Below are 72,089 nucleotides of genomic sequence, written 5' to 3' on the forward strand. Positions count from 1 at the left end.
TCTTGAATCACTGGGGTATATTTTGTGGTAAACATAAATTCTACAAGAGAGACGGCTTGCACCTTAATAGGTTAGGGACCAGTATTCTGGCAGGCAGGTTTTCTACTGCAACACCGCTACATTTAAACTAAGTAGCGGGGGGGAGGGGACAAGCTGGATGTTTAAAAAGGAAATTGAAGGGAAAGTTAGAACAAGAGAAATCAAGAAAGACAACTGTATCAATGAGGCAGAAAACTCGGAAAGGCATCATGCTGTAAGGTTGAGTGAAATAAGGGTTGATGGGAAGGGTGAGAGCAGTAACAAATTAAAAATACTATACATGAATGCACGAAGCATTAGACATAAGATGGATGAGCTTGAGGCTCTTTTGGAAATTGGCAGATACGATATTGTGGGGATAACTGAGACGTGGCTTCAAGTGGACAGGACCTGGGAAATGAATATTCAAGGCTACACATGTTATCGTAAGGACAGACTGACGGGCAGAGGGGGTGGGGTGGCCTTGTTGGTAAGGGACGATATTCAGTCCCTTGCGCAGGGGGACCTAGAGTCAGGAGATGTAGAGTCAGTGTGGATAGAGCTTCGAAATACTAAGGGTAAAAAGACCCTCTTGGGAGTCATCTACAGGCCCCCAAACAGTAGTCTGGATGTCGGATGTAAGTTAAATCAGGAGCTGAAATTGGCCTGTCGCAAAGATGTCACTACAGTTGTTATGGGGGATTTTAACATGCAGGTAGACTGGGAGAATCAGGATGGTATTGGACCTTAAGAAAGAGACTTTGTGGAGTGCCTCAGAGATGGATTCTTAGAGCAGCTGGTGCTGGAGCCGACCAGGGAGAAGGCAATTCTGGATCTGGTATTGTGTAACGAACCAGAATTGGTCAGAGACCTCGAAGTGAAGGAGCCATTGGGAAGTAGTGACCATAATACAATAAGCTTCAATCTGCAATTTGAGAGGGAGAGGGTACAGTCGGAAATGACAGTACTTCTGTTGAATAAAGGGAATTATGGAGCTATGAGGGAGGAGCTGGCCAAAGTTCAATGGTGCAATACCTTAGCAGGGATGACCGTGGAGGAACAATGGCGGATATTTCTGTGTATAATGCAGAAGTTGCAGGATCAGTTCATTCCTAAAAGGAAGAAAGATCCCAGGAGGAGGCATGGGCGGCCGTGGCTGACGAGGGAAGTAAAGAAACATATAAAGTTAAAAGAGAAAAAGTATAACATAGTAAAGATAAGTGGGAAAACTGAGGACTGGGAAGCTTTTAAAGAGCAACAGAGGATTACTAAGAAGGAAATACGCAGAGGAAAAATGAGGTACGAAGGTAAACTGGCCAAGAATATTAAGGAGGATAGTAAAAGCTTTTTTAGGTATGTGCAAGGCAAAAAAATGGTTAGAACAAAAATTGGGCCCTTGAAGACAGAAACAGGGGAATATATTACTAGGAACAAAGAAATGGCAGATGAATTAAATGGGTACTTCAGATCTGAGTTCACTTGGGAAGACACAAGCAATCTCCCTGAGGTAACAGTGGCTGAAGGACCTGAACTTAAGGGAATTTATATTTGCCAGGATTTGGTGTTGGAGAGGCTGTTAGGTCTGATGGTTGATAAGTCTCCAGGGCCTGATGGTCTGCATCCCAGGGTACTGAAGGAGGTGGCTCGGGAAATCGTGGATGCGTTGGTGATTATTTTCCAGAGTTCAATAGATTCGGGGTCGGTTCCTGAGGATTGGAGGGTGGCTAATGTTATACCACTTTTTAAGAAAGGTGGGCGAGAGAAAGCAGGTAATTATAGACCAGTTAGTCTGACCTCAGTGGTGGGAAAGATGCTGGAGTCTATTATAAAGGATGAAATTACTGCACATCTGGATAGTAGTAACAGGATAGGACAGAGTCAGCATGGATTTATGAAGGGGAAATCATGCTTGACTAATCTTCTTGAATTTTTTGAGGATGTAACTATGAAGTTGGACGAGGAAATCCAGTAGATGTAGTGTACCTGGACTTTCAGAAAGCTTTTGATAAAGTCCCACACAGGAGGTTAGCGAGTAAAATTAGGGTGCATGGTATTGGGGGCAAAGTACTAGATTGGATTGAAAATTAGTTGGCTCATAGGAAACAAAGGGTAGTGATAAACGGCTCCATTTCGGAATGGCAGGCAGTGACCAGTGGGGTACTGCAGGGATCCGTGCTGGGACCACAGCTTTTTACAATATATGTTAATGATATAGAAGATGGTATCAGCAATAACACTAGCAAATTTGCTGGTGATACAAAGCTGGGTGGCAGGGTGAAAAGTGATGAGGATGTTAGGAGATTACAGGGTGACCTGGACAAGTTAGGTGAGTGGGCAGATGCATGGCAGATGCAGTTTAATGTGGATAAATGTATGGTTATCCACCTTGGTAGCAAGAACAGGAAGGCAGACTACTACTTCAATGGAATCAATTTATGTAAAGGGGCAGTACAGAGAGATCTGGGTGTTCTTGGACACCAGTCAATGAAGGCAAGCATGCAGGTACAGCAGGTAGTGAAGAAGGCTAATAGCATGCTGGCCTTCATAACAAGAGGAATTGAGTATAGAAGCAAAGAGGTTCTTCTGCAGCTGTACAGGGCCCTGGTGAGACCACACCTGGAGTACTGTGTGCAGTTCAGGTCTCCAAATTTGAGAAAAGACATTCTGGCTATTGAGGGAGTGCAGCGTAGGTTCACGAGGTCAATTCCTGGAATGGCAGGATTACCTTACACTGAATGACTGGAGCGACTGGGCTTGTATACCCTTGAGTTTAGAAGACTGAGAGGGGATCTGATTGAGACGTATAAGATTATGAAAGGATTGGACACTCTGGCAGTAGGAAACATATTTCCACTGATGGGTGAGTGCCGAACCAGAGGACACTGCTTAAAAATACGGGGTAGACCATTTAGGACAGAGCTCACGAGAAACGTCTTCACCCAGAGAGTGGTGGCTGTGAGGAATGCTCTGCCCCAGAGGGCAGTGGAGGCCCAGTCTGTGGATTCATTTAAGAAAGAGTTGGATAGAGCTCTCAAAGATAGTGGAATCAAGGGTTATGGAGATAAGGCAGGAACAGGATACTGATAAGGAATGATCAGCCATGATTATATTGAATGGCGGTGCAGGCTCGAAGGGCTGAATGGCCTACTCCTGCACCTATTGTCTATTGCAATTTAGCACGGCCAATCCACCCTAACCTACACATCCCTGAACACTATGGGACAATTTAGCACGGCCAATCCACCCTAACCTACACATCCCTGAACACGATGGGGCAATTTAGCACGGCCAATCCACCCTAATCTACACATCCTTGAACACTATGGGGCAATTTAACATGGCCAATCCGCCCTAACCTACACATCCCTGAACACTATGGGACAATTTAGCACGGCCAATCCGCCCTAACCTAAACATCCCTGAACACTATGGGGCATTTTGCACCGCCAATCCACCCTAACCTACACATCCCTGAACACTATGGGACAATTTAGCATGGCCAATCCGCCCTAACCTACACACCCCTGAACACTATGGGACAATTTAGCATGGCCAATCCGCCCTAACCTACACACCCCTGAACACTATGGGACAATTTAGCACGGCCAATCCACCCTAACCTACACATCCCTGAACACTATGGGGCAATTTAGCATGGCCAATCCACTCTAACCTACACATCCCTGAACACTATGGGGCAATTTAGCACGGCCAATCCACCCTAACCTACACATCCCTGAACACTATGGGACAATTTAGCATGGCCAATCCACCCTAACCTACACATCCCTGAACACATGGGACAATTTAGCTCGGCCAATCCACTCTAACCTACACATCCCTGAACACTATGGGACAATTTAGCATGGCCAATCCACCCTAACCTACACATCCCTGAACACTATGGGGCAATTCTAGCATGGCCAATCCACCCTAACCTACACATCCCTGAACACTATGGGGCAATTTAGCACGGCCGATCCACCCTAATCTACACATCCCTGAACACTATGGGGCAATTCAGCACGGCCAATCCACCCTAACCTACACATCCCTGAACACTAGGTTGGATTGGCCGTGCTAAATTGCCTCATAGTGTTCAGGGATGTGTAGGTTAGAGTGGATTGGCCATGCTAAATTGCCCCATAGTGTTCAGAGATGTGTAGGTTAGGGTGGATTGGCCGTGCTAAATTGTCCCATAGTGTTCAGGGATGTGTAGGTTAGGGTGGATTGGCCGTGCTAAATTGTCCCATAACCTACACATCTCTGAACACTATGAGGCAATGTAGCACAACCAATCCAACCTAACCTACACATCCCTGAACACTGTGGGACAATTCTAGCATGGCCAATCCACCCTAACCTACACATCCCTGAACACTATGGGGCAATTTAGCACGGCCGATCCACCCTAATCTACACATCCCTGAACACTATGGGGCAATTCAGCACGGCCAATCCACCCTAACCTACACATCCCTGAACACTAGGTTGGATTGGCCGTGCTAAATTGCCTCATAGTGTTCAGGGATGTGTAGGTTAGAGTGGATTGGCCATGCTAAATTGCCCCATAGTGTTCAGAGATGTGTAGGTTAGGGTGGATTGGCCGTGCTAAATTGTCCCATAACCTACACATCTCTGAACACTATGAGGCAATTTAGTACAGCCAATCCAACCTAACCTACACATCCCTGAACACTGTGGGACAATTTAGCATGGCCAATCCACCCTAACCTACACATCCCTGAACACTATGGGGCAATTTAGCAAGGCCGATCCACCTTAACCTACACATCCCTGAACACTGTAAGCAATTTAACACGGCCAATCCACCCTAACCTACACATCCCTGAATACAACGGGGAAATATAGCATGGCCAATCCAGCCGAACCTACACATTCCTGAACACTATGGGACAATTTAGCATGGCCAATCCACCCTAACCTACACGTCCCTGAACATGACGGGGAAATTTAGCATGGCCAATCCACCCTAACCTACACATCCCTGAACACTATGGGATAATTTAGCACGGCCAATCCACCCTAACCTGCACATCCCTGAACACTATGGGACAATGTAGCATGGCCAATCCACCCTAACCTACACATCCCTGAACTCTATGGGACAATGTAGCATGGCCAATCCACCCTAACCTACACATACCTGAACACTTTGGGACAATTTAGCACGGCCAATCCACCCTAACCTACACATACCTGAACACTATGGGGAAATTTAGCATGGCCAATCCACCCTAACCTGCACATCCCTGAACACTATGGGACAATTTAGCACGGCTAATCCACCCTAACCTACACATCCCTGAACACTATGGGGTAATTTAGCACGGCCAATCCACCCTAACCTGCACTTCCCTGAACACTATGGGACAATGTAGCACGGCCAATCCACCCTAACCTACACATCCCTGAACTCTATGGGACAATGTAGCACGGCCAATCCACCCGAACCTACACAACCCTGAACACTGTGAGCAATTTAGCACGGCCAATCCACCCTAACCTACACATCTTTGGACTATGGGAAGAAACCGGACCACCCGTGGGAAACCCACGCAGACACGGGGAGAATGTGCCAACTCCACTGAGACAGTAAGCTGAGGCTGGAATCAAACCCAGATCCTTGCTGTCATACAATCATTGCATCCCCATAAAACCTTTTTCTAAAAGTTACATTCTCAGGTTAACTTTAACAATTGGTCTAAGCTCAGATATGATATTGAGTTGTTGGAGATGTTAACCTTCAACATACACACATTCTCTCATACACACACTCACACTCACACACACACACACACACACATTCTCTCATACACACACTCACACTCACACACACATTCTCTCATACACACACTCACACACATTCTCTCATACACACACTCACACTCACACACACACACATTCTCTCATACACACACTCACACACACACACACACATTCTCTCATACACACACACACTCACACACACACACATTCTCTCATACACACACACTCACACACACATTCTCTCATGCACACACTCACACTCACACACACACACACATTCTCTCATACACACACTCACACTCACACTCAAATTCTCTCATACACACACACACACATATACATTTGTGGGTGAATTTGTACCTATATGGATTTCTGCAGTTTTTGAGCAAAGTACAAAGTAACTCTGTAAGACTCTGTTAACTCACTTTTTAGATTAGAATCAGTCTGAACATTATGGCACAGACAGGGAACCCAGGGGGCTAACACCTTTGACATCCTAACATCTTATATGAACTGACCCCAATTGCTGCAGTTAACCTGAAAATGTAACTTTTAAAAACAAGTTTTGCGATTTCCAGATGAAAGAAGTGAAACTAACATGGTCATTCTAATAGATGAGAGACTTGAAAAATACCTTGATAGTTTGTTAACGTATAATTTCAGTTACATCACACTGTAAACTTTTGTTATAAATTCTGTATTTTACAATTGTGTCCTCCACAACCACCTGATGAAGGAGTGTCGCTCCGAAAGCTAGTGCTTCCAATTAAACCTGTTGGACTATAACCTGGTGTGGTGGGATTTTTAACTTTGTCTACCCCAGTCCAACACCGGCATCTCCAAATCATGACTTCTTTGTCCAGCGAGCTTCACGCTGTCCCCACTGGTCCTTGTTCCTTCAACGTGGGATTAGAGTGGGGCTCCTTCCACTTGGTCTGTACTCTGAATTATCGAGATGTGGGGCATGGGCAGGTAGTACAAAGTGGAGCTGAGTAATGGGGGAGTCTCCTACAGCTCTGACTCTCAGAGCTATTCATAACAGGAAACGTCAAGTTGAACCGAAAATGTTGCTAGACGTCTTTATACCTTGAGCCCATTGTAAATAAAAGGTCTGGAGGAAGAGTGTCGAAACTGAAAGCGGATATTTGCTTCCATTTAGATTTGTTTTTATGAACAGGGGCGGGGCGGGGGGGGATGTTGATCATGTCACAGTCACTCAGCAGACTTCAGTTGGAGCATCGTGCGCCAGATTGTAGGAATGGTCGAGAACACTTTGGAAAGAATGTTTCCGGGAATGGGAACTATCGGTTCTGAGCATAGACCGAAGGGGTTGGGGCTGCGGAAGGCTGAGACAACATCTGATCGAGATTCTCAAAGTCGTGAATGTCTGGACAGAGCAGACAGGGAGAAGCTGTTCCCACTCGCGAAAGGAACAAGAACAAGAGAGGTGTAGATTTACCGTGATTTGGAAATGCGACCAGGGTAAAGTGTGGAAAGGCTTGAGGGAACAGGGTGTGGAATGCACTACCTGGAAATGTGGTCGAGGCAGGTTCATTTGAGGTATTGGATGGGCCACTGGATGGTTATTTGGTCAGGAATAATGTGCAGGGGATATGGGGGGAAGGCATGAGACTGGCACTGGGGAATGATGCTCACTGGAGGCTGAGTGACCTTCTCCTACACCATAACAATTGCTTTATCACAATTTAGATGCTTAACAAACAGGACTGGGGTATGTCATCCATATGTAGTGGAAAGCACCGATTCATCAGATGAGGGGGTGTTTGGAGAGGTGATCGATGGGAATGAGCAGGAGGTCTCCTTGCCCATACTTGATGGGAATGCCTGAAGACATCAAGGAGCCCAGAGTCAATGTTGAGGGCTCTCAGGGTAACTCCCTCTCGACTGTGTCCCACTGTGCAACCACCTCTGCTTGGTCTGTCCCGTCCTGTCAGTGGGACAGAACTTTTCTTCATTATTATTTAATGGGATGATTAGACTAGAATTTATTGCCCATTCCTAATTAGCCAGAGGGCAATTAAGAGTCAACCATATTGCCTTGGGTGTGGAGTCACATGTAGGCCACACCAGGTAGTTCCTTCCCTCAAGGACATTAGTGAACCAGGTGGGCTTTTCCCTTGGTTTCGTGGTCATTATCGGACTCTTAAAACCAGAATTTTATTGAATTCAAATTCCACTGTCTGCCTTAGGAAGATTCAAACCCAGGTCTCCAGGACATTTAATCCAGAGACTCAGGTAAAGTCCAGCGATACTATCACCAGCCTTTCCCCCCCACCTCGTATGCCTCCCATACCCAGGGATGGTAGCCCAGGGCACTGTCTGTCATGTAATTCTGTGGCACAGAGCTCCAGCCTTGGCACAAACCCTTGGACAGTAAGTAGGACTGGGCAGGGTGGTCGGTGTTGAGTTTGCCATTTCCACTGCCTCAGGGCGAATGCCAGGAGCTCCCTCTAGTTCCCTCCGTCCTGCAGCAGAAGGAGAAAACAGAGCACCATTTCTCGAAGGGCCACTCCAGACAGCATTCAATAATCAACCACATTGCTGTGAGCCTGGAGTCACGTGTAAGCCCAGACTGAGTAAGGGCAGTAGGTTCCCTTCCCTAAAGGACATGAGTGAACCAAAAGGGGTCTTGATGATGATTGAGCAGAGCTCCTGGTGACATCACCGGGAAGCCAGCAGGTACATCCAATAAAACGGGCAAATGCTTCATAATGATCTGACCTGCCTTGTAGTTGGAGCTCCAGGAAGACTTACTTCCAAGTATGAGTTTGTCTTTAATTTATGACTTGAATCAATTATATGAACTAAAGACAATTTCAGAAATTAATTGGTGTCCCAGGATCTCAACCTGTCCACGTTAAACGCAATCAGAGGAAAAGCTCCTCCTACAGTGTTCTCAATGGACCGTCCCAGTCAGCTACTGCATGGGTCAGATATCGAAGGAGACCAGCCCACACTCCCCCACTGCTCTGTCAGTGGATCCCAGGATGGTCTCCAGCCCTTTGTCCTGTGGTACAACCTCAAACATTGTACCCACCTCTGCAGCACTGAGACAATAGACAATGGACAATAGACAATAGGTGCGGGAGTAGGCCATTCTGCCCTTCGAGCCTGCACCATCATTCAATATGATAATGGCTGATCATCCTTATTCAGTATCCTTTTCCTGCCTTATCTCCATAACCCTTGATTCTACTATCCTTGAGAGCTCTATCCAACTCTTTCTTGAATGAATCCAGAGACTGGGCCTCGACTGCCCTCTGGGGCAGAGCATTCCACACAGCCACCACTCTCTGGGTGAAGAAGTTTCTCCTCATCTCTGTCCTAAATGGTCTACCCCGTATTTTTAAGCTGTGTCCTCTGGTTCGGGACTCACCCATCAGCGGAAACATGTTTCCTGCCTCCAGAGTGTCCAATCCTTTAATAATCTTCTACGTCTCAATCAGATCCCCTCTCAGTCTTCTAAACTGAGGCTCTGTGTTTGACTGGTTATTGACTCTCTTTCGTGCGTCACTGGCCAGAGGGTTTTGCCCATCCCTAACTGCCCTTTAGCAGTGTGCCACCTCTCAGAATAACCTGCCACAGTTACCCACCAGCCAGCGACAGGCGATGCCACTTCGGTGACGAATAATCTGTGGGCCTGGAGTCACATGCAATCCAGACCGGGTAAGGATGACAGCAGTCCTGCCCTCAAGGGCAGCGATGAACCAGATGGGTTTTTAACTGATAGCAATTTCCTGTCCATCACTGGATATAGAGTCATAGAGTTGTACAGCATGGAAACAGACCCTTCGGTCCACCCATTCATGCCGACCTGATATCCCAACCCAATCTCGTCCCACCCGGCCCATATCCCTCCAAACCCTTCCTATTCATATACCCATCCAAATGCCTCTTAAATGTTGTAATTGTACCAGCCTCCACCACTTGCTCTGGCAGCTCATTCCATACACGTACCACCCTCTGCGTGAAAAAGTTGCCCCTTAGGTCTCTTTTATATCTTTCCCCTCTCACCCTAAACCTATGCCCTCTAGTTCTGGACTCCCCCACCCCAGGGAAAAGACTTTGTCTATTTATCCTACTCATGCCCCTCATGATCATCAATGGTTACTGCACAGAACAAAGATCCTTTGGCCTATCACATCTGTTCCTGCCAGAAACAATGAGCTAACCCTTCTAATCCCACTTTCAAGGGCTGCACGCATGTTTTAATTTAAATTCTACCAAACTATCATTGGGAGTTGGTGGGCCAGACTTGAGTCTCTGGGCCTCTTGGTCCTGTAATAGAATCACGGAACCCGTAATGCGTGGAAACAGGCCACTTGGCCCAACAAGTCCACACCAACCCTCTGGAGAGTAACCCACCCAAATCCATTCCTTACCCTATTACTCTAGACTTACCCCTGACTGATGCACCTAACCTACACATCCCTGAACTCTACGGGGCATTTTAGCACAGCCGATCCACACTAACTGGCACATCTTTGGAATGCGGGAGGGAACCGGAGCACCTGGAGGAAACCCACGCAGACATTGGAGGATACACAAACTACACAGCCAGTCATCCGAGGCTGGAATCCTGGCACTGTGAGGCAGCAGTGCTAACCACTGAGCCACCTCAATACTGCCATGGTGGCATCTCCCTGATGTGATAATGTTCGTGTGCAGTTTGTATTGGCCATTTCCAACAGTTGCGAATGAACCACGCATTGCAAATATCAGTTTGACCTCACTGGAAGGAGGTAGGTTATAACCTCATTAGGAGAGAGAGAGAGAGAAAGAGAGACAGAAATAGAGAGAGAGAGAGAAAGAGAAAGAGAGACAGAAATAGAGAGAGAGAGAAAGAGAGACAGAAATAGAGAGAGAGAGAGAGAGAAAGAGAAAGAGAGACAGAAATAGAGATAGAGAAGAGAGAGAGAGAGAGCTTCCCTCAGCCGAGAGCCATTGTCTGTCTGCTTGTGAATGTCACATTGGTTTCAGTTTGACTCTAATCTTCAGGCAGGCTGTGTGTTAATGTATAAAGGTGCAGTATTGACAGTACTTATATGGAAATGAAGGAACTGTCTTCAGAAGAACAGGAAGAGGTGGATCTGATCAGTAGAAATCTGAACAAGTCTCACTCACACACAGCACAGCAAGGGAGAGAGACTTGAAAAACTTGAGAGACAAACTGATGGACTGGGAAACAGGTAACAGCTCAGCAAGCAAAGGGCATACCGCACAGAGGTATGAAGGGGTATAGAGAACACACAGGTAGAACGAGAGAATCAGAGAGGGAGAGGCTGTGATAACAAACAGACAAACAAGTAGAGACAGAAACGGGGAGAGGAAAGACCGAGAGAATCAGAGCTAGAGGGAGAGAGAGAGAGAGAGAGAGACAGAGACAGACTGTGATAATAGACAAGTAGAGATAGAAACAGGGAGAGGAGAGACAGAGGATCAGAGCTAGAAGGAGAGAGAGAGAGAGAGACAGAGAGACAGAGACAGACTGTGAAAATAGTCAGACAAACCCGTAGAGACAGAAACAGGGAGAGGAGAGACCGAGGGAATCAGAGCTAGAGGGAGAGACAGAGAGAGAGAGAGAGAGAGACGGACTGTGATAACAAACAGACAAACAAGTAGAGATAGAAACAGGGAGAGGAGAGACCGAGAGAATCAGTGACAGAGAGAAAGGCACAGCAAGGAAGGTGAGAGGAGGTGATGGCCAGTGATGGAGGGAAGGGTGTGCAGCGAGGATCAGAGCTGACTGATAACCTGAGCACTGACCTCAGCTGCCCCATCTGCATTGACTACTTCCGTGAGCCGGTGAGCCTGAGGTGCGGCCACAACTTCTGCAGGGAGTGCATCCTGCATGCCTGGGCGCGGTCCGAGCACGCTAACGGCAGTGTCTCCTGCCCTCAGTGCAGGCGGCAGTGCGACAGGCTGGACATCACCAGCAACCGGCTCCTGGCGAGTATCGTGGAGGGCTTCCAGAGGCTGTGCCACCCCCACCCTGCCTCCCCGCCACCCCCAAGGTGCCAGCTCCACCAGCAGGGGCTCCGCCTCTTCTGCTCCGATGACCTGCAGCTCGTCTGCCGGGCCTGCTTGAAGTCCCAGCAGCACAGGAACCATAAGTGCACCGCCATCGGCAAGGCTTACAAAGTCTGCAAGGTAGGTGCGCCGAGAGACGGGGGGTGGGAAGGTGGGGGGGCTTTCTTTCCTGCGTTTGGATTGGGCGAGCCAGTAACAACACAGTAGCGGAGGAATTCCTGGAGTCTGTGTGGGATGGATCGATATGTCGAGGAAGCAATGAGTGAACAGGCCATCCTAGACTGCTTACGGTGTAATGAGAGAGGAATAATAGGCTGTGTGAGGCCCACTGGGGAAGAGTGATCATAAAGTGATAGCGTTCTTGGAAAGTGATGCAGTTCATTCTGAGATTAGGGCCGTGAGTCGAAATAGAAGAAGCTATGTTGGTAACATAGCTGAGAGCTGACTTCTCTGCCTTCCGATGCTGCCTGGCTCGCTTTGTTCCTTCCAGCCTCCTGCTTGTCTACCTTGATCACTGGCTATGATTGTTTGGCAAGTTTTCCTTAAAGGGATGGAGGTGGATGGACAATGGCAATGCCTACCACAAAAAAAAAAACAGGAAAGGTGGCTCGACATTGGCTAACAAGGGAAAGCAGGGATAGTGTGAGATCCAAGGAATGTGCAAATTGGCTGAAAAAATTGGGAGCAGATCCGGGGATTGGGAGCAGTTTAGATTTCACCAAGGGAGGACAAAAGGATTGATGAGGAGGGGGAGAAGGGTCCAACAGTAAGTTCACAGGGAACTGACAATAAAAGCTTCTGTAGACATGTGAAGAGAGAAAGACTATTGAGGACAAATGTAGGTCCCTTTCAATCAGCAACAGGGGAAGCTATAAAGGGAACAAAGATCAGTTAAATACATACCTTACATGTCCTTGCAAAAGAGGACACAGATAATTACCCAAAACTCTTGGGGAAATGCATGGTCTAGTGAAAGTCAAAGAGTCATAGAGAGGTACAGCACTAAATCAGACCCTTCGGTCCAACTCGTCCATTCTAACCTGATGTCCTAACCTAATCTAGCCCCATTTGCCAGCACTTGGCCCATATCTCTCCATAACCTTCCTATTCATCCAGATGACTTTTAAATGTTGCAATTGTACCAGCCTCCACCACATCCTCTGGCAGCTCATTCCATACACGTACCACCCTCTGCGTGAAAAAGTTGCCACTTAGGTCCCTTATATCTTTCCCCTCTCGCCCTAAACCTATGCCCTCTAGTTCTGGACTCCCCCAGCCCAGGGAAAAGACCTTGTCTATTTATCCTATCCATGCCCCTCATGATTTTATAAACCTCTTTTAGGTCACTCCTCAGCCTCCAATGCTCCAGGGAAAAACAGCCCCAGCCTATTCAGCCTCTCCCTTTAGCTCAACCCCTCCAACCCTGGCAACTTCCTTGTAAATCTTTTCTGAAATTTTTCAAGTTTCACAACATCCTTCCTACAGGAAGGAGACCAGAATTGCATGAATAATTCCAGGCAGAAACTGAAGAAAATCTCTATGAATAGGGAAATGTGTTGGGGAAATCGATGGGGTTAAAGACCAGCAGATTCCCAGGGACTAGAAATAATGTGTGTATTGAATCCTTACAGTGTGGAAACAGGCCACTTGGCACAGCAAGTCCACACTGACTCTGAAACGAGCATTCCACCCAGACCTACCCTGACGCTATCGCCCCGCATTTACCATGGCCAATCCACATGACTTGCACATCTTTGGATTGTGGGAGGAAACTGGAGGAAATTCACACAGTCATGGAGGGAAACGTGCAAACTCCACGCGGACAGTTGCCCAAGGGTGGGATCAAACCCCGGACCCTGGCACTGTGAGGCAGCAGTGCTAACCACTAGGCCACCATGCCACCCATTGGTGGTCACCTTTCAAGATTCTTTGGAACAGTTCCGATGGATTGGAAGGTTGCTAGTGTAACCTTCCCACTTAGGATGTGGCAGTTGAGAGAACACAGCGGAGAGCGAATAGAGTCCATCATAGAATATTTGAAAGCAGTGCACTTGGAAGACAGCGAGAAGATTTGACAAAATCAGCACAGAAAATCACTGTTAACAAATCTCCTGGACCTCTTCTTTGCTGTGACTCGTAGAGTTGATAAGGGGGAATCTAGTGGATGTGGTTTGTCTGGACTTTCAGAAGGCTTTCGATAAGGTCCAACAGACATGTTAAAGATGAAATGAGTTGATGGTGACTCAAATCCGGGTAGGAGGCTGTGCTGAGAGGAGGATGTAGAGATGCTTCATTGGAAATGTGAACAAGTGGGCAAGTGTATGGCAAAAACAGTATAAAGTGGATAAATGTGAGGTTAACCATTTTGATAGCAAAGTCAGGTTGTTAACTGAATAACAATAAATTGGAAAATGAGTCCTGGGTGTCCTTGTACCCCAGTCACTGAAGGTAAGCATTGTGGGTGCAGCTGGTGGTGAAGAAGGTAAATGGTGAGATGGCCTTCAGAGTGAGAGGATTTGAGTCCAGGAGCTGGGATGTCTCACAGCAATTGTACAGGGCCTTGGTGATACCGCACCTGGAGTACTGTGTGCAGTTTTGGCTTCCTTATCTGGGGAGGGAAGTTGTGGCGATGGAGGGAGGGCAGCGAATGTTTCCCACACTGATTGCTGGGACGGCGGGACTGATGTATGGAAGCGAGACTAGATTGGTCAGGCCTGTATGCACTGGGGTTTGGAAGAATGAGGGGGATTTCACAGAAGTCTGCAACAGGACTAGGCAAAGTCGAGATTGTGGCGCTGGAGAAGCGCAGCAGGTCAGGCAGCATCCGAGGAGCAGGAGAAACGATGTTTCTGGCATAAGCCCTTCATCAGGGATGAGGCTTGATGGCATAAACGCAGGAGGAATGTTCCCAGTGACGGCAGAGTCCAGAACCAAGAGGTCACAGAGTAAGGATTCAGGGCTACACCATTAGGGAGTGAGATGAGGAGAAGTGTCTTTATCCAGGGAGTGGGGAGCCTGTGGAATTCTCTGTCATCTGAAAGCAGCTGAGGCAAAAAAGATTGACTGTTTTCAAGAAGGAGTTAGATGCAGTTCTTGGGACCGAAGGGCATGGCGTGAAAGTGGGAACAAGGCACTGAGTTGGATTGAATTGTATCGTATTGAATGGTGGAGGATACTGGACAGATTGAATGGCCTACTCCTGTTCTTGTTTTGGGTGGTGCCCTCTCAGCCCCCCCCCCCCCTCCGCCTCCCTCAGCAACCCCCTCCCCACCCTCCATGCCCACCCCAAAGGCAGCGATGCCACACTGAGGGGGGAGTGAGGGCAGTGATGGGGCAGAGACCTTGCCCAGGTGATTGCCTTCTGCAGAAAGTGAGGACTGCAGATTAGAGTCTAGATCAGAGTGGTGCTGGAAAAGCACAGCAGGTCAGGCAGCATCCGAGGAGCAGGAAAATAGATGTTTCGGCCTGATGAAGGGCTCCCTGCCCGAAACGTCGATTTTCTTGCTCCTCGGATGCTGCCTGACCTGCTGTGCTTTTCCAGCACCACTCTAATCTTGATCGCTCTTCAGACATGCCACTGGGACCATGGGCAATGACAGGATCACAAGAGCCCCGGTTCCTCTGCCTGGGATGGGTTTAGGGTACTTTGCCCAGCTCATGCCCGTCCTGCGCCAGGGAAAGCCGAGACCCTGCGCACATCACTTATGGGCCCTGGGCTCAAATGGCCCTGTGGGTTCGGAGGCCTCGGTCCACGGAGCTGCCGGAGCGGCAGCGAGGGAGTGCTACCCTGCCAGAGCCACCCTCTTATGGAGCAGACAGCTTGGAGACCCCCAACTGCCCTCTTACAAAGGGCCAGGGAAATGGCAGGTAAGGCAAGGAGTGTTGCCAAGGGGTGGTACTAAATGATGTGTGTGGGGTGAGAGGGGGAGGTGACTGGCAGTATCTGTGGAATTATCAAGGGGTAAGGCGATAGCTTTCAGCAGGGAATGGAAGAGTCAAACAGAGTAAAGAGAAGAGAATTTGTCACATAGAGCACAAACATTGGGCTGGGTATTCTCTGGTGATAAGGAGTATGTTTCAGTCCTTGGACCCCAGCTATTATTAATCTTCATTAACGACTTGGATACAGAGACAGAAGGCTCTATCGCCAAATGTGTGGATGACTCAAAAGTAGGCAGGACGGTAAATTGCAATGAGGAAATAAGGAGCTTACCAATGGATACAGATAGGTTAGGAGAGTGGGACAAAATGTGGCAGATGGAGTTTAACGTGGATAGGGGTGAGGTCATGCATTTTGGTCGACCTACTATCTAAGTAGGGATCAGACTTCAGGGTGCTCCCGTGCAGAGGGATCTGGGTGTCCTCGTTCATGAGTCACACAAAACTAGCACACAGGTACAGCAGATAGTGAAGAAAGTGAATGGAATATTACCTTCTGTAACTAAAAAATAGAATATAAAGGTAAGGAAGTATTGTTGCGACTATACAACAAGGTGTTGGTGAGACTGCACCTGCAGTACTGTGTGCAGCTTTGGTCCCCTTATTTGAGGAATGATGTAGTGGCATCGGAGAAAGTTCAGAGGAAGTTAATTAGATTGCTCTCAGAGATGTGGGCTTTGTCGTATGAAGAGAGACTGAACAGTTTAGGCCGAGACTTACTGGAATTTAGAGGAATGAGGGGAGATTGAATTGAGGTGATAGCAGGTGTGGATAAAGTAGATGTGGAGTGGATGGTTCCCCTTGTGGGGCATTCCAGGATGAGAGGTCAAAGTCTTAGGATAACGGGTAACAAGTTGAAAACAGAGTTGGGGAGAAACCACTTCTCCCAAAGGGTTATGAATCTGTGGAGTTGACCACCCCAACCTGCGGTGGATGCTGGGACAGTGAGTAAATTTAAGGAGGAGTTGTATTTTTAATTGGTGATGGGTTGAAGGGTTATAGGGAGAGGGCAGGAAACTAGGGGTGAGGAACATATCAGCAGTGATTGAATAGTGGAGCAGATGAGTCGAATGGCCTAATTCTATATTATGAATGTACGATTGCATGGAGCACCCAAATACCCCTTTATGAGCTCTGTGTTAGCTTAGAATGAACTGAGTGAGTTGATGGTACTAATAAACTGATATTTAATTTCCCTCCACACACACACACACACACACACATACATATATAAACACACACATAATAAATATACACACGCACATTCATACACTCTCTCACAATACACACACACACACACACACACATATATAAACACACACATAATAAATATACACACGCACATTCATACACTCTCTCACAATACACACACACACACATATATATAAACACACACATAATAAATATACACACGCACATTCATACACTCTCTCACAATACACACACACACATATATATAAACACACACATAATAAATATACACACGCACATTCATACACTCTCTCACAATACACACACACACACACATATATATAAACACACACATAATAAATATACACACGCACATTCATACACTCTCTCACAATACACACACACACACACACACACACATATATATAAACACACACATAATAAATATACACACGCACATTCATACACTCTCTCACAATACACACACACACACACACATATATATAAACACACACATAATAAATATACACACGCACATTCATACACTCTCTCACAATACACACACACACACACACACATATATATAAACACACACATAATAAATATACACACGCACATTCATACACTCTCTCACAATACACACACACTCTCTCACAATACACACACACACATATATATAAACACACACATAATAAATATACACACGCACATTCATACACTCTCTCACAATACACACACACACACACACACATATATATAAACACACACATAATAAATATACACACGCACATTCATACACTCTCTCACAATACACACACACACACATATATATAAACACACACATAATAAATATACACACGCACATTCATACACTCTCTCACAATACACACACACTCTCTCACAATACACACACACACATATATATAAACACACACATAATAAATATACACACGCACATTCATACACTCTCTCACAATACACACACACACACACATATATATAAACACACACATAATAAATATACACACGCACATTCATACACTCTCTCACAATACACACACACACACATATATATAAACACACACATAATAAATATACACACGCACATTCATACACTCTCTCACAATACACACACACTCTCTCACAATACACACACACACACATATATATATATAAACACACACATAATAAATATACACACGCACATTCATACACTCTCTCACAATACACACACACATGCATGTACACACACATGCACGCACACTCATACACACACACTCACACACACACACACTCATACACTCTCTCTCACACATACACACACATGCATACACACACATGCACGCACACTCATACACACACACACACACACACACATACATATATATAAACACACACATAATAAATATACACACGCACATTCATACACTCTCTCACAATACACACACACATGCATGTACACACACATGCACGCACACTCATACACACACACACACTCACACGCACACACACACTCATACACTCTCTCTCACACATACACACACATGCATACACACACGTGCACGCACACTCATACACACACTCACTCACACACACACACACACACTCATACACTCTCTCTCACACATACACACACATGCATATACACACACATGCACGCACACTTATACATGCGCACACACACACACACTCTCAAGGCCAGTTCAATTCAACTGCTCCAGAAGAAACTGAAGGAATATCGTGATGCCCAGGCAGAGGCAGGACTGAAGATCTCCGAAACCCTGGTGAGATTTTACACATGAAGAATTATTAATCCTCAGGTGAGGGGTCAGGTCACAGGGCTACAGGTTTTCTTGTATTCAGTGGGAATGTGGGTGAGTCAGTGTGTTGTGGGGTGGAAATGAGGAGGCGATTTTGCTGTATAACCTCTTGGCTTCAAAATCATCAGTTCATACCCCACAGTTTCGTGCACAATCCAATCAACCATGCCCTAGAATCCCTTCGGTGCAGACAAAAGCCATTCCACCCATCCAGTCTGCGGCGACCCTCTGAAGAGCATCCTATCCCATCACCCGATCCTCATAACACCTTGTTTACCCTGCTAGCCTGCACTTCCCTGGACACTGCGGGGAAAATGTTATCACAGCTAATCCACCTAAGCTGCAGTGGGAGGGAACTGGAGTACCCGAAGGAAACACAAGCAGACAGGGGGAGAAAGCAGTGCTAACATTTTGAGTCCAGTGACTCTTCATTAGAAGACATCAACGTTCCTGACTGAACATGCAACATTAACTCTGCTGTCTCTCCAGAGATGTTGCTGGACCTGCTGAGCTTTTTCAGCGATTTCTGTTTTTGTTTCTGATTTCCATCATCCACTAATCACCGATAGCTCTTAAGTTCTGAAGCAGAGTCATCTCAGATTGAAAACGTTGTCTCTGATTTGTTTTATTTCTCTCTCTCTCTCTCTCTCCACAAATGCTCCCTGGCCTGCTAAGTTTCTCAACGTTCTCTGTTTCTCGTTCTGATTGTTTATGGTTTCAAAATTCTTTCACAAGACGTGAGCATCCCTGGAAAAGCCAGCCTCTGTTACTCATCTCGAATTTTCCTTAAAGTGATTGACTCTTTAGCATATTCAGAGGCAACCACATTGCGATGGGTCTGGAGTCACTGCTGTAAGATCGGCAGATTTCCCCCATTCCCTAAAGGGCATTTGTGAGCCAGATGGGGTTATTGGCAAATATGGACAAGTGACTATGTGATCAGCAGGTGGCTGGCTTTTTAATTCCAGTAGGAGACAGTGAGGATTGCAGATGTTGGAGATCAGAGTTGAGAGTGTGGTGCTGGAAAAGCACAGCCGGTCAGGCAGCATCCGAGGAGCAGGAGAATCAACATTTAGGCATAAGTCCTTCCTAATGAAGGGCTTATACTCAAAACATCGACTCTCCTGCTCCTCGGATGCTGCCTGACCGGCTGTGCTTTTCCAGCACCACATCTCCTACTTTGTAGATTAGATTACTTACAGTGTGGAAACAGGCCCTTCGGCCCAACAAGTCCACACCGACCCGCCGAAGCGAAACCCACCCATACCCCTACATTCATCCCTTACCTAACACTGTGGGCAATTTAGCATGGCCAATTCACCTGACCTGCACATCTTTGGACTGTGGGAGGAAACCGGAGCACCCGGAGGAAACCCACGCAGACACGGGGAGAACGTGCAAACTCCACACAGTCAGTCGCCTGAGGCAGGAATTGAACCCGGGTCTCTGGTGCTGTGAGACAGCAGTGCTAACCACTGTGCCACCGTGCCACCCACAATTCCAGTGTTTTGTTTTATGCGTTAGGCTGGATTGCTGGCCAAGTGGTGTTACCTTGATTTCATCACTCCCCCTTAATGGCTTTGTTGCTGCTTTTGATGTGAAGTATAGAACGTGAAAGGACTTTGTTGTGGGTAAATCACTCCAAGTTACCTTTAATTGGACTACATATTAAGAAATCTCACCGGCCATCAAATATTGAAACAATGATTTAAATTTTATTGCATGTAGCAACCAACATAAAACCCTTCAAGTAAGCAAGTTAAGTCTCACAACACAACTCAGCCGCTTCCCGATTATTGGTGGGATACAGCTACGATTCCACAGCAAGTGTCTGTTTCTGGAAGTGGCCAGGATTCGATCTTTGTACAGTATTGTTCCTCGAAGTTCTGCTGCCGAATTGTTCTGGTGTTGGATTCTTATACAGATTTTCTCCCTTTTAAGTTTGCGACGTGACATTATTGATGAGTCGTGAGATTTCTTTCATTCTCAGCATTGGTTACTTTGATGGAGACCTCAAGTCTGTAGCTTGCCTTCTTATCAGAAGTAGCTCCCCTATCCCTTGTTACAATCAGGGTTAACTAAGCAGCCTTTCCTGCAATGAACCCCTTCTCTTCAGGACATTCCTTCTGCAAACAGACTTAACTGCCCATTTGTCACAAGACAGCACTGTCACCTCCTCTCTCTCTCCCAGGAAACAGCTTGTTTAGGTTGCTTCTTGCCAGGGATAGTGATTTTAATTCATTTGTGTGATGATGCAGCTCCTTTATCAAGGTTATGTTGTCCTGGTGTTTTTATGTATAGAATCCCTACAGCATGGAAACAGGTCCTTCAGCCCAACAAGTCCACACCGTTTTCAGAGGGGTCATAAAGTCTTGGGTTCTGAGATGTCTGGGTTTATCTACTTGAAAAAGCCTTTAAGTTAAAAAAAAAACACTTGTCCAATAAAAGGGGAGTGACCAGACCTCCCACATCAGCATTCCTCTGGTTTGGTTTGGTTTGAGCTGTGTGGTTGTCCAGAACTGCCGGTCTCTTTGAGCTGAGAATCTAAAGAAACAGCTATAGTGGAAGGAGTTTCCGCTTGGAATCTCTCTGCCATCTCTCTCTCTCTCTCTCTCTCTCTCCTGTAAGAACCTGTGTCTGATTTTCCCTTTTTGCCATGGCGGTGTATACAGGGACTGTTGCAGGCATTTGGAATACCATCATTAAGTTGGGGTAATCCGCTGGACTTTTAGATAGGTTAAGTTATTCCGTATTCTGTTGTCTTTTGCTTGTGGTTCATTCGGTGCTCTGTAAATAAAATCTGTTTGGTTTAAAACCGAGGGGTTTTGACTGGCTGCATCACACCTGGAATATCCACTTTACACCTGCTCAAAACAGCTAGAACGTTTAGGGCCTGGGTTTCATCCTTGAAATGTTTTGAGGGGTGTCTACCCCAAGGAAACAGTTCACTTCAGGGAGAGTTATTGCCAATTCTTTCAACCCCTTGAAAGAGTTACCGAAGTTGGTACCACCACAACTTAGATTGATATAGCGCCTCAGATGTCGGAACTCTGCAACCGGCGAAATGCTTTTGGAAGTGCGATCCCCGCCATTAGGCGGGAAATGTGACGGGAAATTTGGAGACAGCGCGTTCCCACCAAGGCGGTGGGCATCGACGTTTGGCGGCCAACTGCAGGGGGTGGGTGATGTGGGACGGGGACTCGTCTGCCGGGCCAGCCCTGGCGCTAGCGCGCTAACGATGACCTCCGTTTGCAGGAGCGGGCGGACCGCCTGAGGGACCAGATCGCGGCCGAGTTTGCGGAGCTGCAGCGGTTCCTGCAGCAGCAACAGCAAGCTGTCCTCCAGAGCCTGAGGGAGGCGGCCGACTCTGCCGTCACCCAGCTGGCGTCCAACATGGCGCTGATCTCTGCTCGCTGTGACCTCATCGAAGAGGCCCTCGAAGACATCCAGTCAACATGGGAGAAGACAAAGCTTCTGAGGGTAAGACCTACCTTTGGGTGGGAGTGAGGGGAATGGGGTAGGGGGTGGGATGCAATAACTAACAGAGTCTGCCATCCTTTGGTACTCCAATAATTTCCGTGGGAGCTCCCTTTATTGTTACACACGGTCTGGGCATCACTGACAAGACCAATGAATGGTCTCCATCCTTAATTACCCTTGATCTAGCCATTACAGAAGGCAACCACAGCACCAAACATTTGGAGCCACGGGTAGGCATGACCGGGTCCAAATTCTTGCCAAAATCCATTCACAGGATGACAGTGTCGCGAGCTAGGTCTGCGTTTGTTCCCATCCCCGACTGTTCAGAGGCCAGTTAAGAGTCAGCCATGTTGCTGTGGGTCTGGAACCATGTGGGCCAGACCAGGCAAGGAGGGCAGATTTCCTTCCCCGAAGGACATCGGTGAACTGGATGGGTTTCATCCCCTGGCAGTCAGCAATGGATTTATGGTCATCACTTTAACTCTTAATTGTAGATTGTGTAAAAAAAAACCAATTGAATTCAAGTTTCATCGTTTCCCACGGCAGGATTCAAGCCCAGGTCCACAGATTATTACCTAGGCCAACAGCTCAGCAAGAATACCACCAGGTCATTGCCTCACCAATGGCACAGCCCCTTCTCCACAGTGTGTTGATGCAGTAATTTATTATCAAAGTCTTTAGGCCAGCTAAACAATGTGGGCCTCATTAGAGTTTCCAAGAAAGAAACATGCGAGATTCTTAAGCTCATTGACAGGGTTGTTTTATTTTGGGAGATGTTTCTCCTGGCTCGGGAACACAGTTGCATAGTAAGGACGACGCTCACTTGGAACTGAGATGGCAAGGAATTTCTTCTCTGAGAGTGTCTGAAATTCTCTACCTCAGGGAGTGGTGCAGGTGAGACTAAAATGACTTAAAGGTGAGGGAGGTAGATTTTTGCAATATAGGGGAGGTCAGGGTTATGAGGAACTGCCGTGAAAGTGGAATTGAAGTTGGGGCGGATCCGTCATGACCTTGTCAGAGTCTGAATGGCCTCCTCCTGCTCCTGTATCTGATGTCCTCATGTGACCTGGGCTCACTGTGTGTGACTCTAAGCTCACAGCAATGTGGTTGACTCATAATCCGGAGAGCCATTTAGGGACGATAGATGCTAGCTCAGCCAGCAATGCCCATGCCCCATGGATGAAAAATTAAAAAAAAAAGTGATTGTTTTATAGCTTTCATTTAATTAAATTGACCTTCCAGCTGATAAATAGGGCTCTGGCCTCCAAGGCTAGGGGTAGGTACAAATTTTAAGCAAGGTATGGGCAGCACTGTGGCTCAGTAGTTAGCACTGCTGCCTCACAGCACCCAGGACCTCCATTCGGGTGACTGTCTGTGCGGAGTTTGTACATTTTCCGGGTGCTTGGGTTTCCTCTCACATTCCAAAGATGTGCAGGTCAGGTGAATTGGCCGTGCTAAATTGCCCGTTGTGTTAGATGCATTAGTTAGGGGTAAACATGGGGAATGGGTCTGGGCGGGTTACTCTTTGGAGGGTCAGTGTGGACTTGTTGGGCCGAAGGGCCTGTGTTTCCACACTGTAGGGAATCTAATCTTAATGTCAAACTTTGGGGAAATTACTGCTTCCAATCATTCACAGACAGACTGCCCACTGTTAGAGGGTGCTCAGTGGTGTTGAGGTGAGTTTTTACAGTCCCAGAGGGCCTGGCTTTCGGGATTCAGACAGGCTCAAATCCCACCATGGGACATGAGGAAATTTCAATGGAATAAATCTGGAGGAAAACCTGACCTGAGTGAGCAGGGATTAAGAAAACTACCGTATTGTTGACAAAAAAGCTCACTTGTGTTGCTCGGGGAGGGAAATCTGTCTGACACGTGACAACAGTGTGCTTGACCTTTCACTGACCCCTGACAGGGCCAAATGTGTGCCTTTTGGAGGAGTCGGGAGTGTCCTGCTCCTCGGATGCTGCCTGACCTGCTGTGATTTTCCAGCACCACACTCTCGACTCTGATTCCAGCATCTCCAGTCCTCACTGTCTCCTGCCTGTGGGAGTAGGCCTGCCCTTGTCAGTGAGGCCTACAAGTCTGTATCTCTTGTCTCCTCTCTCCCTGCAGACCTTTCCCCGGACAATTATCCATCCAGTTCACTTTTTTTTACAGAGACTTACACGAATCTGCTTTGTCTTTTTGTAAATTTGTACCTTTTGGCCACCAAGCCAGCGAGACAATTTTTCCTCACCTAGTCCGAATCTTTCATAATTTGACCGCATTTATTCAAACTCCCCTTTCCCCCTCAGGTGGACGCAGTGTATGCTAGTTACAGCACTGTCCCTACTCTTTCCAATTGATTGAAGTTTTGTGATCCTGGTTTGATCCCAACAGCCTGGTGCACACACACACATACATACACACACACGTACACGCATTCTCACACACACATAAACATACCCACACACATACACACACACACACACACACACACACACTCTCACACACACATAAACATACCCACACACATATACACACACTCTCACACACACATAAACACACCCACACACATACACACGCACATACACACACTCTCACACACACATAAACACACCCACACATACACACAAACACAAGCACACACATAAACACACACACCCACACCCACCCACACATATACACCCACTTACACACACTCACACGCACTCACAAATGCATGCACACACATCAACACACACACACACTCTCACACACCTAAACACACATACACACACAAACACGGACACACAAACACACGCACACACACATAAACACAAACACACGCACACACAAACACGCGCAATCAAAAACACACACTCTCTCACACACACACAAACACACACACCCACCTGTACACACACCCACCAACACACACGCACATAAACACACACACACCTATACACACACCCACCAACACACACACAAACACCCACTCACACACACTCACACTCACACACTCAAATGCATGTACACACATCAACACACACACAGTCTCTAGCACACCCACTCACACAACCTAAACGCACATACATATATGAACACAGACATACAAACACACACACACTCTCTCACACACACGTAAACACACACAAACACACACACATCTATACACACACACACACACATACACACACACACAAACACGTGCCCACACATAAACACACACATAAACACACACACACACATAAACACACCCACAAACACCTCCACACACAAACACACACCCACAAACACACGCACACACATAAACACACACACTCCTACACACACTCCTACACACATAAACACACCCATAAACACAAACACCTCCACACACAAACACACGCACACACACAAACACACGCACACACATAAACACATTCGCGCACACACCCACACACAATCATACACACACAAATGCGCACACACACAAATACATGCACGCAAACATACAATCTCTCTCTCAGACACCCACACGCACATGTTCTCTCACACACCCACTTATACACACATAAACACATCCGCATTCACGCAGACACACACACACTCTCTCTCACACACCCACACACACATGTTCTCTCACTCACCCACTTATACACACATAAACACATCCGCACGCACACACACACTCTCTCTCTCACACACCCACACGTTCTCTCACACACCCACTTATACACACATAAACACATCCGCACGCACACACACACTCTCTCTCTCACACACCCACACGTTCTCTCACACACCCACTTATACACACATAAACACATCCGCATGCACACAGACACACACACACTCTCTCTCACACACTCACACACACATGTTCTCTTACACATCCACTTATACACACATACCCACACACAATCATACACACACAAATGCGCACACACACAACTACATGCACGCAAACACAATCTCTCTCGCATACCCACACACATGTTCTCTCACACACCCACTTATACACACATAAACACATCCGCACGCACACACACACTCTCTCTCACACACCCACACGCACATGTTCTCTCACACATCCACTTATACACACATAAACACATCCGCATTCACGCAGACACACACACTCTCTCTCTCACACACCCACACACACATGTTCTCTCACACACCCACTTATACACACATAAACACATCCGCACGCACGCACACACTCTCTCTCTCACACACCCACACACACGTGTTCTCTCACACACCCACTTATACACACATAAACACATCCGCACGCACACACACTCTCTCTCTCACACACCCACACACACGTGTTCTCTCACTCACCCACTTATACACACATAAACACATCCGCACGCACACACACACACACTCTCTCTCACACACCCACTCACACGTGTTCTCTCACACACCCACTTATACACACATAAACACATCCGCATGCACGCAGACACACACACACTCTCTCTCACACACTCACACACACATGTTCTCTCACACATCCACTTATATACAAATAAACACATCCGCACGCACACACACTCTCTCTCTCACACACCCACTCACACATGTTCTCTCACACACCCACTTATACACACATAAACACATCCGCACGCACACACACTCTCTCTCTCACACACCCACTCACACATGTTCTCTCACACACCCACTTATACACACATAAACACATCCGCACGCACACACACACACACTCTCTCTCACACACCCACTCACACGTGTTCTCTCACACACCCACTTATACACACATAAACACATCCGCATGCACGCAGACACACACACACTCTCTCTCACACACTCACACACACATGTTCTCTCACACATCCACTTATATACAAATAAACACATCCGCACGCACACACACTCTCTCTCTCACACACCCACTCACACATGTTCTCTCACACACCCACTTATACACACATAAACACATCCGCACGCACACACACACTCTCTCTCTCACACACCCACTCACACATGTTCTCTCACACACCCACTTATACACTCATAAATACATCCGCACGCACGCACACACACTCTCTCTCTCACACACCCACTCACACATGTTCTCTCACACACCCACTTATACACACATAGACACATCCGCACACACGTGCACACGTACACACTTGGGCACAATGAGGTTAATGCAGTGTCCGGAAGATCCAGCACCAAGTCCCTGCACGGTTGTGTACTTCAGGCCTATGAAGCCAAAGATCCCAGCATCGAGTTTAACAGTTACATCAGCTTGTAACTGCTCCTTCAAATATCTGGTTACGTGCTCTGCCTGTCCTGGGTGAGTCTGATCGGGATAGTGCAGAGGTAGTTTTACTCTGTATCTAACCCCGCGCTGTCCCTGTCCTGGGAGTGTTTAATGGGGACAGTGTAGAGAGAGCTTTACTCTGTATCTAACCCCGCGCTGTCCCTGTCCTGGGAGTGTTTAATGGGGACAGTATAGAGGGAAGCTTTACTCTGTATCTAACCCCGTGCTGTCCCTGTCCTGGGAGTGATTGATGGGGGACAGTGTAGAGGGAACTTTACTCTGTATCTAACCCTGTGCTGTCCCTGTCCTGGGAGTGTTTGATGGGGGACAGTGTAGAGGGAGCTTTACTCTGTATCTAACCCCGTGCTGTCCCTGTCCTGGGAGTGTTTAATGGGGACAGTATAGAGGGAGCTTTACTCTGTATCTAACCCCGTGCTGTCCCTGTCCTGGGAGTGTTTGATGGGGGACAGTGTAGAGAGAGCTTTACTCTGTATCTAACCACGTGCTTGCGAATGTTTGCTCAGGACCAGATTAAGCAGGCCCTTGGTACAGTAGTTTGATGAATTGAGTACTGGATTGATTTCCAAGCATGATAGATTAGCGGCACATGGTATGAATTGTCTTTGTGGTTTCTGATGTTTATCAACACCCTTGAGCAGGATGCTGGTGACGCAACACACAGGGGAAGCGAAATGGTTAGTTGAGATCACTGTGGTTAGGAAAGCAGCCTGCATTGTGCAGCAACAGCAGCTCCTCTGCACAAACACTGCACAATGAAAATTTAGATTAGATTACTTACAGTGTGGAAACAGGCCCTTCGGCCCAACAAGTCCACACCGCCCCGCCGAAGCGCAACCCCCCCATACCCCTACATTTACCCCTTACCTAACACTACGGGCAATTTAGCATGGCCAATTCACCTGACCTGCACATCTTTGGACTGTGGGAGGAAACCGGAGCACCCGGAGGAAACCCACGCAGACACGGGGAGAACGTGCAAACTCCACACAGTCAGTCGTCTGAGGCGGGTATTGAACCCGGGTCTCTGGCGCTGTGAGGCAGCAGTGCTAACCACTGTGCCACCATGCCGCCCATGCCTTCAGCTTTGTTTGTGGATAGACTCAGAAATTGAATGGGTTTGGGGGTAGGGAGGAGAAGGCAAGGCGCTGGTCCGGATTTCAATGCTGAGCTGCCCTTGACACTTGGCTCCACAGGGATAGTTTACTCTGACGTGCGGGCAGGCTGGATTTATGCTTACCCTCCAGCCCAGGGAATGCCAGAATGAAACCCCATCCACACACTTTCTCAGAGCTCGGTTTAGGTTAAAATTGCCTTTGGTTTCAGTTGAACTGGACCCTGTGATGGCTGGAATAGGATGCCAGCGATCCTGGAGATGGGGCACATGCTGTGCCACCACGTTCTCCTGTCCATGATTTCTCATCCACTCAATTGTGCCCAGTTCTATTGCACAGTTCCCAACGTCTGTGCCCGGATAGCGAAGGGATGGAAGAGGGAAGGAGATTTCCACAGGAAATCGGAATTACGTGGTCATTTTCTGTCCTGTCATGACTTTTCAAATGACTGAAATTTCACAATATGATTTCCTGATGCTTGTTGGTGTTTCAATTTGTCAGCACTTTTTGATTTACATGATTACATTGATCCAATACTTTATTGAGAGTAAAACATCGCAACTCCTGTGATAGGAGTGAATATCAGTCAGTTCGACGCACTGTGGCGGGCAGGACAGGCGATGGTGGTGAAGGAGATACGCTGGAAGGGACTTCTTGAGACAGGGATGATCTCCTGAGGTTCAGGGAAGGTTCAGTGATGGAAATAAGGAACAGCCCAGGCAGGCAGCATTTGAAGGAGGCCAGAGGCTCTGGCTCGCTGAGGGAAGCCTATGGACACATTGGGTTTTTGGATGAGCTCAGGCTGACAGAGGGTGCTTGCAAACCAGGTTAAAGGTCCTACAGTCATAGAGGTGTATGGGGACACAAAGCCCCTTCAACCAATCCAGAAAGGCTCTGCATCCCACCCAAAAAGCCCCCTCAGCCCATTTGAAGTCATCTCATGAGGGTAGGTTGGAAAGGCTGGGCTAGCTTCCCATGGAATTCAGAAAAACAGGGAAGGGCTTGACTGACGTGTGTCACCGAAGTGGCCATGGGGGGGATGATTCCTCTGGTGGGTCAGTCCAGCACGGGGAGGTGGGGGCGTGGTTAGTGTGATAAAAATTCAGAGTCACCCCTTTTTAAAACCCGAACTGAGGCGAATCGATGGTCTTTCTCTTCCTCTCTCAGAAGGCTGAGCAAGGTCTCTGCCTCGGAATATTACTAAGGTAGGCCCCACAGATAACCTCCTCTGCAAGCCAGAGGGAATCCAAGGATATGGTGAGTTGCTGGGAATGCTGGATTGGAAGCAGAAATGGATCAGATCTTGTGGAACGGCAGAGCAAGATTGAAGGGCTGAATCATAGAGTCATAGAGATGTACAGCACAGAAACGGATCCTTCGGTCCAACTCACCCATGCTGACCAGATATCCCAACCAAGTCTACTCCCATTTGCTAGCACTTGGCCCATATCCCTCCAAACCCTTCCTGTTCATATACCAATCCACATGCCTTTTGACTGCTGTAATTGTACCAGCCTCCACCACTTCCTCTGGCAGCTCATTCCATACACGTACCACCCTCTGCGTGAAAAAGTTGCCCCTTAGGTCTCTTTTATATCTTTCCCCTCTCACCCTAAACCTATGCCCTCTAGTTCTGGACTCCCCAACCCCAGGGAAAAGACCTTGTATATTTATCCTATCCACGCCCCTCATGACAAACGGTCTACTTCATGAACATAAACCACAAACTATCCAGAGATGCTTGTGTTACGTTCCTGGGCTTACGTGGAGTTGGTGAGGGGCTTCGCATTCACTCACGGCGATTGTGATCCTGTGTCCTGTTTGCAGATGTTCCCTTCACACCCAGTGATCTGTCTGTCTCATGGAGAGGACAGATCATAACCTGGACCAAAGAGTTGCAAACAGAGGACTATTTATGTAACAAAAGACACCCCTCTACTGGCCTGAGAGAGAACTGCGGCAACCAAGCTGAGTCCACTCCCCACTCTCTCAGTAACGTTCCCCTCCAGCCAGGGGTCATTCCAAGTGAAGTCAGCTGCTCTTTCGCAGTTTTATTTGATTTTTGTTTGAACTGATGCTGAAGATCAGTTGAGGGAGGCCGCACAATTGGAGGTTGCATGTCCACGGACATTCAAAAACAGGACAGGAAGATGGTTAAAAGCACAAGCGAGAAAATTACTTTTATTAGCATAGCAGCCTGGTGTATTGTACCAGAACTGTACGTAAACACTTGCCAGATGTCAAAATAGAATAGAACATAGAATAGAATCCCAACAGTGTGGAAACAGGCCCTTCGGCCCAACAAATCCACACCGACTCTCCGAAGAGTATCCCACCCAAACCCACTTCCCCTACCCTATTATCCTACATTTACGCCTTACCAAAGCACCTAACCTACACAGCCCTGAACACTATGGGAATATTTAGCACGGTCAATCCACCCTAACCTACACATCCCTGAACACTATGGGACAATTTAGCACGGCCAATCCACCCTAACCTACACATCCCTGAACACTATGGGACAATTTAGCACGGCCAATCCACCCTAACCTGCACATCCCTGAACACTATGGGACAATTTAGCACGGCCAATCTACCCTTACCTGCACATCCCTGAACACTATAGGACAATTTAGCATGGCCAATACACCCTAACCTGCACATCCCTGAACACTATGGGGCAATTTAGCATGGCCAATTCACCCTAACCTACACATCCCTGAACACGACGGGGAAATTTAGCATGGCCAATCCACCCTAACCTGCACATCCCTGAACACTATGGGGAAATTTAGCATGGCCAATCCACCCTAACCTACACATCCCTGAACACTACGGGGAAATTTAGCACGGCCAATCCACCCTAACCTACACATCCCTGAACACGACAGGGAAATTTAGCATGGCCAATCCACCCTAACCTGCACATCCCTGAACACTATGGGACAATTTAGCACGGCCAATCTACCCTTACCTGCACACCCCTGAACACTATGGGACAATGTAGCACGGCCAATCCACCCTAACCTACACATCCCTGAACACTACGGGGAAATTTAGCATGGCCAATCCACCCTAACCTACACATCCCTGAACACTTGGGACAATTTAGCACGGCCAATCCACCCTAACCTACACATCCCTGAACACTTGGGACAATTTAGCACGGCCAATCCACCCTAACCTACACATCCCTGAACACTATGGGACAATTTAGCACGGCCAATCCACCCTAACCTACACATCCCTGAACACGATGGGGAAATTTAGCATGGCCAATCTACCCTAACTTGCACATCTTTGAACTGTGGGAGGAAACCAGAGCTCCTGGAGGAAACCCACACAGACACAGGGAGAATGTGCAAACTCCAGACAGACAGTCGCCCGAGGCTGGAATCGAACTCTGTCGCTATGCGGCAGCAGTGCTAACTACTGCTGAACAAGAACAATGCCCTTGTGGCAATGCCAATGGACTGATGACTCTACAACCCTGGCTCTCTTGATTCAAATCCTAACCTGGTAGCTGGTGGCAATTAGAATTCAATCATTTTGAAAACAGAACATTGGTTAGGTCACTGTTGGAATATTACGTGCAATTCTGGTCTCCTTCCTATCGGAAAGATGTTGTGAAACTTGAAAGGGTTCAGAAAAGATTTACAAGAATGTTGCCAGGGTTGGAGGACTTGAGCTTTTGGGAGAGGCTGAACAGGCTGGGGCTGTTTTCCCTGGAGCGTCGGAGGCTGAGGGGTGACCTTACAGAGGTTTACAAAATCATGAGGGGCATGGATAGGGTAAATAGACAAAGTCTTTTCCCTGGGTTGGGGGAGTCCAGAGCTAGAGGGCACAGGTTTAGGGTGAGAGGGGAAAGATATAAAAGGGACCTAAGGGGCAACTTTTTCACGCAGAGGGTGGTACGTGTATGGAATGAGCTACCAGAGGATGTGGTGGAGGCTGGTACAATCGCAACATTTAAGAGGCATTTGGATGGGTACATGAATAGGAAGGGTTTGGAGGGATATGGGCCGGGTGCTGGCAGGTGGGACTAGATTGGGTTGGGATATCTGGTCGGCGTGGACGGGTTGTACCGAAGGGTCTGTTTCCGAGCTGTACATCTCTATGACTCTATAAGAAGAGTTAAAAGCAAACCTAATGGTGACGATTGCCATTTTTGAATAAAAGCTCTTGGATTGCTAATCCCCTTTAAGGGAGGAAATCTGGTCAGGCAAGACCCATTAAAACGGGGTTGGCTCTTAACTAATCTCAGAAATGGCCTTAGCAAGGTACTCAGACAAAGGACAGTTAAGGATGGACAATAAATACTGACCCAGATTGAGGGGGGTGGGGGTGGGGGTGGGGGGGGCGTTCCCAGTTAAAAAAAAAACACTTCTGGAAAAGTAACATTTAAGCAGAGGAATGATTTCATTGTGTCAGGGTATGTTCCTTTGGGATGGAGGAAGGTGAGGGGAGATTGATTCAAGGTTGATAAGTTTATGAGGGGTTTATAGAGTGTCTGGCAGTGCATGAAACAACTGTACATTGAAGAACTTGTGGATTCATCCAATTAACTGATCTAACACTGTTAACAGGTGGAATGGAGTGATGGGACTGCATGAACCTTGGATAACGTGTCCCTAATTTCAGAATAACGTTTCCATATTACACAGTATGTTAGTAAGCTGCACAATGATTACACCTTTTTAAAATCAGTATTCCTTCATTTTCTTTTTCAGGAGATCAAAGGCATTCTTCAGAGGTACGTAAGACATCAGTTAATTCATATTTCCCTCATCCTCTTTCACTTTGTCAATACCATCCCACAAAATTCCCCTTCAACAGCTTCAAAAGCTCCTTCTACACTATTCCCATCAAATACTCCCAGAAGTTGGATAGGATGGTGTTAGATACAGAGTAAACGTCCCTCTGCCCTGTCCTGGACATAACTCCCAGGACAGGGACAGTATGGGGTTAGATACAGTGTAAGTCTCTCTCTACACTGTCCCCCATCAAACACTCCCAGGTCAGGGACAGCACGGGGTTAGATACAGAGGAAATCTCTCTCTACACTGTCCCCCATCAAACACTCCCAGGGCAGGGACAGCACGGGGTTAGATACAGAATAAAGCTCTCTCTAAGCTGTCCCCATGAAACGCTCCCTTGAAAGGGACAGCACGGGGTTAGGTAAAGAGTAAAGCTTCCTCTACACTGTCCCATCATCAAACACTCCCAGGACAGGGACAGCACGAGGTTAAATACAGAGTAAACCTCCCTCTACTCTGTTTCCATCAAACACTTCCAGGACAGGGACAGTATAAGGTTAGATACAGAGTAAATCTCTCTCTATATTGTCCCCATCAAACACTCCCAGAACAAGGACAGCACATAGTTAGGCATAGCATAAGGTGTTCCCTGCTCTCTTTGGCTTAATGCTTAATAATTGGTGATGGGATGGGCTGGAGCATTCTTCCCTTGAACCCTAAGGTTGGAATGGTGTGAATGAGAATGGAGCTGTGTCACATCATCGAAAACAGCAGTATATATTAACCAATTTCCCAGCATTAATAGAAACACTTTCAATAAACAATTCATGCCTCTTTTTTATCAACTGAAGTTTGTCTGATTGATTATCATCAAAGGAATACATTTGAGAGTGTCATTGAGGTAGTAGTTTGCTGAGGTGTAATATACATTGTGAATCACTTCTTCCCCACCTGGCTCACGAAACCCATTTTATCCCAACATGGTCAAAGTTCATCAAGTGTTTTGTGTTGTTGAGCTGAGGTCTTTTTGGTTTTTATTGATAAACCTCTGTTTGGTCTCCAGATGTGACTTCGAGACAGAACCTCTTCCAAAGATACCTGAGCTGAATCTGGGGGAGTTTAATGGACCTCTGCAGTACACAGTATGGAAACAGATGCTCAACATTATAAACCCAGGTATTAATCTCTTCCCTCTTGCCCCTCGCTCTTCTCTTGATCTTTTTCCTCTCTCCTCTCCTCTCTTCACCTTCTGACTTCTCTCTCTTTTCTCCTCTTTCACTTCTCCTCTTTTGTTCTCTCCCCTCTCCACCTCTCCTCTCCCCTTCCTCTTCTCATCCTCTATCCTCTTCCATCCTCTCTCGTCATCTCCTCCCTCCTCGCTCTGTCTCATTGCTCCTGCTCCTGTTTTTGTTCCACTTCCTATAATCCCCTCCCAATTGCATTAACCTCTCACAAGAAAAGCACTTTGAGAACTAACTTTACCTCAGTTCTGATTAAAGTGTAAACCAAAATAACTCTGCGCCCACCTGCAACTCCACATTCCATTCCCATGAAGATTTGTCATTTATTTGTCACCCTCACGGTGGGGTAGGGGTGGAGTGGCGTGTGGAGGGGTAGCATAGTGAAAATCAAGCCTGACTATTCCCAGATTCATCACCAAATTAAAAACTTTGTCAAAGTCACAAAGTCCTCAAGTTGACTGATGGATGGTCCCAGGCTAAAAGATTCTTTTGCCGAGGATGGGGGATTCCAGAACTCGGCTAGGAGGCTGAATTCCTGATGAAGGGCTTTTGCCCGAACGTCAACTCTCCTGCTCCTCAGAGCTGCCTGACCTGCTGTGCTTTTCCAGCACCATACGCTCAACAAAGATGCTGAATAAGCTGGGGTTGTTTTCCCTGGAGCGTTGGAGGCTGAGGGGTGACCTTATTAGAGGTTTATAAAATCATGAGGGGGCATGGACAGGATTAATGGACAAGGATTTTTCCCTGGGGTGGGAGAGTCCAGAACTAGATGGCAGAGGTTTAGGGTGAGAGGGGAAAGATATAAAAGGGACCCAAGGGACAGCTTTTTCACGCAGAGGATGGTGCATGTGTGGAATGAGCTACCAGAGGAAGTGGTGGAGGCTGGTACAATTACAGCATTTAAACGGCATCTGGATGGGTACATGAATAGGAAAGGTTTAGAGGGATATGGGCCAAATGCTTGCATATTGACTGCTGGCAGATTAATTATGGATATCTGGTCGGCATGGACGAGTTGGACCGAAGGGTCTTGTTCCGTGCCGTACATTTCTGTGACTTTATGTAGTCAGAAGGATTACTATTCGCTCCAGATAAGTAGATTCGAATCACAAGGAGAAAGTGAGGATCGCAGATGTTGGAGATCAGAGATTCTAACCACAGGTTAACAATTGTAATCTGTTGACATATCTCTAGTTGTTAAAACTAGGTAGGTGAATTGGCCGCGTTAAATTGCCCAGTGTTCAGGGATGTGTAGGTTAGGGCATTAATCATGGGAAACGTAGAGTAATAGGGTAGGAGAATGGGTCTGGGTGGGACACTCTTCACAGGGCCGGTGTGGACTTGTTGGGCCTGTTTCCATTAAAAACAAGTGTGGCATGGTGGCTCAGTGGTTAGCACTGCTGCCTCACAGCGGCTGGGACCTGGGTTCAACTCCACCCTCGGACCACTGTCTATGTGGGGTTTGCACATCCTCTCCGCGTCTGTGTGGGTTTCCTCCAGGTGCTCTAGTTTCCTCCCACAATCCAAAGATGTGCAGGTTAGAGTGAATTGGCCATGTTAACTTGCCCCATAGTGCCCAGGGACATGTAGGTTAGGTGCCTTGGTAAGGTGTAACTGTACGATAACAGAGTAAGGGAATGGATCTGGGTGGGTTACTCTTCGGAGGGTCAGTGTGGACCTGTTGGACCGAAAGGCCCGTTTCCACACTAGGGATTCCATAAAAACTCCAACCCATCCTGTATAAACTCTCCTAAATACACAGACAGATAGAGCAAAGAAACATTGGCACTATGGGGTGCAGGGAAAAATAACTGGGGGAAGCAATTCAGCGATGCCTGTTCACTGAGGTGATCCTTGAGGCGGCCAGGATTGTCTGCTCTTCAACTTCTCTCCTCCAAATCTTTCCACTTCTTCACAAGAGGCACACCCAAACTGCCGAATCACTGACTTATTGGTTATATTCCGGTAACCAGTGAGGCAAAATAAACTGACTTCCTTCCGACATTAGACATTTCACTGGAGAGGAAGATTATACGGTCGTGATTGTAACATGGTCAGCTCAGTGGACCTTATCGAGAATGTGTTCCCTGATCGGGGCCCTTTACCTGGTGCAATCAGGGAGCCCTGACTGACAGATCTAGACTGGAGGGTAAGAGGATCTGTTCACTCTGGGGGCGGGTCCACATGTACCTAAAAGGTGACCTGGTGATGGGATACCTGCCTCTGTGGAGTTAGTACTTCATTGGCAAAGAGAGACAAACACACTCCAGATGAAATTCACTCGTAGGGGTCGTCCTTGTGTTGGGGGATAAGCATTTCTGGCATCATTCTGTTACTTTGGGATCGAGCAAGTGGCATCCTGGGAGCGGGAGTGCCAACAAGGACAATGAGGCCTGCAGCTCCACCACATTCTTAGGGAATGGCCGGGTAAATCCTGCACCCTGTTACGCATCGACTCTGGCCACTCTTTATGGGCTCAATGTTCTCGGTCATTGTGGATGGCCTCACAAAGTGGCTGGACACACATTGAGTTCATCCGTCAGACACAGAGACAGCAATAGAAAATCTACTCGCATCTTTTCGTAATACACAGACGCCCCCCCCCCCTCCCCTGCCTCCCCCTACCGGTAGTGTCAAACACAGATAACGGGCTATCGTCTAACCAGCAGGGAATTTCCTAAAGCCAAATGGTATTCAACTTTTAAGGTCAGCTCCATGCCTTCCAATGTCCAACAGTCTGGCAGAAAGAGCAGCCCAAACTTTGAAGGCAGGCTTAAAGAAAGAGCCTCCAGCTTCATGAGATACCAAACTGTCCCAGTCATAGAGATGTACAGCATGGAAACAGACCCTTCTGTCCAACCCGTCCATGCCAACCAGATATACCAACCCAATCTAGTCCCATTTCCCTCCAAACCCTTCCTATTCATATACCCATCCAGATGCCTCTTAAATGTTGCAATTGTACCAACCTCACCCTCATGCAAGCACAGGGACAGCTCCAGCAGGGTTGTTAATGGGGAGAAAACTCTGCACCGGTGGGGGGGAGGGGGGGGTGGTGATGGTGAATGGCATCTGCAATGACAATGTTGTACACAAGACTCCTCTAAGTAAGAGACAGTTTACTTCAGGGGATGATGTTTGGGGTCGAAACCTTTGTAATGGCCGTTCATGGGTAAGAGGTGTGGTCGACGCTAGGTCAGGTCCAGTGACGTGTACAGTTCAGGTAGGTGTGATGGTCCTAAACCATATAGAATCTGTGAACTCTCAAATGGTGTGGAAGTTAAATGTGCCCGGCTCCTCGACCATCTCTCTGCGTGTTCTGGAACCCATGGGTTCTCACTCTCTGCCAAGAATTGTCACACCTCAAAATCTGAGATGAACACAGCGAAGGTCACCATCTCAGTGCCCTTGCCACTTGAAGGGGAACTTAACTACTTTCAAGATGCTCCGGGTGCAAGAGGTGAGCTACTGTGCTTTACATGCTGCCCATATCAGGGGCCGATTTGGCAGAACCTGGCCCAATGCTTAAATACTCCAGGAGGAGCTACAGTAAAAAAAGGAATGGCCTATCTCTGAGTTAGAGGGGGAGGCATGTAGAGATGGTAATGAGGTCAGCCAGGTGGACTTCATAGAATATGAGTTCCCTGATTGGGGCTGTTAATCAGGGAGCACTGGTGGATGGGAACTTCAGGGATTCTGTTCACTCTGAGAGCTAGCTCTGAGGGAGCTGGATCAGTGTCAAGGACTCTCCACAGGTAAATAAAGGATGACTTGGTGATGGGATACCAGCCTCTTGTGGAATTATTTCACACACCGTCTGCCTCTTGCAGCAATTTGAAGGCTCCTTCCAGTAGTGTTCTCACCTACAAGCTTGTCCAGCTACTCAGGAGCCAATCAGAGGGTTGTTCTCAGGCTGGTGGCCTTTGTCATCAGAATTGGTCACAACCTCATGAACCAATCAGCAACTTGTTGCTGGCCCAACTTTACTTTGTACAGGCAGCCTAATGAAATTAGATTCACCCCCACCCCGTACTGCTTGGACAAAGCAGCAGTGTAAACATGACTCACAATGAGTGTCTCAGCAATTGGCTTTTTTATATAGGCAGCCATTCCTTCAACAATTTTTGGTTAACAAAATAGTCCTTTTCCCATTTCCATCTGCAACTGAAAAATACAGAAAGTTAAAAGATACAGGTCTATAAAAACATCTAAAATGGCTCTGACATTCCTGTTAACCCTTTTGCCGACTCGCAGCTTCGGATGAACTCTTGAGATGTATCTAGTCCGTTCATGCTTTGATCGCACCTTGAAGGTAATCTGTTTCTCTCTCGATTGCAGTTCCTGCCCCTTTGACATTGGACCCGGAGTCAGCGAGCTTGGACCTTGTCCTCTCCAAGGACCAGACGACAGTGAAGGGCCGCTTCAAGCTGAAAGACTGGCCATACGGCCGGAGGACCTACCCCGCAGTGCCACACAGTCGGAAGCAGTTCAGTAATTATGGCTGTGTGGTCACGCGGGAAGGCTTCACTTCGGGCAAGCACTACTGGGAGGTCAACGTGGAGAGAATGGACGAGTGGATCGTTGGCGTGGTGAAGGAGTCCGTGAACAGGCACGATGCAGTCCCGCTGACGCCCTCAAATGGCTTCTGGACCTTGAGAAAGTGGAATGGAAGTGTCTACGGTCCCGAGCACACATGCGGTTTTGACGTAAATCTGAGGAGGGTGGGAGTCTGCGTGGACCACCAGAGAGGGCAGGTGTCCTTTTATAATGGCGATGACATGACACACCTCTGCACCGCAACAGGTCAGTTCAGAGAGAAGATCTACCCTTTCTTCCTGCCTTTTCCACAGACCGTGACTAAGGAGGCACTGAATCTGTTCCACTTGAAACTGTAGCTCAACGGGACACAGGCGAGTGCCTGCTCGGAGCATCTCTCCTTCCAGGAATAGGGGAAGTGAGTGGAATTTTGGCAGTTGCTGCTGAAGGAATAACAACAACCACAAGGCATTAGCGAGACTGCCCTTGGAGTATTGTGTACACTTTTGAGTGTGTTACTTGAGTAGGGATGGAGTTGTATTGGAGGTGGTTCAGAGGAGGCCCACTGGATTGACTCCAGAAATGAGGGGTTTATCTTATGAAGAGAGATTGAGCAGTTTAGGTCCATACTTGCTTGAGTTTAGAAGAACTAGTGGAGATCTGATCGAGGAATATCAGATGCGCGAGGGGATGGACAAAGTGGACACAGAGAAGATGTTTCCTCATGTTGGGCAACGTAGAACGAGGTCATCATTTTAGAATAAGGGAGTAACAAACGTAAAACTGGGGTGAGGAGAAATTACTTATCTCCGAGCCTTGAATCCGTGGAGTTCACTTCCCAAGGGTGTGGTGGATGCTGGGACACTGTGGCAATTTAAGGAGGAGATAAACAGATTTTTAATTAGCAATAGGTTGAAACATTATGGGCAGGGTGCAGGAAAGTGGAGTTGAGGTCGAGATGAGATCAGCCGCATTCGTATCAAATGGGTGGATGAGACCCGAGGGGCTGAATGGTCTACTCCCTGCTCCGAGTTCTAATGCTCCCCGGTCTGACCGTCCGGCAAGTTAATGTCACAGCTCACTTGCCCTGTGCCAAGCAGTTCTATCGAGGATGCAAAGCCGCAATTGGCTTGACTGGCAGGACATTGTTTCTTTAAACTGGAATTCATGTCATGTTGCTGTGGGCTCGGTGGGTCCCAGTAACTATGAGAACACAAACTTGTTTATGGGAATCGCAAATATGGATGCTGGAGATCTGAGGCAGAAGCAGAAAGTGCAGGAGAAACTCAGCATCCTGAGAGAGAGAGAGAGGGAAAAACAGCGTCAATGTTTCCAGTCTGGTGGGCCTTGGTCAGAAGAGTTCTGAGAATCTCCAGCGCTTTCTGGTTTTGACTTGTGTAGTCCTTTCCCAGGCATTTTGTTTGCTGGAGCAATGGACAGCAGTAAATGAGGCTCCAGCTCACAAGGGAGAAGCTCCTATTCTGACTGAGTGCTGGTGAGGGTGTACACACTGACATTCCACTTTTCTGAATACCTTCAGGGCTCACCATCCTCAGTCATCAGTTGCCAGAGTGGGTCTTGAACCTGGAATTCCTGGGACACAGGCAGTAAGACAACCCTGCCTGTCACATTTACCTCCCCCACCCCCCATATCTTCCTGCTGCACCACTTTTGCTAAGAACTTTGGTGTTTTTAATTTCTTTCCAATAAAAATGATTGAAGTTTTTGCTTGGTTATACATAAATTACTGCATCTTGTCAAAGAGTTTCAGCTCACGACCATCAAAATAAGTGTACCATAAAATGGACCGTTCAAATCATGGTGATGTCAACAGTACTGCCCCTCTCTCATCACAGAGAGAGATACCACTGGTTGTGAGTTTGAATTGAGGGTCACTGCACCTCAGGCGAGGGAAGAGATTGAGGAGTAGAAGTCTTTCATGGTAATCTCAGCTGGTTGTGGGAATGGAACTGAGACTGCTGGTATCCAGCCAACTGAACACCATTCAAGTTGCAAGATTCCAGATGAATCATTTTCAGTTGTTCCTTCCACACACTGACATAAGACACGCTTCGTGGCTATACGGATCCAGGATTTTTAAATTTAATACTTTCCGGTACAAATTCGCAGATTTGTCGAAATTGCAGCGCAGAGGCGGGACCGTTTGAGCACATTGCGTACGACACAGCTCGTCCAAACATCAACAGGTTCAATCTCTCATTGCTGCAGACAAGTCTCTCCTTTCCAGATATCTGTCCTTTGGACACTTGCTGTTATAGCAGCATCCACCGCCCTTTCGGTTAAAAGTTTCCCAATCGGTATGTCAGCATCAGACACATTCAACACAAAATAATCATCAAATTCTGACCATGACCGGGGCTTTTAGCTCTCAGAGTGATGCTGGATAAAATGGTTTGATTTCTCACTCTGAATCTCCCCCTTGCTCTCAGAAAATTGCTGAAAATAAAACACAGCGATGGCTGATCCCATTCTGTCACCTCTGAGTCACACAGTCATCCCGTATTCCCAATTCCTCCGCCTCCGCCGTATCTGCTCCCAGGAGGAGCAGTTCCACCATAGAACACACCAGATGGCCTCCTTCTTTAGAGACCGCAATTTCCCTTCCCACGTGGTTAAAGATGCCCTCCAACGCATCTCGTCCACATCCCGCACCTCCGCCCTCAGACCCAACCCCTCCAACCGCAACAAGGACAGAACGCCCCTGGTGCTCACCTTCCACCCTACCAACCTTCGCATAAACCAAATCATCCGCCGACATTTCCGCCACCTCCAAACAGACCCCACCACCAGGGATATATTTCCCTCCCCACCCCTCTCCGCCTTCCGCAAAGACCGTTCCCTCCGTGACTACCTGGTCAGGTCCACGCCCCCCTAGGACCCACCCTCCCATCCTGGCACTTTCCCCTGCCACCGCAGGAACTGTAAAACCTGTGCCCACACCTCCTCCCTCACCTCCATCCAAGGCCCTAAAGGAGCCTTCCACATCCATCAAAGTTTTACCTGCACATCCACTAATATCATCTATTGTATCCGTTGCTCCCGATGCGGTCTCCTCTACATTGGGGAGACTGGGCGCCTCCTAGCAGAGTGCTTTAGGGAACATCTCCGAGACACCCGCACCAATCAACCAAATCGCCCCGTGGCCCAACATTTCAACTCCCCCTCCCACTCTGCCGAGGATATGGAGGTCCTGGGCCTCCTCCACCGCTGCTCCCTCACCACCAGACGCATGGAAGAAGAAAGCCTCATCTTCCGCCTCGGAACACTTCAACCCCAGGACATCAATGAGGACTTCAACAGCTTCCTCATTTCCCCTTCCCCCACCTCATCCAAGTTTCTAACCTCCAGCAACACGATCGCCTGACTTGTCCGGACTTGTCTGACCTGCCCAGCTCCTTTTCCACCTATCCACTCCACCCTCTCCTCCCTGACCTATCACCTTCATCTCCTCCCCCACTGACCTATTGTACTCTATGCTACTCTATCCCCACCCCCACCCTCCTCTAGCTTATCTCTCCATGCTTCAGGCTCTCTGCCTTTATTCCTGTTGAAGGGCTTTTGCCTGAAACGTCGATTTTGCCTGTCCTCGGATGCTGCCTGAACTGCTGTGCTCTTCCAGCACCACTGATCCAGAATCTGGTTTCCAGCATCTGCAGTCATTGTTTTTGCCTCATAGGATTAAGTCCCCCACTTAGATTTCAACCTAATGGTCAAAGGTGGAACTGCAGTACAGCAGGGCAGGATGTCTGAGGTTCTGATTGTCAGATTAAATGTTATATCCTCTTCAGGTGAATTTTGTTGTGTATTTGTTCCTGGTATGAGGGTGGGCATAACTAGCCCAGCATTTCTTGTCGATCCATAACTGCTCTGGAATTGGTGGTGGTAAACTGCCTGCTCAAACCATTGCAGTCCCTGGGGTGTAGAGACACTCACAAAGCTTTTAAGGAGGGAGTTCCAAGTATTTGACCATCAACACTGAAGGAATGGTGATATATTTTCCAGTTAATATGGTGAGTGGCTTGAAAGTGAATTTTCAAGGGGTGGTGTTCCCATGTATCTGCTGTTCTTGTCCTTCCAGAGGGAAGAGTTTGTGTATTTGGATGATGCTATTTAAGGATCTTTGGCGAATTCCTGCAGTGCATCTTATAGGTCGCATGCACTGTTGCTACTGAGTGTCAGTGGCAGAGAGAGTGGATACTTGAGAATGTGATGCCAGTCAAGAGGGCTGCTTTGTTCTGAGTAAGTGTTGCTGGAGCTATACTCACTCTCTCAGGCAAGTGGGCAGAACTTTGTCATACCCCAGACTTCTGCTTTGTAGATGGTAAGCAGGCTTTGAGGATTCAGGAGGTGAGTTGTTCCCCACATGATTTCTAGCCTCTGACCCTCTCTTGAAACCAGTTTAGGTGTGTATATGGTGAGTCCAGCTGAACTTCTGGTCAATGGTAATCCCTAGGATATTGATCGTGGGATTGTAGTGATGGTAATGCTATTGAATGTCAAAGGGATTGGCAAGATACTTGCTTACTGGAGATGATCATTGCCTGGCATTTGTCTGGCACAACGATTACTTGAAAAGTGTGGTGCTGGAAAACCGCAGCAGGCCAGGCAGCATCCGAGGAGCAGGAGAATCGACGTTTCGGGCATAAGCCATTTTTCATCGATTCTCCTGCTCCTCGGATGCTGCCTGACCTGCTGCGCTTTTCCAGCACCACACTTTTCAACTCTGGTCTCCAGCATCTGCAGTCCTCACTTTCTCCACAATGATTACTTGCTAGTTGTCATCCTAAGCCTGGGTATCGTCTATATCTTATTGCATTTCAACATGAGCTGCTTCAGTAACTGAAGAGTCATGAATGGTACTGAATATTGAGCACCCTGATAGGGTACGGTACAGAGTCCACTTTTGTTTGTCATTTATAAAGATTTCCATTTATAATAAAAAATGTAGATGTAAAAACATGGTTCAAAAGCTTTTGTATGACTTCCAATTTAATGGTATAATTGACAGTGAAGAAGGTCATCTGAGCTTACAAAGAGACCTTGATCAATTAGATCAATGGGCTGAAGATGGAGTTTAATTTGGATAAATGTGAAGTATTGGATTTTGATAAAACAAGTAAGGACATCACTTATACAATTAAAAGTAGGGTGTTGGCTCATGTTGTAGAAAAGAGAGAATGAGGGATTTGGGTACATAATTCTTTAAAGTTTGCATCACACATACAAGGCCTTTAGCAAACTTGCGTTCATTGCTCAGATCTTTGAATAGAGGAATTGGGACCTCCTACTGAGCTTGAACAGGATGTTGGCGAGATGCCATTTTGGAGTACTGTGTCCAGCTCTCGACGCCTTGTTACAGGCGGGATATCATTAAGCTGGAGGGGTCCAGAAGAGATTTACCAGGATGTTGCCAGGAATGCAGGGTGAGTTATGGGGAGATGCTGAATAGGCTGGAACATTTTCACTGGAGCACAGGATGTTGAGAAGTGACCTCATAGAATTCTATAAAATCATGAAGGGTATAGATAAGGAGAGTGGCATGTGTCTTTTCCTGAGGGCAATTTCAAGGCTAGGAGGCATATTCTTAACCTGAGGGGAGAATAATTTGTAAAAGACATGAGGGCCTTTTTTCCACAGAGAGTGGCTCATGTGTGGAATGAACTTCCCAAGGAAGTGGTGGATAAAAGTACAGTTGAAAGACATTTAGATAAGTAAATGCACAAGAAATAACAGCCAAGTGTAGGGAAGTAGGATTAGTTTAGTTTGGGGTCATGGTGGGCATGGACTGGTCTGTTTCCATGCTGTATGAATCTCTGACTCTATGACTCAATGGCTTCTGATCTATTGATTGAGGGGAGGTCGTTGATGCAGTAGGTAGAGGGTGTTGGGCCTGTCCTGAGGAACTCCTGCAGAGGAAAGCTGAAATGACTGACCTCCTACAACCACAATCGTTTTCCTACTTGCCAGATAGGCCTCCAACCAGCAGAGGACTTTCCCCTCTGAGACCAACTTAGTCAAATTTAGCTCAGGTTCCTTGATATCAGACTTGGTCAAATGTGTCCTTGATGTCAAGGACAGTCACTTCCAACTCTTATTTCCATGTTGCTGTGTTATGACTTATTTATTTAAATATTTTCCAAGGTTTATTTGCTTTCATTGCCTTCGGGGTAACTCCTAAACCATTCAGTTTCCTTCTTACATCAATACTTGGCTTTGTTTAAATTCAAGGGGAACGAGTTTAGAACTCGTTATCTCTCTCTCAAGCTTAAATGGAATCTGGAACGATGCTGCTCCTTTGACAGGGTTATGTTGTCCTCGGATTTATTTTTCAGAGAAGTTGCAAAAGCACAGGTGCCGAAACGTCTGGTGTTGAAGGGATTTAGGGCCAATTTGATTATAGCAAACAGATGCAGCCTCAGGCAAAAGTTTTAAAATAATTCTTGTACAATGAAAGGGGAGTGGCCAGTTCTCCCAGCTCAGCTTTTCGTTGGTCAAGCTATTAAGTGAAAACAGTCAGAAGAGAGTCCAGACTGATCCTCCTCTCTCTGTGACATCTCTCCTGTCGGACCCTGTGTTTTATTTTACCATTAGTGTCAAGGAGGGCTTATGGGGATTGTTGCAAGTATTTGGATCAAATTCACTAAGTTGGGATAATCTGTTGGGTTTTCAGGGAAGTTAAGTTATTCTGTATTCTGTTCTCTTTTATTTGTGATTCATTCGGTAACCTTGTAAATCAGTTCTGTTTTGTTTAAAACCAAGTGGCTTGACCAGCTTTATCCCTCCTGGAATATCTGTGTTACACCTATTTAAAACAACTAACAAACTTAGCATCTGAGCTACTGTCGTGAAATGTTTTGAGTCGGTCTGGCCTAGCCACTGTATTATGATCACTATTTCCCAAAGGATCATCCATTATGAGATTGATCATTCGTATTGCTGCATTATTCAATACTGCAACTGAAAAAACTTCCCTTGTCACCCTTGTCCCACAAAGTACACTTTTCTGGGTAGGTTTCCACTACCAGCTCTGCCCATCTCATTGGCCCTGCTGATATCCTCCTGCAGTTTATGGCCATGCTCCTCAGTCACACCAAGAACTAGAACATCATAGTTAGTTTTAATGTGCAGTAGACCAGTAGTTTCAGTCAGCAATCAGGACAGAGTCAAATCTCTAACTTCAGAATTCTGTGCAATCGATTGGACAAAATATTGATTCATCATTATCCAGCAGCTTCAGCATTTTCATCACTACCTGCTCACCACAGTGAGGTGAAAACTGGAGATGTTCCTTGCCAACTGTGCAATGTTCAGTGCCTTTCACAACTGCGCAGAATCTGAAGCAGACATAGAATTGTACAGCACAAAACAGAATCTTCGGGCCAACACGTCCGTACTGACCGAGTTTCATAAACTGAACTCGTCCCATTGACATGCATTTGGCCCATGTCCCTCAACATTTCATATTCACGTACCTAACCAAACATCTCTCAAATGGTTGTAATTGTAATCCACTCTACCACTTCCTTGAACAGCTTGTTATCTCTGCACACCACCCTCAGATCCCCTTTAAATCTTTCCCCTCTCATCTTAAACCTGCAACCTCTAAATTTGGACTCCTATATCCTGGGTAGAAGAACTTGGCTATACACCTTCTACGCCCCTCATGATTTTATAAATCTCTATAAACCTGAGGGAAAAAACACCTCCATGCCTATTCAGCATCTCCTTATAACTCTAACCATCCAGTCTAAGTAATGAATTTGTAAATCTTTTCTATATCATTTTCAGTTTAATGACACACTACTTATGCAAGGGTGAGAAGACTTTTTTGTAGTCTCCACATGTGGCGTTACAAATATCCAGTACAGTCTCAATATGACATCCAAACGCCAATACTCAACGCTCTGACCAATGAAGGCAAGTGCGCTTAATGTCTCCTTCACAACGTTGTCTGCCCGTGACACCACTTTGGAGAAATTACATACCTGCACCCCAAAGTCTTTCTGCGCAAGACTAAACCCCAGGGGGCCTAAATCAACTGTCTCAATCCTGCTCTGGTCTGTCTTACAAAAATGCATTAACTCACATCTCTCTAAATTAAAATCTATCTGCCACTCCACGTGTAAGAAGATAGGGTCAAGATTCGGGCTTGGATGATAAGTGGCAAACATTGACGTGCCATCTAAATCCATTAAAACTAATTAACTCCGCCTCCAATGCCCACACCCACAAACATGTTTTATCTTCAAGACACACTGCAACAACTGAAGAAGGCTCCGAGGACAGCATCCTCCAAGGTGCCAGCCTCTCCGATTTAAAAGGACAAGGAGAGCAGATACAAGAAACAGCACCACTGCCAATTCCCATTCATAGCACCACCATCCTGCATTGGAAATATTAACCATTCCTTCACTGTCACTGGGTCAAGAATTCCCCTGGTGTCAGTCTTGATCTATTCTTCGATATTGGTTGCTGTGTCATCACCAGCTCTGACAATACATTTGACAGTGTCGGTTAGGCAAGCGTTAACAAGTTCCCCCGTTTTCAGCCAGCAAGTCCTTGCACTCATCGCTAACTTGATGCCTACTACATGTAGACCTGTAAATGATTGTTCCTGCGCACTCTGAGCCAACTTTTCATCATTCTAACCGTCTCTATCAATTGAGTCTCTTTCATTCAGAATTGAATTGAATTTATTGTCACATGTACTGAGGCACAGTGAAAAGCTTTGTGTTGACAGCAATATAGGCAGATCACAGAGTTAAGTCACATAGATAAGTAAATAATAGGTAAACAGTGGCAAAAACAAAAACACAGGTAGAGGCGAATGTTAAGAGTTTCTGAGTCCATTCAGTATTCTAACAACAGTAGGGTAGAAAAAGTTAAGAAACCATCTTATTCGTGTGTTCAGGCTTCTGTACCTTCTCCCCAATGGTAGAGGTTGTGGAAAAACATTGCCAGGATAGGATGGATCTTTGAAAATGCTCGCGGTCTTTCCTTGACAGTGGGCCTGGTAGATGGATTATATCCAAATAAATAAATCCAATGTTTACATTTCTGCTTCACAGTTATACAGATTTGTATCTGGTATTATTCCAGTTTATCTCTTCGACGCAATGTATTTCCCCAACCTGTCAATGTGACTGCCAAAACCACATTAAACTCGACAATTGTAGTATTGCTAACGTCTGGTTTAAATTTACTGTAAGCCCCAACATTTGCAGATAGTTGAACCCAACTAGTCATATGTTCAGGAAAGATTTACAAGGATGTTGCCAGGATTGGCGGATTTGAGCTATAGGGAGAGGCTGAATAGGTTGGGGCTGTTTTCCCTGGAGCGTTGGAAGCTGAGGGTTGACCTGATAGAGGTTTATAAAATCATGAGGGGCATGAATAGGGTGAATAGACAAGGTCTTTTCCCTGGGGTCCGGGAGTCCAGAACTAGGGGTCATGGGTTTAGGGTGAGAGGTGAAAGATATAAAAGGGACGAAAGGGGCAACTTTTACACACAGAGGGTGGTACGTGTATGGAATGAGCTGCCAGAGGATGTGGTGGAGGCTGGTACAATTACAACATTTAAAAGGCATCTGGATATGCCTATGAATAGGAAGGGTTCAGAGGGATATGGGTCAAGTACAGGCAAATAGGACCAGATTAGGTTAGGATGTCAGGTTGGCATGGACACGTTGGACTGAAGGGTCTGTTTCCATAATGTTGATCTCCATGACTGCACATGCGTTATTCTGCAACTCCGAAATAGATGGGGCTTCACCCAGGGTTTCAGGATCAGTTGAGTTGCATTGAGAATTACAAAAACTAGATGGGGGTACAAATGTGTTTTGTTCATTTGAGAGACTGTTATCACCAGTAAGGTTGGCATCTATTGCCTAGAGGGCAGCTATGAGTAACCCAGATGCCCATGGACCTGATGCCACAGGGAGGCAGACCAGGTAAAGGTACCAGAATTCCATCCCTTCGTTGTGAGATGGCAAATAACATTCAGGCTTGACAATCACTAATGGCCAGATGGTAAAGATAGCTTTTTATTGAACTCAAATTTCACAAATGGTGCGATTTCAAACTGTGCATCCAGGATTTTAGCGTTGGTTTCTGGATTGTTGGCCCAGTGAGGTAATCATTACATCAGCACCTCCCCATGTCAATGTAAATTAGTAACGTGCTTTACAGAGCAGCGAGGAGGGAGATTTCAACAATTTTTTCATCTCCTCCCTGAATCTCCTCTGGGTCAGTGCATAAATACAGGTGTTTGTGCAGGAGCTGGTGCACAGCAGCAGGAACGCGACCCTGATTGCCACATAAAGAGAGTTTGAACCTTGGAGAGTCACAAGCTGAGTAACACCGACGCAGATGTGGATGACAGTGATGGGTGCCGACAGCACCATGAAGCAGCCGGAGATGGTAAAGAGCAGAATGATGGAGGTCTTCCTGCTCTTCAGCTCGGGGTCTCTGCCCATCTCCCCAGCACCACCTCTGCTGCTCTTCAGGGCCCGGCGAGCTCTGCTGGCCAATAGGATGTGGTGGGCTGTGAGAGAGTTCAACAGCAGCAGCAGGGGAATAGGAAGAAACATGTTTGAGATGTTGGTGAGCCACCGGTGAGCTGCCCAGGCTGGTGAAGTGAGATAACTGGTGATGGTGCGGCAGCCCCATTGTACATTGTTCAGAACATGAGTGTGCTCATAGCGAAAAGACAGGGGAATGTTGACCATGATGTTAAGTGCACTCACAATGGATATGACCACATTGGCTGTTCTTCCAGAGCAATATCTTGCCTTTATTTTGTTGCAGCAAATTGCTACAAAGCGGTCAAAGGTGAAGGCGATGGTGAACCAGATGGAGAGTTGGATACTCAGCCCTTGCAGGAAGATATTGAGCCGACACGCAGGAGTGTATTTCAGCAGCGAGCCCGGGAAATGATACATGATGATCTGGCTCACGATCACGTTGAAGACAAGAACCATCAGATCTCCTGTTGCCATGGCAGTCATGTAACGGGTGACTCCTTCGGAAAGGCCACATTTCCCTTGGGAAAGAATCAGCACTGCCATCACGTTCGCTGCAAAGAAAATCCAATCATTAGATGAATAAAAACGCCCAGCAGGAGGCATACTGTCAGGGATTCCAGAAGGTGGGAGTCGCAAGACTGTGGGACGTTGTGTGTAATTATATATTTGTGCAACAACTAAAAACAGTGACATCTCATTTGTAATCCATGTTCTTTGTCAAGGAATTAATTGGGTTCGGGTTAGGAATAGGGTTAGAGTAATTGAAAGACGACTTGACAAATAGTATGCAAGTAGTTCTCACTTTGCACTACTTGATCTCCCCATTTCAGGAAAACAAATACTATTGATTCAGAAGCAGCTCAGAGAATATTTATTTGCCACACTCCAGGGATTACAGTCTGGTATTGTGAATAAAGTTTATGCCTAAATCAATTAGAATCCACAAGATAAGAGGTGAGCTCATTGAAACATCTAAGATATTGAGGAGAATGGAGAAATTAGAATACCAGGAGCTAGTTTGCTCGCTACAACTTGCCCGAAGATGGGAAAGGAATGCCATCCGAGCGAACAACTGTACTTCCTGCATGAATGTTTGAGGAAACAGGTACTGCCAAAATGTCTCCAATATAAACCGCCGATAAAAACACCTCAGGCCAGAAGTTTACCAGAACAAAACGGCCGCAGAATGCTCCGAGAACTAATCAATGACGCCCACCACAGACTCCGAAAATACAACCGGGAAATTGCGGGCCAAAAACCGTTATTCAAACAAGCAACAAGTGAAGAATGGCCAGACGCGGTAGAACGAGCCATAAACACCAAACAACGACAAACACAGAGAAAGGAAAATCGGGAGCTGAAGAAAAAAACTTGTCAAACTCACAAACAAAGACAAAACCAATAACACAGGGGCATGGATAAAAAACTTATCAGACTGGACCCTATCGGACACAGAAAAAGTGGTACTAGTAAAAGGATTAAACTTCATTTACCGAGACACTGGCAAGAAGGATTTCCTCGCGGCATTAGAAGCCACATTGAAGGACAACAATCTCACAGAAGAAACACAACAAACGATCAGATAGACAGTTGCACCTACTCTGAGCCGAAAGAGGGAAGGAAACAAACTGGACACACAAGAAAAGAAAGCTCTAGAAAACCTCAAAAAAGACAAAAACATCGTTATATTACCTGCAGACAAAGGTCGGCCCACAGTCATCCTGAACAGAAGGGACCACATGGAGAAAGTCAATGCACTACTCGCAGACACCAACACCTACCAACAGGTGGCGCTAGACCCGACCCCGCAACTGGGGAAAAAAATTCCATATCTCCGAAGAAAATTACAGAATTCCGGACAATTAAACAAGACGGAATTCCAGAAAATGAAACCAGATGGGATCAACACCCCACGATTCTACGGACTACCAAAAATCCATAAACCAGGAGCCCCCCTCAGACCTATAGTCTCAATCCCCGGAACACCAACTTACAGACTGGCCAAAGAACTATACGCAAGATTGAAATACCTCGTAGAAGAGTCACAGAACTCCATCCACTCCACCCAGGAATTCCTAAAAATCATCAAAAACACCAAAATAGAGGAAGACGAAACCATGATCTCATTCGACGTAACAGCACTGTTCACCTCCATCAACATCGACCTGGCAAAGGAAACACTTACCACACTTTTAGAAGAGACCATCACACACACATCAACCACCATCAATCGCATTACCAACGAAAACATCATGAAGCTAGTGGACCTGTGCCTCACCACCCACTTCACTTTCAACAACATAGTCTACAAACAAACCAATGGCACACCCATGGGATCTCCGCTATCAGGATTCATAGCAGAAGCGGTAATGCAAAGACTAGAACAAACGGCCCTACCAACCATCAAACCAAAAATCTGGGTCCGCTACGTAGATGACACATTTGTCATCACAAAACGAAACAAGATAGAAGAGACATTTAACATCATCAACAACACCCTCACAGGCATAAAGTTCACCAAGGAGGAAGAAACCGACCACAAACTCGCACACCTGGCCGTCACAGTCGATAGAAAGGACAACGGAGAACTACAAACCTGCGTATACAGAAAACCGACAAACACTGACCAAATACTTACTACACCAGCAATACACACAAACGAAACTGTATCAGAACACTATCCCAACGAGTCACCTCACACTGCAGCACAGACGAACTTCGGAAAACAGAGGAGAACCACCTATACAACGTATTCAAGAAGAACGGATACTCAAAAAATACAGTCTGCAGATTCCTCAAGAACAAACCACGACAAGCAGACCAAACACAGCCAGAAACCCTAACCACCTTACCATACATCAAAGAAGTTTCAGAAATGACAGCCAGACTACTAAGACCCCTCGGAATCCTAGTAGCACAAAAACCCACCAACAATCTCAAACAAAAATTAACCAACTTAAAAGACCCAGTACAACCCATGGACAAAATCAACGTCATCTAGAAAATTCCATGCAAGGACTGCCACAAACACTACGTAGGACAAACAGGAAGAAAGTTAGCCACCAGGATACACAACCACCAGCTAGCCACAAAAAGACACAACCCTCTCTTCCTCGGAGCCCTACACACGGATGAAAAAAGCCACCATTTCGACTGGGACAACACATCTATCCTGGGACAGGCTAAGCAAAGACACGCCAGAGAATTCCTAGAGGCCTGGCACTCCAACCACAACGCCATAAACAAACACATAGACCTAGATACCATTTATCAACCCCTCAGGAAACGAACAGGAAATGACATCACCACAAACCTCAGGAACCCCATCCAGGAGAAAGATATAAATAGAAAGCAGGAGACAACAGCTTCGCTTCACTTGGAGGTCGCCACTGATGATTTTACCTAGCCAGGTAATGAAACATCTGGATATCACACCTACAGCTCAGCGAGCAAACCTACACCCTAAACCTCAACCTGAGCTACAAACCTTCACAAACCTTGCTAATTTCTTCTAGACAGGAAGGATATAAACAAGGGGACATGGTTTAAGGATGAGCAGTTTCTCCTTTCAACCAGAGATAAGGAGGTTTTTCATCTCTCAGATACTGGTTATAATGTGGAATCTTCTTCATCTGAAGGTCGTGAAGGCTCGGTCGATGAGAACGAGTTGGATAAATTTTGGCTACATCAGTGAGTGGACACCTATGCAGTGCAGGCGGGATGATGGAGCTCATTTAGATCAGCCAATAGCCTCCCAAAGTCGGATGGTGTTCAAACGACCAATTTGTCTATTCCTACTTCAAAATCGTATGTTCCCACATTCATTTTCCCTGGTTAATGTCCGTCAAAAAGTTGTCTTTTTGAAAGGTCTGCAACTGTCATTAAAACTCTGTCGACTTCACCAATAAATATACATAAAGAATCTCCCTTCATAGCTCCCTCAGTGATCAGGAATTCCAAACACTCACAAACACTGGAGAGAAAGCGTTCCTCCTCATCACAGTCTGGAAGTGATATTGCTTTATTCTGAGACTATGCCCTTTCAGATCTCGCAAAATCGAGCAGGCAAGATGAATGTCACAACAGCTTTTAACCACATAACAGGAATTTGAAGGATCACAAGGATGGGATTGAGAATTTGCGTCAGAAAGTGCTTTTGATACCATTTTCAGGTGGAAGCAGAAACAGTCAAAGCACTCTGCCATCAGGGGAGACATCCTCTCAGCATTTACCCTGTCAAGCCCCTGCAGAATCTGATATGTCTAAACGAGATTACCTCTCATTCTTCTAAAATCCATTTAGTCGACTCCCAAAATGTTTAGTCTTTACTCATTATACATTCCCTCCATATATGTGATCGACCTAAAAATCCCTCTTTGATCTGATTTTTATGAAATGTTATCTTTCTTTCAATAACAGAATCAAAACTGCTCACAGAAATCCTGATCTGGTCTCACCAATACCGTGTGCAATAGCAGAAAGACTTCCTGACTCTTACACTCCAACTTGAATGCACGTACCTACAAGAAGTCTTTCTGAACATTAGAGCGCTGAATGATGTCTCTAACTTTAAAAAGTGTTGAACTTACTAATGCTAAAAATCAAACAACACCAGGTTATACTCCAACAGGTGAAATTGGAAGCACAAGCTTTCAGAGTGCTGCTCCTTCATCAGGTGGTTGTCTACTATAACCTGGTGTTGTGTGATATTTAACATTGTGCAATCTAATCCAACACCGGGATCTCCAAATTATGACCTTGCTAATGTTGATCTTGTTTTGCACACCTCTTGTGCAGTTGTAACCTGTATGCTTCAGATCATCTGAACACCCATAGACAGTGTGATCTTCTTTGCTTTGATGTGTCCGCACTTCTTGCAAAACAAAACATTTTACTGTACTCAGGTACATGTGACGAAAATAAATCAAATCAAATCAAATGAACTCTTGAAATAAAGGCCAACATTCCACTAGCCATCCTGATTACTGGCTGCGCCTGTGTGCTACCTTTGTACATTTGATGGCCAAGTGCGCCTTTGTTTTCCAGCTTTCGGTGAATCTTTTTTCTCAATTAAAATAAACCTCTGTCTCTTGTTCTACTTTCTAGAATGAACATCTTCATACAATCACATGTTTTACTGCATTTGCCAAGTTGTTGCTCGCAAACCCATCAATATCTCTCTGTAACCGTTGGTGTTCCTCTCATAATCTATCTTTCCAGTTATGTTTGGTGTCATCTGCAAGTTTGGCACTTCCTCCCTCCAAGTTATTAATATATATTGTAAGCAGTTATAATGCCAGCACTGATCCCTGTGGAAACCCAATGGTCATAGACCACCAACCTGAATGAAAACCCTTATCCTCAATCATTGCTTCTCAGCCTGCGGCCAATTCTCTATCCATAGCAACGCACTACCTCCAATAGCATGGGGGTCTTATTTAATGGCTTAATCTTCCGTAGCTACCTTATTGAGGGGCTTCACAAAGTTCAACATAAAATATTTACAGTTGCCCCTCTGTCTTTCTGGTTGAGTCTTCGTCAAAAAATTCAAATCAATTTGTCAGAAAAAGAATTAACTTTCATGAAGCTGTCCTGTCTCTGTTGAGATTAGGATTTTTAAAATATTATGCTGTTGCATCTTTAGTAATTGATTCCAATACATTTTTAACAACAGATATAGTTACTCTTTGCTCACACCTCTCCCCACCCCTCGCCATTTTGAACACAACTGGCACAGAAACCATTAACTCTGGCACTACTCCAATTCCAAGGATTTTGGGAGCTTGCAACTCATGGTGGCTCATTGGGTAGCATTGCAACCTCACAATACCAGGGACCTGGGTTCAATTCTGAATTCTGTCGACTTACTGTCTGGCATTTGGTTGTTCTCCCTGCGTCTGCATGGGTTTCCTCTCTAATCTGCAGATCAGGTAAATTGGCCATGCTCATAGTGCCATGTGCATGAGTCAGGGGTAAATATTTGGGACTGTGTCTGGGTGGGTTGCACTTTGGAGAGTCAGTGTGGACTTGTTGGGCCAAAGGACCTGTTTCTATGCTGTAGGAAATCTAATTGAATGCATCCACTATTTCCGTAGATACCTCTTTTTCATTCTAGGCTGCAAGCCATCAGGGCAAGGGAACTTACTTGCCCTCAGCATCATTAGGCTGTCTAATACTCCGTCCTTAGTGATTGAGAAGGGCATCAGTTTCTCCACTATATTATTTAGAAGTTATGACATGTTTGAAGTATCATCGATTGTAAGTAGTGATGCAAAATATCTGCGTAAGTTCTCTCCCATTTCCTTGTATCTTGTGATTATCTCTGCAGTTCATATTCACACTGATCACTCTCTTCCTTTTAACATAATTAAAGAAGCTCTTACAGTCAGATTATATTTTCCTTACTGGCGAGCTCTCAGTTTACTTTCTCTCTTTTTTCAGTCCTCCTTTGCTGCTCACTGTTGTCCGTTTTACATATTTAATGAAGCTCTTACAATCAGTTTTTAACTTCCTTATTGCTTGGCTATCAGTTTACTTTCTCTCTCTTTTCTGTCCTCCTTTGCTGAGTTCTGAATTTATCCCAGTCTTCAGGCCTGTCACTGATTTCTGCGCCTCTGTGTGCTTTATCTTTCAACTCAATATGCTCCTGAACTTCCTTGGTTAGCCACGGTTGGTTTTTCCCACTTGTAGAATCTTTCCCCCTTACTGGGATGGATTTTCCTTTTGGAGGAGAGTCATGAATTATTCCCTTAAATGTCTGCCATTGCAAGCTTACAGTCATTTCTGTGACTCTCTCCATTATGTTCACTTTTCCTAAATCTATTCCATTTCAATGTAGCCCCCTGTGTTCAGGCTAAGCACAGGTGTTTTCAAACCAGAGGGTTAGGTTCGGACAAACCGCACTCAAATTGAAACTGATGGTAATGAAGAGCAGGGAAACGCAGCAATATGCAGGAGATGAATTCGTGGTATACAGCTGTAAATTACGGAGACAAAATTCAACACAGAACCAGCAATAAAAACAATCACGGAACTTTTTTGACCACTTACCAGGAATTCCAAAGATTGCAAGAATGGGAAAGAGGATTTCTATTGGAAGGTCCTGTGATCCCATTTTCAGGTGAAAGTGGAAGCAGTCAAAATGAGGCAAAGCATTGAAAGGCACTTGATTTATACAGAAGGCAATCCTCCAGTGAGTGGGTGAGCAGATCTCATTAAACACACTATTTCTAACAAACAAGTTATTGTGCAGCAATTAAAGTGAGCTCGGTGATCCACAGAGACACATGGACAATGACTCCCAGCTTTCAGAGGCACTGACGTCTTAGAGGAACACGAGAGACCTAATTATTTTGGCTTAACTTTAACATGATGCAGAGAGTAAGTTATTCCATGGGGTAGGTACAAAGTATAACCATCCTTTTAAATCAACTTGTGCAAGGAGAGGGCTGAGTAAAATGTGGGACTTGGAACCCTGGGCAACTAGCCCAGCATGAAGGATTGCACAGTGGCGCCATGTCAGCCCTCAGTTGTAACTTTCTAAACTTACTCTTCTATTTCTCCAATGATTAAATGTATCTGGTGAACAATGTCAAGGCATTCTTAAGAGGCAGTTGGACATACTATTCAAAAGAACTTTTCGACATGGTTTCTATGCCTCACCAAAGTTAATGAAATAAATCGCTTTGCTTGCCAGAATCATGATGTTTTAATACATTAGTTTAATTCCTATTAGCTTTTTGCCAGAATGAACATTAAAATGTTGTTCTTTCCGTTGAAATGAATGATTTTTATATTATACAGCTGTACGATTAAACTCCAAAACACTTCATTTCTTCTTCCACAAGGTTTCTCCTTCAGAAAAGAAAGCACTAAAAGATTGTGGACAATATGAATATGTCCCTCGAAAGTCATTTCGACCATGAGACCTTAAGAAATTTGAACCTTTGTAGAGTCTACACAAGACTCAGTGTCTCTTTTTACACTGGAGTCATTATCGACAATCAATCTGTTTTTGTGAAATATAACTGAGTCCCCTCATCCGAACACCAGAACCAGAGTTGAAAAACAACGTGTCGTTCATTTAGACAAGGATTATTAGAACTGATTTCTCTGGGAGGTATGCAAGACTTGGAAATGCCGTGCCTCAAAAGCTAATGGAATGTAGAAATTTTATATACTTTTTAACCTGTAAGTAGTTAGATTTCTGATTATCACTGGGATGAAAATTATCAAGGTTACTCTAGAACGTAGAATTCATGTTCAAATCAGATCAGCCATTACCTTATTGAATGACCGAGCAAGTTTGAAGGCCCGAATGGCTGAGTTTTGTGTGCATTTTCACACCTTCATTGAAATAATGCTAGACACTCTAAACCTCTTTTTTGAACTTCAGGTGGGGCACCAATTGCAATGGTGGGATTGTTCTCAGAATGGAGTACATCTGGAAAGGAAATGGCTATTAAAATCTTAGTTGTGTTACACAGGGCACAGTCTTCCTCAACTATTGATCAAAAGAAAAAAATCAGAAGTATGGAGGCTTTGCATCTTTTACTTTCAAAGGATTCGATTTTATTGTATTCCCCAAACCGATAATTTACACATCAGGAGCATGTTGGTCACTAACATTGACCGATGATGCAACTACTGACTTCGTGAAAGAGAAAATGTGAATTTGAGGCAAGCATGCAGATTACAATTCAGTTCCAGTATATAAAGTTGGATTAAAGATTGACTCATAAAACGGTGAATTTGCCTTAGGAATAATGCAACGAGTCCCCATTGATTCCAACTTTGCAAAATGACCTGGAAAGTTCAAAAACATTGTTCTCACCGAGGGTGAATCATCAGAAATAAGAACACCGAGATGCTTATTGACTTGTTGTAGCTATATCTCAAGCTTATGGAATGAACTGGATTGTTTGGGGATAGGAGTTTGTGTTGGTGGTGTGGTGGCGGTGTAGTGTTCAAAAAAAGGAACATGACTTGGAAATTGAGTTTTATGACAATCTTCAAATGTGAATAAAATCATAACGTCAGATGAAGGAAGAGACAGAGACTGACTTGTTCAGTTCACTTTTTCCGATGGAAGTTTAATTCCTGAATTGAGAGAGTTATACCAAACAGCCTCATCAGATTTTGAGTCAGAACAAATCACAGAGTCGGGATAGGCTGGGGTTACTTTCCCTGGAGTGTCAGAGGTTAAGGTGTGAGCTTGTAGAGGTTTATAAAGTCATGCTGGGCATGGATTAGTTAAATAGACAGCGTGGGTGAGCCCAAAACTAGAGGGCGTAGATTTCTGGTGAGAGGTGAGAAATTTAAAAAGGTCCCAAGAGGTAACTTTTTCCACGCAGAAGGTGGAGCGTGATTGGAATGAGCTGCCGGAGGAAATATTGGGCACTGGTGCAATTACAGCATCTCAAAGGCATCTGGATGAGTATCTGAATAAGAAGGGTTCAGCGGAATTTGGGTCAAGTGCTGGCAGATGGGACGAGATTAATTTAGTGCATATGGTCAGCATGGACCAGTTGGATCAAAGATCTATTTCTGTGCTATACATGTCTCTGACTCTATGGCTTTACAAATCCCTGAGAGCTATTATTTAATGAACAATGTGTTATAAAAGAAATGGGGAGCATCTTGAGCACCTGGACGACCAAGACACAGACTAATGGTTGCTAGACAATGTTAAAAGTTATTATTCAGTACACCTTTGCAGAATAGATTGAATATATCAAATTGTTTGGCAGAACCAACATGGATTTGGACAAAGGAGTCATCTTTAATGGAATTATTGTTCTTTAAGAAAGGAAGGTGTGCTGTGAAGAGATTGCAGTGGATGTACTCTGCTTAGATATCCAGGCAACAGTTATAAGGTGTTTCATCAAACTAGTGCAGGGAATGACAGCTCATGTTGTCGGCTGTAATAAAAGACAAATCAATGATAAAGCAACATACCACAGCTACTGGAGATCTGACATAGAAACAAAGTGTTGAAAAAATCCTGGCGATCTGACAGCATTTGCAGAGAAAGACTTCTGTCAAACCCACGAGAGCGTATTCTTTCTCCTCACTATCATATGACTAGCAGTGCATTCAAAGGATGATCTTCCACCATCGTACGCATCTTTCCAAAGATGATCTCCCACCATCATACACATCTTCTCATCGTTCCAAACGGACCAATCATATCAACGCACTTTGGATCTTTCCTCCATCACCCCCAATTTGTTAACCACCTCTCACGTGTAGGACTTACCTTTTTATCTCCTCTCTGCTTTTTGTCCAAATTCCCAAACACTCCCACAAGGTGTACATATTTCAATCTGGTTTGTTGTATTGACTGCCCACAACAGTCTTCTGTGCACTCAGGAGACCAAGCACATATTGCGAGAATGCTTTCAGTACACTATCTTTATTACATGTGAACAAAGTTAGTGCTAGACCACAGCAGCATTCCAGTGAAGACCAACACAAGTTAGGGGAACAGCATCTCATTTTCTCTGGGGCTCTTTGCAGCTTTTTCGGGCTCAATATTGAATTTGGCAAATTCACTCTTTGATTCTGTCCTCCACTTTGATATTTTCCCTTGAGTATATGTAATACCCACTGAGTATATGTACCTTCGCTCTTATGGTTTTGCTTTCAGTCAGAACTTATTTTCCTTCTGTAATTCACAGCTACACTGGATCTATGTCTTTTCTCTGCAACAATTACCAGTCCCTTTGTACTTTGTTCTGATATTAAAGTTCTCCAAATGGCCTGGATCTTCGATTCCAATTGCCCACTCTCTTTTCAACAATACAAAACTCATGACCTTCCACTGGCCCTTAGTCCTAGAGGTAAGTTTGCAAAAGCAACCTGTCAGTGTCCCTGAGGGCCATTCATTAGATCCAAAGTGAGCGTTTACAAATGTTCTGGCACAAAATAATTTGATAATTCTCCCCAAAGATTTAATTTTATTGAAGAAGTTGCTGTTTTCGTCCAGTGGATGGGTTGCTGTGTGCGCGAGGGTTTTGCTTTTACTCTCAAGATAGCTGGTAAAGGCAGAGGTGCCAAATTGTATCGTTTTCCATTGGCAAGGGAGTGGCCAGATCCGCCAGTTCAGCCTTTTACGGTTTGCTTGAGTTGTAGCAGCGAAGCTGGTGGTAGCTGTAGCAGAAACCTTTATAGCGGTATAAATGTTCCATGCTTCAGCAGATGATTCTTTACTGGCTTCGCTCTCTGAAATCTCGCCTGTTTGTAATGACCAGTGTTTGTGTTTCGCTGTTGCCAAGGTTTGTGATTATGTGATATTGCGGGAATTGGAACAGCGCCTTGTTAATTTGTTAGGTTAAGTCGGATGGGGTTTCAAATGGTTGAGTGATTCTAAATTACGTTGTCTTTCATTCTTGTTTCAACTATAAATAAAGTCTGTTTTGCTTAAAGCCGACTGGTTTGACCAGCTGCATCACTCCTGGGATAACAACTACACATCTGCCTTTAAACTAAAAGAAAAGTTCGAGTCTAGGCTACCTTCTTGGAATACTTTGAGGGGATCTGACCTGACCCACAACAATATGCAGTAAACATAAATCTATACTGTCGATATTGGCTCTCTGTTTGTTAAATGTTTCATTCATTGATTATTGGCCTGCTGTTGTCCTGGTCTCACTCTAGCTGGTTTAAATTCTTCTCTCTAAAATCTGACTAAGGTATGAGCCTCATGTAATCTATCGACCTGTGTGAGAATAGGAGGAGGACTTCCAGATTGTTCTACCATATTGCTAAATCATGTTTGATCACGATGTTAGTTCCTCACAGCAATCAATTGCAACCATGCTTCAGATCATACATAATTCAAAGGCACTTCACCAAAGCGTTAATTGGACAGAAAATGATGCTGCAAAACATTCTAACTTGCAATCAGAAATCGCCAACACAACTCGAAGTTTTTTTTTCGAAGTTCTGTTTCTGAGGACGGAACAAGAAGGAACTGATTTGGTGGACGAGCCAGGAATTTGCACGTTTTACGTTATTTTCAATGGTGACTAATATCAGACATTCCGGCTCGGCATACATCATGATGTAGAATGTGGTCCACCACAATCAGAGACTGATGTGGAGGCGCCGGTGTTCGACTGGAGAGGAGAAAGTCAGAAGTCACACGACACCACTTTACATTCCAACATGTTTATTTGAAATCAAAAACTTTCAAAGTGTTGTTACTTCCTCACTTCACTTCGAAAGCTTGTGATTTCATGTGATTTCTGACAGAAGGTTTGGAGCCACCCGTTATTTTCCCACCTTCTTTTCCATTCAACTTTCAGATCTGAGCATGCGCAGTGAGCCACAGGTGCTGGGCAGGTGGGGGACGAGCTCAGCCTGAGGAACAACGTAGAAGGTCACCCTGGCACAGATGTGGATGAGAGTGATGTGCGCCGACAGAACCACGTAGCAGCCGGAGATGGTGAAGTGCAGAAAGATGGAGGTCTATCTGCTCTTCAGTTTCGGGTCTCTGCCCATCTCCCCAGCACAGCCTCTGCACTCTTCAGGGCCTGGCGAGCTCTGCTGGCCACAAGGATGTGGCGGGCAGTGAGAGAGTTGAGCAGCAGCAGCATGAGAATAGGAAGAAACATGTTTGAGATGTTGGTGAGCTACCGGTGAGCTACCCAGGCTGGTGAAGTGAGGTAACCAGTTACGGTGCGGTAGGCCGAGAGTACATTGGTGCTTGGCTAACATGGTGGGGCTATTTAAGAAACATTGTATGGAATAGTCAGAAAAATATAGATTAGTGAGACTGACATCAATGGTGTGCAAGTTGTTGGAGAACATCCAGAGGATCAGGACTTACACATATTTGGAAATGAAAGGACTGAATAAGGAGCGTTAACATGGTTTTGTGCACGGTAAATCATGTTTCTCAAACTTGATTGAGTTTTTGAAGAAGTAACAAAGAGGATTGATGAGGGCAGTGTGGTGGGTGTAATCTTCGTGGACTTGGTGTTTGACAAGGTTCCTCATGGTAGACTAGCTAGCAAGCTTTGATCACACGGAGTACAAGGAGAACTAGCCATTTGGATGCAAAATTGGATATGAGGCCTATGATCAGCGGTGTGTCATAACGATCAATGATGAGTTCACTGCATTTTGTTGCTTATATTAATGATTTTGAAGTGACCATAGGTGGGACAGACAAGAAGTTTGCAGAAGACAGTAAAATTGGAAGTGTGGAGGAGTGTGAAGAAGGCTACTGCAGAGTTCAACAGGATCTTGATCATATGGGCCAATTGGCTGAGGAGTGGCAGACGGAGTTAATTTAAATAAATATGAGATGCAACACTTTATAACAGTAAATAAGGACAGGAGTTACACACTTAATTTTAAGGTCCTGGAGAGTGTTGCTGAACAAAGAGACCTTGGAGTGCAGGTTCATAATTCCATGAATGTGAAGTCGCAGGTTGACAGGACGGTGAAGAAGGCATTTGGTAAGCTTTGCTTTGTCAGTCAGAGCATTGAGTATAGGAATTAGGAGGTCATGTTGCGGCTGTACAGAATATTGATTAGTCCACTTGTGGAACATTGTGTGCAATTGTGGTCTTTTTCCTATTGGATGTATGTTGCGAAATTTGAAAGTGTTCAGAAAAGAATTACAAGGATGTAGCCAGGGTTGGAGGGATTGAGCTATAAAAAGAAGCTGAACAGGCTGGGCCTGTTTTCCCTGAAGCATCGGAGTCTGAGGGTGATCTTACAGAGGTTAATAAAATCATGAGGGGCATGGATAAGGTAAATATACAAGGTCTTGTCCGTGAGTGGGGAAGTTGAGAATTAGAGGGCATAGTTTTAGAGTGAGAAGGAAAAAAATAAAAGGGACCTAAGGGGTAACTTTTTTCACACAGAGGTTGGTGCATGTATGGAATGAGTTATTACAGAAATTGGTGGACTCGGGTGCAATTTCAATGCTTAAAAGACTTCTGATTGGGCATCTGAAAAGGAAAGGGCTTCGAAGGATATGAGCCAAGTGCTGGCACATTGGAGTAGATTAGTTTAGGATATTTGGTCGGCATGAATGAGTTGGATGAACGGTCTGTTTCTGGGTGTAGATTTGCTCGCTGAGCTGGAAGGGTCATTTTCAGACGTTTTGTCACCTTACAAGGTAACATCTTCAGTGAGCTTCTGGACGAAGCATAGCTCGTGTATGTTGCTTTCACCTGAATAGGTGATTTTCCTCTTCTCTGCGTAGTTCCTCTGTGCTGCAGTGTGTGGTGACTCATTGAAATGATGTTCTGATACAGCTTCGTTTGTGGATGTGGGATGATTGCTTCTGTATTTCAATATTTGGTCCGTATGTGTTGTTTTCCTTTTGTCGCTGGTTTGAAGTTCCCCATTGGCCCTTCACTCTACTGTGACAACTAGGAATGGCACTTTGATGTTGTTTTCCTCCTCTTTAGAAACTTTTATTCCAGTAAAGGTATTATTGATGGTTTTGAGGATTTTCTCTAATCTGTTTCTTTTAGAGACAACAAAGGTGTCAGCAATATAGCGGATCCAAAGTTTGGGTTGGATAGTTGGCAGAGCTGTTTGTTCGATTCTCTGCATTACTGTCTCTGCTAAGAACCCTGATATCAGAGATCCCATGGTTGTTCCGTTGGATTGTCTGTAGGTTTTGACGTTGAACACGAAATGGGTGGTAAAGCATAGGTCCACTAGCTTAACGATACTGTCCTTGCTGATGAAGTTGGTGGTGTTTGGTGTTTGTGTCTTTGGGTCTTCTTCATGTAGTCAGTGTTTCCTTTGCCAGGTTGATTTAGTGGAGTGCTGCCAGAATTCTTAAATTTAGCCATGGACAAGTTGTACCGTAGGGTCTGTTTCTGTGCTGTACATCTCTATGGCTCTACTTCAGGTTCGCTGCACCAATTCTCCCACATACCAATCCTGCACAAATCCGGGAACTGCACCAACTCTCCCTTTGAGTATAAAACTGTCCCAGTTTTCCCACTTAGAATTTAATGATACCTGCATGAATTTTCCAATTTCTTTCATGTAGTCGTCCCGTGATTCGCTTTTTCCACGTACAGGTGCCCTGCTAATTTTTTTTCTCATTTAGTGGTGCACTGAACTGAGTCTCTAATTTATTGACGATGGAACATTTCTTCTTTTTATTGATTCCCTGTCCCTATTCTCCAATTCAAACATGCTGTGCTCCAATTCTCCAATATATTGGCACTCACACCAAATTTCTAATGTAATGGCACTATGCCCCAAATACCCATTTACTGATATCCACCAATTCACCCATTTACTCATACCCCTATATTAATTCTTGCATTTTCTGATGCCCTCGCCCGATTCTACCATTTAGGGGTGCCCTATTTAATTGTTCCATTTACTGTTCCATCCTGACTTCTGTAATTTATTTCCACCGTGGACCAGTTCTTCCATTTCGTATTTATCTGCAACAAATCACCCATTTAGTATTCCGCTGCCAGAATTCTCTAATCTTAGCGATCCTGCAAGTATCCTCCCTGCTGCATTGAACTGCAGAAACTCTCACATGTCCGTAGTGTACTGTACTGAATCTCGACCACTAATACTTTTTTAAACACCAAATCTCGAAATTATCAGCACCCTGCACCAGATCTCTCATTTACTGATGCTCTGCACCAATCCTTCAATTGAGTGTTGCTTAGCACCATTTCCCCCAATGTCCTGAACAAGGTCTCCACTAAATGATGCCCTACACCAATCATCACATTGACTGACGCCCGTGTGCAATTTGGGGTGCCCTACTCTAATTCATCCATCCAGTATTATCCTGCACTAATTCTCCGATTTAGTGCCACAGCGCACCAATTCCCTGATTTAGTGCTGCAGTGCACCAATTCCCTGATTTAGTGCTGCAGTGCACCAATTCTCCCATTTAATTTGACGCTGCCCCACTTCTGCCATTTAGAGCTAATCTGCACAATTCTCCCACGATCTGATGTGCTGCTCCAAATTTTCATATTTAGATAAACCCTTCCAAATTCTTCCATTCAGTCGTTCCTTGCATTCATTCTCCAAGTGCTGCCAGACTTCTTAAATGTAGGCATGGACAAGTTGGACCGAAGGGCCTGTTTCCATGCTGCATATCTCTATGGCTGTATTTAGGGCTCCGCTCCCTTGCACCAATTCTCACATTTACCAATCCTGCACAGATCAGCGAACTATACCAACTCTCCCATTGAGTGTCATACTGCCTCACTTATCCCACGTACAATTTAATGGCACCTGCATTAATTCTCCAGATATTGATGACCTGCATCAGTTCCTTCCATTTAGTTGTTCCCTGATACACTTCTTTCACGCACTGGTGCCCTGCTGAATTTCTTTTCATTTTGTGGTGCACTGGACTGAATCACCAATTTACTGATGCCAGCAACATTTCTTCTTTTTACTGATTCCCTACCGCTATTCTGCAATTTAGACACGCTCTGCTCCAATTCCCTAATATATTGGCACTCCCACTAATTTTCTGATGAAATGGTATTGTGCATTAAATCACCCATTTATTGATTTCCACAAAATCTCCCATTTACTCATACCACCAGATTCGACGTTTCGGGCACAGGCCCTTCTTCAGGAATGAGCAGAGAGTGTTCAGCAGGAGAAGATAAAAGGTAGGGAGGAGGGACTTGGAGGAGGGGAGTTGGAAATGTGATAGGTGTAAAGAGGTCAAGGTGAGGGTGATAGGTCGGAGTAGGATGGAGGCGGAGAGGTCAAGAAGAAGACTGCAGGTCAGGAAGGCGGTGCCGGGCTGGAAGGATCCGGCTGAGACAAGGTGGGGGGAGGGGGGATGAAGAAACTGGTGAAGTCCAAGTTCATCCCCTGCGGTTGGAGGGTTCCCAGTCGGAAGATAAGACGTTCCTCCTCCGACCGTCGGGTTGTTGTGGTTTGGCGGTGGATGAGTCCAATGACCTGCACATCCTCGGTGGAGTGGGAGGGGGAGTTGAAATGCTGTGCCACAGGTTGGTTGGGTTGGTTCGTCCGGGTGGCCCAGAGGTGCTCTCTGAATCGCTCCGCAAGTAGGCGGCCTGTCTCCCCAATATAGAGGAGGCCACACCGGCTGCAGCGGATGCAGTAGATGATGTGGGTGGAGGTGCAGGTGAATCTGTGGCGGATATGGAAGTTTCCCTTGGGGCCTTGGAGAGAAGTGAGGGGGGAGGTGTGGGCGCAAGTGTTGCACCTCCTGCGGTTGCAAGGGAAGGTGCCGGGAGTGGTGGTTGGGTCGGTGGGGGGTGTGGATCTGACAAGGGAGTCGCGGAGGGAGTGGTCTCTACAGAAAGCTGATAGGGGAGGGGAGGGAAATATATCCTTGGTGCTGGGGTCTGTTTGGAGGTGGCGGAAATGACGGCGGATGATGCGCTGTACATGGAGATTGGTGGGGTGGTAGGTGAGGACCAGTGGGGTTCTGTCCTGGTGGCGGTTGGAGGGGCGGGGCTCAAGGGCGGAGGAGCGGGAAGTGGAGGAGATGCGGTGGAGGGCACCGTCGACCACGTCGGGGGGGAAATTGCGGTCCTTGAAGAAGGAGGCCATCTGTGTTGTACGTATTTTGAACTGGTCCTCCTGGGAGCAGATGCGGCGGAGACGAAGGAATTGGGAGAATGGGATGGCGTTTTTACAGGGGGCAGGATGGGAGGAGGTGTAGTCCAGGTAGCTGTGGGAGTCGGTAGGTTTGTAGTAGATGTCCGTGTTGATTCGGTCGCCTGAGATAGAAACAGAAAGGTCTAGGAAGGGGAGGGAGGAGTCCGAGACTGTCCAGGTGAATTTGAGGTCGGGGTGGAAGGTGTTAGTGTTGTGGATGAACTGTTCAACCTCCTCGTGGGAGCACGAGGTAGCGCCGATACAGTCATCAATGTAGCGAAGAAAAAGATGGGGGGTGGGGCCAGTGTAGTTGCGGAAGATGGATTGTTCCACATACCCTACGAAGAGGCAGGCATAGCTGGGGCCCATGTGGGTGCCCATGGCGACTCCTTTTGTTTGGAGAAAGTGGGAGGATTGGGCCTCCCACAGATGGCCTCCTTCTTCAAGGACCGCAATTTCCCCCCCGACGTGATCGACGGTGCCCTCCACCGCATCTCCTCCACTTCCCGCTCCTCCGCCCTTGAGCCCCGCCCCTCCAACCGCCACCAGGACAGAACCCCACTGGTCCTCACCTACCACCCCACCAATCTCCATGTACAGCGCATCATCCGCCGTCACTTCCGCCACCTCCAAACAGACCCCAGCACCAAGGATATATTTCCCTCCCCTCCCCTATCAGCTTTCCGTAGAGACCACTCCCTCCGCGACTCCCTTGTCAGATCCACACCCCCCACCGACCCAACCACCACTCCCGGCACCTTCCCTTGCAACCGCAGGAGGTGCAACACTTGCGCCCACACCTCCCCCCTCACTTCTCTCCAAGGCCCCAAGGGAAACTTCCATATCCGCCACAGATTCACCTGCACCTCCACCCACATCATCTACTGCATCCGCTGCAGCCGGTGTGGCCTCCTCTATATTGGGGAGACAGGCCGCCTACTTGCGGAGCGATTCAGAGAGCACCTCTGGGCCACCCGGACGAACCAACCCAACCAACCTGTGGCACAGCATTTCAACTCCCCCTCCCACTCCACCGAGGATGTGCAGGTCATTGGACTCATCCACCGCCAAACCACAACAACCCGACGGTCGGAGGAGGAGCGTCTTATCTTCCGACTGGGAACCCTCCAACCGCAGGGGATGAACTTGGACTTCACCAGTTTCTTCATCCCCCCTCCCCCCACCTTGTCTCAGCCGGATCCCTCCAGCCCGGCACCGCCTTCCTGACCTGCAGTCTTCTTCATGACCTCTCCGCCTCCATCCTACTCCGACCTATCACCCTCACCTTGACCTCTTTCCACCTATCACATTTCCAACGCCCCTCCTCCAAGTCCCTCCTCCCTACCTTTTATCTTCTCCTGCTGAACACTCTCTGCTCATTCCTGAAGAAGGGCCTGTGCCCGAAACGTCGAATCTCCTGTTCCCTGGATGCTGCCTGACCTGCTGTGCTGTTCCAGCAATAAAGTTTCAACTTTGATCTCCAGCATCTGCAGACCTCACTTTCTCCTCATACCACCAGATGAATTCTTCCATTTCCTGATGCCCGAGCCTGATTCTACGATTTACAGGTGCCCTGTTCTAATTCTCCCATTTAACAGCGCCATGCCTCACATCCCTAAATTAATTGCACTGTGCACCATTTCGTCCACTTATTATTTCTCTGCACTAATTCTCCCACTTAGTGGTCCGCAGCCAGAATTCTCTAATCTTAGCAATCACTGCATCAAATTTCCAAAATTACCGATCCTGCACATATCCTCCCTTTAGTGGTGAACTGCACCATCTCACCAATTTCATGGTGCACCGCATTGACTCTCCACCACCAAACCTTTGCAACACTTTTGCTATTTACTGGTTCCCGTATTTTCACATTTGCTGCATTTCTCTGTGTTGTGGCACCCTGCGCCAGGTCTCTCATTTACTGATGCACCGCAGCAATGCTTCCATTTAGTGTCGTCCAGCGCCATTTCCCCCAATTACTGATGTATTGCCCTGCACCAGTCCTCAGATTGACTGATGACCTCGCCCAATGTAGGGGTGCCCTTCTCCAATTCTCCCAACCAGTATAGTGCTGCCACAATTCTTCCATTCAGTGATATACTGCACCGATACTTCCATTCAGTGATATACTGCACCGTTACTTCCATTTGGTGAGACACTGCACCGATACTTCCATTTAGTGATATACTGCACCGATACTTCCATTTAGTGATATACTGCACCGTTACTTCCATTTAGTGAGATACTGCACTGATACTTCCATTTAGTGATATACTGCACCGTTACTTCCCTTTAGTGATATACTGCACCGATACTTCCATTTAGTGATATACTGCACCGATACTTCCATTTAGTGAGACACTGCACCGATACTTCCATTTAGTGATATACTGCACCGATACTTCCATTTAGTGAGACACTGCACCGATACTTCCATTTAGTGATATACTGCACCGTTACTTCCATTTAGTGATATACTGCACCGATACTTCCATTTAGTGATATACTGCACCGTTACTTCCATTTAGTGATATACTGCACCGATACTTCCATTTAGTGATATACTGCACCGATACTTCCATTTAGTGAGACACTGCACCGATACTTCCATTTAGTGATATACTGCACTGATACTTCCATTTAGTGAGACACTGCACCGATTCTTACTTTTAGTGATATACGGCACCGATACTTCCATTTAGTGATATACTGCACCGATACTTCCATTTAGTGATATACTGCACCGTTACTTCCATTTAGTGAGACACTGCACCGATACTTCCATTTAGTGATATACTGCACCGTTACGTCCATTTCGTGATATACTGCACCGATACTTCCATTTAGTGATACACTGCACCGATACTTCCATTTAGTGATATACTGCAACGATACTTCCATTTAGTGATATACTGCACCGATACTTCCATTTAGTGATATACTGCAACGATACTTCCATTTAGTGAGACACTGCACCGTTACTTCCATTTAGTGAGACACTGCACCGATACTTCCATTTAGTGATATACTGCACCGATACTTCCATTTAGTGATATACTGCACCGATACTTCCATTTAGTGATATACTGCACCGATACTTCCATTTAGTGATATACTGCACCGATACTTCCATTTAGTGATATACTGCACCGTTACTTCCATTTAGTGAGACACTGCACCGATACTTCCATTTAGTGATATACTGCACCGTTACTTCCATTTAGTGAGACACTGCACCGATACTTCCATTTAGTGAGACACTGCACCGATACTTCCATTTAGTGATATACTGCACCGTTACTTCCATTTAGTGAGACACTGCACCGATACTTCCATTTAGTGATATACTGCACCGTTACTTCCATTTAGTGATATACTGCACCGATACTTCCATTTAGTGATATACTGCACCGATACTTCCATTTAGTGAGACACTGCACCGATACTTCCATTTAGTGAGACACTGCACCGATACTTCCATTTAGTGATATACTGCACCGATACTTCCATTTAGTGAGACACTGCACCGATACTTCCATTTAGTGATATACTGCACCGTTACTTCCATTTAGTGATATACTGCACCGATACTTCCATTTAGTGATATACTGCACCGTTACTTCCATTTAGTGATATACTGCACCGATACTTCCATTTCGTGATATACTGCACCGATACTTCCATTTAGTGATACACTGCACCGATACTTCCATTTAGTGATATACTGCACCGATACTTCCATTTAGTGAGACACTGCACCGATACTTCCATTTAGTGATATACTGCACCGTTACTTCCATTTAGTGATATACTGCACCGATACTTCCATTTAGTGATATACTGCACCGTTACTTCCATTTAGTGATATACTGCACCGTTACTTCCATTTAGTGATATACTGCACCGATACTTCCATTTAGTGATATACTGCACCGATACTTCCATTTAGTGATATACTGCACCGACACTTCCATTTAGTGATATACTGCACCGATACTTCCATTTAGTGATATACTGCACCGATACTTCCATTTAGTGAGACACTGCACCGATACTTCCATTTAGTGAGACACTGCACCGTTACTTCCATTTAGTGATATACTGCACCGATACTTCCATTTAGTGAGACACTGCACCGATACTTCCATTTAGTGAGACACTGCACCGTTACTTCCATTTAGTGATATACTGCACCGATACTTCCATTTAGTGAGACACTGCACCGTTACTTCCATTTAGTGAGACACTGAACCGATACTTCCATTTAGTGATATACAGCACCGATACTTCCATTTAGTGATATACTGCACCGATACTTCCATTTAGTGATATACTGCACCGATACTTCCATTTAGTGATATACTGCACCGATACTTCCATTTAGTGATATACTGCACCGTTACTTCCATTTAGTGAGACACTGCACCGATACTTCCATTTAGTGAGACACTGCACCGATACTTCCATTTAGTGAGACACTGCACCGATACTTCCATTTAGTGATATACTGCACCGTTACTTCCATTTAGTGAGACACTGCACCGATACTTCCATTTAGTGAGACACTGCACCGATACTTCCATTTAGTGATATACTGCACCGTTACTTCCATTTAGTGAGACACTGCACCGATACTTCCATTTAGTGATATACTGCACCGTTACTTCCATTTAGTGATATACTGCACCGATACTTCCATTTAGTGATATACTGCACCGATACTTCCATTTAGTGAGACACTGC

The 72,089-nt window shown here is 45.9% G+C and overlaps 2 protein-coding genes across 3 annotated transcripts; one reads left to right on the forward strand and one right to left on the reverse strand.

Moving 5' to 3' along the window:
• Positions 1-10,737: 10,737 nt before the first annotated feature.
• On the forward strand, positions 10,738-40,927 carry LOC122541529 (zinc-binding protein A33-like). 2 transcript variants are annotated; one of them, XM_087979346.1, is made up of 6 exons: positions 10,738-11,979; positions 18,687-18,773; positions 22,065-22,289; positions 33,398-33,420; positions 34,488-34,600; positions 39,004-40,927. In XM_087979346.1, the coding sequence occupies exons 1-6, from the start codon at positions 11,530-11,532 to the stop codon at positions 39,558-39,560; spliced, it is 1,455 nt and encodes a 484-aa protein (XP_087835472.1). In that variant the 5' UTR covers positions 10,738-11,529; the 3' UTR covers positions 39,561-40,927. The 2 variants fall into 2 exon arrangements, with proteins under 2 accessions (XP_087835472.1, XP_087835473.1); XM_087979347.1 differs by lacking the exon at positions 18,687-18,773.
• Positions 40,928-49,258: 8,331 nt separating this feature from the next.
• Positions 49,259-56,898, reverse strand: LOC122545047 (putative G protein-coupled receptor 139). Its single transcript, XM_087978862.1, has 2 exons — positions 56,796-56,898; positions 49,259-50,296 (listed from the first exon to the last, which is right to left on the reverse strand). Exons 1-2 carry the CDS (start codon positions 56,857-56,859, stop codon positions 49,392-49,394), a joined length of 969 nt encoding a protein of 322 aa, XP_087834988.1. The 5' UTR covers positions 56,860-56,898; the 3' UTR covers positions 49,259-49,391.
• Positions 56,899-72,089: the final 15,191 nt, after the last annotated feature.

Source organism: Chiloscyllium plagiosum, unplaced genomic scaffold (assembly GCF_037043375.1).
Source record: "Chiloscyllium plagiosum isolate Xiang-an unplaced genomic scaffold, Cpla_swu_hap1 HiC_scaffold_35, whole genome shotgun sequence".
In the NCBI taxonomy this organism is placed as follows: domain Eukaryota; kingdom Metazoa; phylum Chordata; class Chondrichthyes; order Orectolobiformes; family Hemiscylliidae; genus Chiloscyllium; species Chiloscyllium plagiosum.

What these genes read in the sequence shown, in the direction of transcription:
- LOC122541529 (XM_087979346.1), top strand. Translation starts at nt 11,530, where the DNA reads ATGGCCAGTGATGGAGGGAAGGGTGTGCAGCGAGGATCAGAGCTGACT. An exon ending in AGGCTTACAAAGTCTGCAAG is followed by an intron (nt 11,980 to 18,686) that starts GTAGGTGCGCCG and finishes CACACTCTCAAG; the next exon opens with GCCAGTTCAATTCAACTGCT. An exon ending in AGAAGACAAAGCTTCTGAGG is followed by an intron (nt 22,290 to 33,397) that starts GTAAGACCTACC and finishes TTTCTTTTTCAG; the next exon opens with GAGATCAAAGGCATTCTTCA.
- LOC122545047 (XM_087978862.1), bottom strand. Translation starts at nt 56,859, where the DNA reads ATGGGATCACAGGACCTTCCAATAGAAATCCTCTTTCCCATTCTTGCA. An exon ending in TGCAATCTTTGGAATTCCTG is followed by an intron (nt 50,297 to 56,795) that starts GTAAGTGGTCAA and finishes TTTTCTTTGCAG; the next exon opens with CGAACGTGATGGCAGTGCTG.